We start from the raw sequence: 72,089 nt of genomic DNA, 5'->3' as shown, positions 1-72,089 counted from the left end.
ACGGAGCCTTTTTTGTTTCTTTTGACTAGTGGGTTTCAAGAACGCTTTGCCATGCTGATGCCGATAACTAGGAAACTTTCTTTATTAGCATCTTAACTTTTTAACATTGCCTCTACAGCCCACTTTTGTCAGTCTCCCAACCTGTCACATAGAAAAAAGAGCTGTACTTCAATGATGATTTCACTTGAAAAGAGCTTTTTTTTTTTTTCTCTCCAACTCACAGCTAAGACACAGCAGAATGGCAGGGGGCATTTTCCACGACTGACTGAGAAAGCCTTTTAAAGGTGAGTTTCTCCCAGTGCATCAAGTTGACAAGTGCACTTGGGGAGCTGCTTTGAAAGTGAATGCAAGTGCCAAAGCCCCGGACAGCAAGCTGTGTTCTAGGGCTGCTGTTTCCTTAAGGGGACTGTGGTTGTCTTAGACCACTAACCCACAAGGAAGCTTGGAGAATATTGTGTGGGCAGTGGAGAAGACTTTCTCTGACCAGGAGTCCGGAACCACATCCCGTCTGTCCAGCTCACCACTGTTGTTTTGTGCTCTTAATCAATTCACTTAACGTCACTTAGTACTTCTGCCTCTGGTGACACAGGAGGTTTGGATCTTCAAGATCTATAATTCACTTTTTCTATTACCTTTGTTCTCATTCCACAAAACTTCTGAGGACTTAGCTTGCCAGGATATTCAATAATTGACATTTCATAACAAAGAACAAATAAAGATAAAAATTTCATCTTAGCCAATTTTAGTGATTACATACATACTTTTGGATCTAGACATCAACATGGTATATATTTTTCAGTCATGACAACCATTATAACCAAGTATCAGAATTGCTTTATCATAAGATTTTGGGAGAATTCCCTGGTGGTCCAGTGATTAGGACTCTGTGCTTGCACTGCAAGGGCCACGGATTCAATCCCTGGTTGGGAACCTAAGATTCCACAAGCTGCGCAGCGTGGCCAAAAAAAAAAAAATTTTTTTGACAATTGTGGAGCGTTTCCATATTTATCATTTATGAACATATTCTTATACATCTTCTTTGTGAAATCAAAACAGCTTTTTGATATATCACTTTACACATTAATAAGATTTCAGGGAAATTAAAATGTTTTGAATCATTCATAAATAAAATAAAATGTATTATAAATTATTATTCATTTGATCTTTATCTCATCCTTTTATTTTTTAAATGTTATTAATATTTTATTATATTCGACTACATTTGAAAATTTGTATAATTTATAAATAAAATATATTCAGAAATCAGAAGTGAATGCTTAAAAATTTCTATTGAAGCTGTGTACTAAAATATATATATTAGTAGCCTGCATAATTATCTAATGGAGATATTTAGGAGACATTTCAAAATTGGGTTGTGGATTTATTATAAATGAGCTCTAAGTTTTGTTGTTGTTTTCTTCTGCTCTGAATTTATTATTTTTAAAAATTCTTTCTTATCCCTGGTAAAGCTGCCCTTTCTTTTGGAGAGGTAGGCAATCTTCTGGTTTTGCGAAACAAAAAAAGTTTAATTTAGAGACCCAGGCCAGAACTACCCTTAAACTGCATTGTGCTTCAAAATTTAGTGGAACATGGGCAATTCTGCATTTTTTCTTATAGTACATAGTTCAGCAGTGCTGTTTAATATCTAATTTAATCATTTCTATTACAGATTAAACCTATTTCCTCTTATTATAACCACCCCCCAAAATTACTTACAACTCTGAACTTGAAAATGATTACTAGGTCCTTTTCTTTAAAAAAATAGTTTTGTCACTTTTAATTTGGTAAAAGAGAGTGCTATCCATTCTTTTTGTCTTTCTCTTTTTTGTTAATGTGCCTACTTAAAAAAAATTAGTGCATTTATAAAGTAATTAAATTAAAAAAGCAATCATTTTATTTTGTGTTTGGGAATAAAGAATTAACTAACAAAATCAGAAAATATTAGATGGAGCAAAAAATGGATAACATAGGGTTTCTCAAAACTGCTATCATTTTTAGAGGGCTGAACAGAAATAATTGGACTAGAAACCACATGAAGTTAGAGAGAGGTTAGTAAAATGCATAATTGTGAACTTTTTAGTAGTGGCAGCTCAGTCTCCATAATATAAAGTTAAAATTCTTCTCTAACTTAGGAAAGATGTAGGTTAACAACTTTATGACAAATGAAACCTATTCTCAATATTTTGGCTGGGCCATATTTTATAGGCAAACTAAGTATAATTAAGGAAAATATTTTAGGAGTCTAAATTTATTGTTGGATGCTGTTTTTCTGTGTAAGAGATATACAGTAGAAATAATGTCCACATATACAAACAACATAAGGACTGACTTTGTTTCAACCTGACTGAAGTAAACGAGTTTTCTAAAATAACTATTCTTGCTACTACTTTGATAATTTATTAAGAAAATTTCCTAAAAAGTGAAGAAAGAAACCTTTTTAATGGCTTTTTGGGTTATTCTACCCTGACAGCATTTTATGCAAGTAAAATGCGCCCTGGACCTGAATGCTCTCAGATATTGAGGGGTCCCTGTGGCTTCTTAGCGTTTCACTAAACCACAGACTTCTCCAGTGCACTATACAGTATCTGAAATACAAGTTACTAATGTATCGTCACCTGCTTTGTGGCTACCAATACCACCCTGAGAGATATGAAAAATAAAGGAGGGAATGAATAAAGAAAGTAAAGGCCCAAAGGAAAGAGTTTAACATAATAAACATACTATGTGCGTCCTCTTTCTGAGATCATAAACCCCTCTTCCAGGATCATCAAAGCTCTTTCCTTTAGGCTAATTCCATTCAATTTTAAAGGAATATATGGCAATGTAGCATTCTAATTTAAGCCCCTAGAATATGAGCTTTACACACAGCTTATTCAGCTCCATATGCCCAATGCTTAGAATAGACCAAATTGATGTGGATAAATGTCTGACAAATTCAAGAAGAAAGAAAGAAAAGAAAGAGAGAAAGAAAGAAAGAAAGAAAGAAAGAAAGAAAGAAAGAAAGAAAGAAAGGAAAGAAAGAAAGAAAGAAAGAAAGAAAGAAAGAAAGAAAGAAAGAAAGAAAGAAAGAAAAAGAAAGAAAGAAAGAGAGAAAGAAAGAAAGAAAGAGAAAGAAAGAGGAAGAAAGAAAGAAAGAGAGAAAGAAAAAGGAAAAAGGAAGGAGGGAGGGAGGGAAGAAGGGAACCATTGATTAAATGAATGGATAAATAAGTGAACAAATGGTATGTAAAGGAGGTATTGAATGTGTCATAAATTGCTATTAGAGTTACAGGAAGAGAATAGCACATATTCCCTGTTAGGCAATCAGCAGACTCAGCCCTGAGCACTGGATGGAAAGAAAGCTCAAAGGTTTGGAAGTGGAGCCAAAGGTAGTAGGTAGCAATAAAAGTTAGTATTAAATCAAAGCTGGGCAGATCATTAAAACAGAGCTTCCAATTCAAAGAGCCTAAGCAAAAAGTAGGAATCTAAGTCAAAAGCAAAGGAGTGGAAGAAATGAATGCTAGATACAAGAAGAAAAGAAGCAGAACCAAGAGAAATTCCAAAGGCAAAGGGAGCAATTACTAGCATTCTGTATGTGCTAGTAAATGTCCTTAGCATTCCACAGTGACTAAGGACAGAGGCTTCCTGAATTCATGTATTGGTTCTGTTGCTTACCAAACTCCAGACACTTCCCTCATTTGTAAACCAGGGATGATAATAATAGTTATCTTGCAGGGTTTGTGTGAGAATCAAATAAAACATGTCTGTAAAGCACTTAGCATAGTTCCAACATGTAATCAGTAATAAATGTTAGCTATTGTTTTTAGGAGGCCCTGATTCAATTTGGACAGATAAGGTAAGGTAAGAGATAAATACATATATATTGGTCTTGGGTAGGGTGACAGTGTTTATCAGTTGCTTAGACCAAACCTCATTTATGTATGTTGTGTTGGTATCTTATTTGGTTAGTATGCTCTTTCACTAGCAAAGAAGCTTTAAAAAATAAATTGTGTTAGAATATCTTTAGCATATCAAAATTGGCAATAGTTTCCTGACACATGAAATAAAAGATGCAAATTATAAAGAAAAAGTTGTTAAATCAGACCAGGTCAAAATTTAAAATTTCTGAACAGAAGACAAATATCCCCCAAAATGAAAAGCTTCACTAGTAATGAAGAAAATGCAATGATGATTTTGCTTCTATAATAAGACAGAGGTGGTTATAGAGCAAAACTCCCACAGGGACCAAGTAGAAAAGCTGGACACATTGTAAAGGGTTTAAATTAGGCAGAGTAGGGAGGGGGGAGGTATAAATTAGGAGTTTGGGATTAACATATACACACTACTATACATAAAATAGATAAACAACAAGAACCTAATGTATACAACAGGGAACAGTACTCAATATTTTTTAAATAAGTTATAAGGGGAAATAATCTGAAAAAGAATATATATATATATTATATATATATATATTATATATATAACTGAATCACTATGCTGTACACCTGAAACTAAAACAACATTGTAAGTCAACTATACTTCATTAAAAAAATAAAATAAAAAAAATTAAGCCAGAGGAATCAGGCTCCCTGACTTCAGACTATACTACAAAGCTACATTCATCAAAACAGTATGGTACTAGCACAAAAACAGAAATATAGTTCAATGGAACAGGAAAGTCAGAGATAAACCCACACACCTATGGTCACCTAATCTATGATAAAAGAGGCATGAATATGCAATGGAGAAAAGACAGTCTCTTCAATAAGTGGTGCTGGGAAAACTGGACAGCTACATGTAAAAGAATGAAATTAGAATACATGCTAACACCATACACAAAAATAAACTCAAAATGGATTAAAGACCTAAGTGTAAGGCTAGATACTATAAAACTCTTAGAGGAAAACATAGGCAGAGCCCTCTCTGACATAAATCTCAGTAAGATCTTTCCTGATCCACCTCCTAGAGTAATGAAAATAAACAAATGGGACCTAATTCAATTTAAAAGCTTTTGCACAGCAAAGGAAACCATAAACAAAACGAAAAGACAACCCTCAGAATGGGAGAAAATATTTGCAAGTGAAGTAACTGACAAGTGATTTTTCTCCCAAATGTACAAACAGCACATGCAGCTCAATATCAAAAGAACAAACAACTCAATCAAAAAATGGGTGGAAGATCTAAATAGCCATTTCTCCAAAGAATACATACAGATGGTTAAAAAGCACATGAAAAGATACTCAACATCAGTAATTAATAGAGAAATGCCAATCAAAACTACAATGAGCCCCAATAAAGATGTTTAAAAAAAAAACAAAACTGTAATGAGGTATCACCTCACACCAGTCAGAATGGCCATCATCAAAAAATCTACAAACAATAAATGCTGGAGAGTGTGTGGAGAAAGGGAACCCTCCTACACTGTTGGTGGGAATGTAAACTGATAAAGCCACTATGGAGAACAGTATGGAGGTTCCTTAAAAAACTAAAAATAGAGCTACCATATGATCCAGCAATCCCACTCCTGGGCATATATCCAGAGAAAACCATAATTCAAAAAATACATGCACCCCAATGTTCATTGCAGAACTATTTACAATAGACAGTACATGGAAGCAACCTAAATGTTCATCAACAGAGGAATGGATAAAGAAGATGTGGTACACACATATGATGGAATATTACTCAGCCATAAAAAAGAATGAAATCATGCCATTTGTAGCAACATGAATGGACCTAGAGATTATCATACTAAGTGAAGTAAGTCAGACAGAGAAAGACAAATATCATATGATATTGCTTATATGTGGAATCTAAAATTATGGTACAAATGAACCTATTTACAAAAGAGAAATAGAGTCACAAATGTAGAAAACAAACTTATGGTTATGGGGGGGGCGGATAAATTGGGAAATTGGGATTGACATATATACACTACTATATATAAAATAGATAACTAATAAGAACTTACTATATAGCACAGGGAACTCTACTCAGTACTCTGTAATAACCTATATGGGAGAAGAATCGAAAAAAGTGTGGATATATGTATATGTATAATTGATTCACTTTGCAGTACACCTGTAACTAACACAACATTGTACATCAACTCTACTCCAATAAAAATTAATTTAAAAAATAGAAGTTAAAAATAACCACCTTAAATTCAACTTATTCATTAAAAAAAGAAATTAATTTTTAAAAAAGCATATTGATCCCTAGCATCTGAAGCTGTCTTTTCCTGGGAGGGGGAGGAGGAGGGAGAAAGGGAGAAAAAGGCAGAAGATAATTCGATCTCTCTCAACCTTTTTTCTTTTATTTTTCCTTTTTTTTTTTTTTTTTACTATGAAAAGGCATTTAAAAGACAGAAAACTGTAAGTAGTACCAGAGACTCGTGTTAACATGTGGGTGCTACTGGTGTGAAAGAAAGAACGAGAACATGGCAGAAAGCAAGACAAGCCGGGTGATTCACAGAGGTGCAGGCGGAAAGGCAGGCAGGGCTGGGAGATGAAACACTTGGAGACCGAGGATTCGGGTTTTGAATGTCCCTATGTTTGACGTTTTGCTTCTATTTTATTTTCTATTATGGTGTCATAAATGCTCCTAAATCCTGCTACAAATTAGACTATTTGCTTTTCACTGAGTCAGAAGTAGCAGTTATCTCTTTTGACTAGGATGAAAAATGATCAAACTAAAGAAATAAAATGGATTAAAGTAAATGGATGATACTGATTTCTTGCGAAGTCCCCCCAAAATTAAAGCCAACACTTCTCCACATTATCACCCTCACAAAATGACAGTCAGCCACAGCCTGAATGTAATAGAAATATACGAACATAAATAACAAGAACCCAAGGCAGCAGGAAAAGCCTAATACTCAAGGACAATCTTAAACTATTTTCAATCATCATGACCTATATTACAATAATCATAAACCTGCTTATTCCAACTAAATTTAATACGTAGATTTCAAGTAAGTGAGATGAATACTCTACTCTGTTATACAGCTTACAAGTCAACACAAACAACTGATTTTTCCCAGTAAAATCTCTATAAAAAGACTCACAAGGGCATGTTTCCTGGGGCAAAATTCCACTTGCATGCTGCATGTCTGTCCCCTCCCTAGTTGTTATATTCATTGGATCGCTTAAAAAGTTAGCAACAGAATTGTCATACAGACAAAATAGCTAGTCTATTGCCTTTTCCATCTTGGTTCTGTTGGTATCTTATATACACAGCCAGAGATTCTTGGCAAAATCAAGGGCCCCCAGCTCTAACAGAGGTCAGTAGTATAGACTATGAAATTCTGGATTCAATCACCCGTGAGCCATTAAAAGCGGACTTTATAAAATATAAATAAATAAAACCATGAATCTGTTGGCTGAGTTTTGCCAGTGCTTCAAGTACTGAACCTCCCACTCTAATCAAGGCTGTAAACCGCCCGTGATGAAATTGTTTTTTCTGTGGGAAGCAAACAAAGATACATTGAAGCCGGGCAGGTAACAGCATCATTCTCCAGACTTCATGGAGCCGCACGGTTGTTTTTAAATGCCTTACCACAGGGATTGGCTTGCAGCCACCAGAGCGGAGTGATGGAAACAGCTGATACGCCAGGGAGGGAGGGAGTGAATGCTTTTTGCCTCCCCAGGGTCTGTGTATTTGTATACCTTGCTAACAATCAGCATTTTAAAAGAAAACTATACATTTAAGATTCCCCCAAGTCAGAACTCTTGGAATATTGTTCGAGTCTAGAGAGGACAATTCTGATATGAAACTCTTGCTTGAAATCTTGAATCACCCCATGTGTCCATCCTAAGCATAAAGGGTTAGAGACCCAAAGATCGATTTATTATATTTTAAATATTTGGCTTGCTGATTTGATTTTATTTTTTATATTCTACACTTTTGGAGTTCTGTATGCCCTTTCAACTTGGCGGTGTGTACAGTGATTCCTCCAGAGAGGAATCCGGTTTTCAGATATCAAAATCCAAGGAAACAAAAGATAATTAAGGGCTTCCCTGGTGGCGCAGTGGTTGAGAGTCTGCCTGCCGATGCAGGGGACACGGGTTCATGCCCTGGTCCGGGAAGATCCCACATGCCGCGGAGCGGCTGGGCCCGTGAGCCATGGCCGCTGAGCCTGCGCGTCTGGAGCCTGTTGCTCCGCAACGGGAGAGGCCACAACAGTGAGAGGCCTGCGTACCGCAAAAAAAAAAGCTCAAAGTCAAGAGGGAAACACAGGTTACAAAGCAACATGGTAAGTCCCCTACCTATGAACCTTCAGGTCGCGAACTTTCAAAGATGCGAACATGCGTTCACATGTCCAGTCACGTGAGTTAGCTCACAGGTCTGGCATAGGTTGTCACGTGCGTGCATCCTCTACAAGTGGTTGTGCTTCTGTGTACTTTACTGTAGAGAACCGTATAGAGTGTGGTAGTACAGTATCTTTATTTCAAGCCCAGGATGTCCGGAAGCAAGCATAAAAGCAGCCGTGATGTAGCTGGTACTACTGTACTTTTCAAGGTACTGTACTGTAAGATTAAAAATGTTTATTTTTTTGTGTTTGTTTTTTATGTATTAGTTTTGTGAAAAGTATTATAAACCTATTACAATACAGTACTACATAGCCGAGTGTGTTAGTTGGGTACCTAGGCTAACTTTGTTGAACTTAACGAACAAATTGGACTTACGAATGCACTCTGGGAATGGAACTTGTTGATGTGTAGGGGACTTAACTGTGTGTAGGGTATCAACCCATTTTTGTAAAAAAAGGATGCATGACCAAATGTGAATAGCTACTGCAGGGTGACAGAATTCGGGGCCAGTGTGATTTTCCCTGTCTTTTTTATTTTCCAAATTGTCTTCATCGAGTCTATATTGCTTTTGTAATTGAGAGAAAATAAAAAGCAGATGTAGTAGCACAGAAATACGGGAGTAAAACCAAACAGGTAATCAAAAAGAATCATTCCCAGACCAGAGGAAATGGAGAGTGTCACTGGGCACTCAGGCTGACTCCAAGGTGGACAGATATGCCACATTGACTGTCTCTGCCCTGCAGCCAGCCTCACCTCACTCACCCGGAAACACACACGAAATCTCACACGCACAGTGAGAAACTCACAAGCCTACGCTCACGCACACACACACACACACACAGACTCACTCCTGCACTTCCTTTTTCTTAAGATGACAGGAAGCCGGAAATATCATTCACGCAGGCGACCACGCCCAGAGCATCTCTGCACTTCTCTGCGCAGCTCTGGATGGTTTCGACTGTGCCCTCTGGTGTCACATGGTAGGCTTTGGGACAGGTTCATGTAGGGGGAAGGTTGATGTAAGTCGGGAAAATTGAAGTAAAGAAAATTAAGTAAAGCTGTTTCCCTCTCCTGTCTCCATCTTTCCACACCTGTCTTCCCTGTTTCCCTGAGTAATTTGTCAGTGCCACGATCTGGGCAACTGGAGGTTTCTTTCCAAAAGATCATCCTGATGAAATCCATGGACTTTTCCCTTACACTCTGGCAATCTCTGCTACCCGTGATTCTAGGGCCATGTTCACTGCAGTACAGCACGTGAGATTGGCTACTTAAAGATTTTTATGTTCAATTCAACTCACACAAATAGTAATAGATGCAAACCATGTGTACATCAACTCAATCTTCTTTATGAACTCTTTTTTGGTATCTCCTTTGCCTCTTCGAATCTTCCGCTTTGAATTCCATTCCTTTTGGGCTGGTTTATTTCTCCTCATCCAAGGGCTACGATTTTGCTTTAGTCCCACGTTGGTCCTTGGAAAGGCAGAATTCCTTGGTTGAAGGAGCAGGTCCCATTTTCCATTTCATGTGAGCAGGGTGTATCTTATCCTCAACCAGATGGGATCTTGTAGGTTTGTGGCACAGAAGTTTCCTGACACAATGTTGGTTTTCTTTCTCAAACCCTTCAGCTGTCATTCTGTGCTGACCTGCATTATTCATTCTGGAAAACGCAGGATACATGAATTCAAGAAGCACTTGTGACCTTAAAGGAAGCCAAGGTGTGTACAGGGAGTGCGTACAGGGAGTCCTGGTAGCTGAGGAGGTGTCTGCATGAACAGGAATGATCTGCACTGACTCAGACTGTGTCCAAATTCTTCTAGTCACTTTTAGCTGTACAACCTTTAGAAAATCAAGTATTTGAACACTTGTTTCCTCAACTAAAAATGGGGTTCTAATCATCTAATGCAGTCATTCTGAAGTTTTAAGGGGCTTATGATGGCTCACACAGCTCCCAGCACAGACTGGCAACGATGCACAGACGTTTACTTGCCTTCCATCGGGGGCTGATTTTCTTTTCATCCGTCGGACGTCAGCCATAATATTAGCACATCTTTAACTTAAGTTCGAAAGAACATGCCCCAGGACCAAATGTTTTTGAGAGAGAAATATTGTCCTGCCTAAGAATTCAAATGAGAATGGCCAGCATTCCAGCAGAACCACAACTTCTTGGGAACAATGTAAGGGCAGATTCAAACAACCAATTGGTTCTAAGGGGAAGAGGAGGTAGGAGACAGAGAAATGAAGAAGAGAAAAGAGAAAGCAGAATTAGTTGAATTCCTTAGAGGAGAGAGAAAAACAATCACTCTGTTACTGTTCACCTCCTGGACCCCTGTAATCCTGTCTTACACATCCAATGAAACCATTAACCTGTAGAGACACAGGTCTCTCCGACAAAATAAATCATTTCTACGACTTCATTTAGACTTCAATAGTCTTCCAAAGTGATCAACTTTTCTAATTGACCTAAAAAATCAGAATCTGCCTTTGATCATATTTTTTTTTAGTGTAACCTCTCTCTCTTCTCCACCAGTGCCCATTTCTCTCTCCAGCTCTTCTTTTCCCTAAATTAAGAAAGGAAAGCCTCTGCCAGAGGAGATACTCTCGGAAATAGCCCTCCAGATAGACTCTTCTGAAAAAGAAATCAAGGAGGGATATCAACATTAACTAAGAGTACAATCATCTTGTCTTTGGATCTGCTGCATTTTCTAACTTGCTGGTTTAGAGGATGCCCCAGTTTCTTTTAGGACTTGGCTTTTGAATTGGAGCACGCTGAATTTTCCAGATTGAGCGATGAGGGGTATCATGTGTTTATCTCCTTGTTCCTACTGAGATCACAGGAAACACACGGAAGAGGAAAAAGAAATTGAGGTCCATTCTGGCAACAGACCCAGCAAGTGGTTGCGAAGGAACTAGGGCTGTGAAAGCGAAACCTTCAATGCATGTGCCACAGTCAAGAAGTCTGCTTTCCTTTCAGTAAATATTTAATTTTCCTTAATAAATCTAAGTTCTAGAAAGCCACAGTAGATTCCAGGAAGGGCTAAGGTAAATCTTTCTGAGTGTTTCTTTGCCAGATCTAATGCTAGTAATCTCAGGCTGAGTAGTCTGGAAGGTCTTTGGAGTCTGATGGGCTTTTCAACACTGGAAGCTTTGGGCCAACAGGGAGAGTCAGTCTCGAGACCAGCCTGTTCTCATGAATCCTTCAGATTGCAGATTACCGGTGGACAGGGTTACCTGCATTCCCAACATTCTGCTTTAGATGGGATTTACCGGTCCTGGCATTGGCCTCTTGGCAATGGGAGACAGAGCATCATGGACAGGTAACTTTACCTGAAGCTTTCGTTTCTTATAGTAATGATAATCACCTTGTTATATTCTTAACACCTGCTATATTCTTAGTGCTTGTCACATAGTAATAGATACTTGCTGAATGAATGAATGATGTAGTGCTTATATGATGACAGACACTTAGCTTAACTACTTTTTGTGCATAACTGCATTTTAATTACAAGCTCACACTCACCCTACAGGGCATTAGGTATGACTGTTCCAATTTTACAGATAAGAAGAAAAGCCTCAGAAAGGTTAAGCAACTTGTCCAACCTAGAAAAAGAGCTGTTTCATTCTAAAACTCCTGTAACAATGCACCATCAACTCATCTCATCCTCAGTCTTAAAATCAAGGATTATTAAGGAACTATTTGTAATGGTCCTAACGGCAACAAACTAATTATCTCAAATTATTCTAAAATACCCTTTCCAGAAAATTTAACATCCCTATGCTTATTCATGCATTCAGGCAACATACGAGGACACTGCCAGGTTCTGGGAAAATGGAAAAAGAAGGCTTGAGTTCCTGTCCTTGGAGATCTAGAGGGACTCACACAAAAGTGGAAAATCACAATACAGAGAGTTGAGCATCATGTTAGAGAGAGGTACAGGGTATTAGGGCACATGGAAGAAGGAGATCTGTGCCCCCCTTCCTCCAAAAATGTCAAATGCATGAGAAGAAATAAGAAGCACGAGCTTGAAAGCACGTAGGTGGTGGCAGGGATGCACCTGAGACAATCATGTAACAATGCCCATGTTCACTTGTTAGACTCATGGCCTCAGTCTCATTTGTCATTTCCAATTTTGGTAAATTGTCATTCAGCCCTTTCCCAGTTTAAAAACTCTGTGGGTTTTCATTTTAAGGGTTAAAAAACTCTTGTGTTAAAATGCTTTGTTTTCAGGTATTTTATTGGCTAATCCTTTCATCATTTTTGCTGTTTTTCTCTATATCCATCACATTCGTTTTAAATTGTGGAGTCAAAAATTAAAATCAGTCCCCCCTAAAAAGCATTGGAGCAATGATACATATCACATAAAAGAGAAACCCTCCTATGATTCTACTCCTGTTTATATATCCCAGGGTGTGTGGATAGATCCCTACGTGTGCAAGCAATTCTTGAACGACATATCATATTCTTGGTATCCTATCACGTCCCTTAAATTACAGCAACTGCAATTTTTCTATTTCCCCTTTTTCTTTTAATCACCCTCCTCCAATCCAACCAGAGCTTTCGGATTTTCCGTCCTTAGAAGTGTCCACATGTTATAGGTTTTAGGCTCACTTCTAAGCAAATTAAAAGTAGTTTAGGAGAAGAAACTAGCAAAAGGAAACACACAAATAAGTTGCAGATTCTAATTAAACAACTCACAAATTCCAGTGTAATTTTTTCTTATTTACAGTAAACAACCAGAAACATTTGTCTGTTTATACTACAATGCATGCTGGACCTGCTGGACCTACTTTGTGTGTTTATTGTCATTGCAGTCACAAAACAAGAAGGCTCTATGGGAGTTCACATTTTTAAAAGATTGTGAAACTCTTTTGAGAGCTAATTGAATTATTATTATTCCATTATCAGCAATATACTTTAGATGCTTTCCATAGCTACAACAGTTGGCTGGAAATACAGAAATGCATTCCAATTCAACCCCTTTCTAACGGTTCATCTCTGATTTGTAACTGTAGCTCACTGAAACTCTTTTATGAAAGAAAGGAAGCAAGGAACGAAGGGAGGGAGGGAGCAAGGAAGGAAAGGAGGAAGCAGGAAAGAGTGAAAGAAAGAAGGAAAGGAAGAAAGAAAGAAAACTGTGATAATAGCTAAATTTTCTACACTGCAAATATTTTTCTAAGTGCTTTTCGTATATCAAATCATTTCATCTTCACAACTCAATTACTTTATAGTTGAGGAATTGCAGGTACAGAGAAGTTAACCTACTTCCCCAAGGATACACAGCAAATGAATGTCAGAACTGGGTTCAAGAGCAACACAGTCCAATACAAATATAATATGAGCCACATATGTAATTTTATACTTTCTAGTAGTCACATCAAAAACAGTAAAGAGATGGATTAAATTAATTCTCATACAGTTTATTTCACCCAGGACGTCCAAAATATTATTTCAGCATGCAATTAATTTTACAAAGAGGTGTTTTTACATTCTCTTATGCACACTACATTCTCAAAGTCCAATAGGTATTTGCGTTTATAGTACATCTCCCTGTGGACTAGCCAGCCACATATGTGATCTCAATGGGTGGGTACGGCAGATGGCTACCATTTTGCACAAAGCAGCTCTAGAGTAGAGTCTGGGCTTTTTTTGCTTTTTTTTTTTTTCTTTTGATGTTTGACATTGATCAATGTCAAATGATGAACCTTTGAAAATGATGAACCTTTCCACTGGGTTAGTGGATTTAACTTACATGTACATAACATCAGTTCTAGATAATAATCCAAGTACTTTATGTCTGTCTTGACTTCAGAGGGTGCCTGATGCGCATAGCTGAGTGTTAAGGACCACTTACCTTTTACAAGAATAGGAACCTATTTCATGCAGATGAGCCCAGGCTTCCCCTCACTGCTCCCATCCACCCCACAAGCTTCAGTTCCCCTGTGCATCAGCACCCCCCTCCCCCTCCTTCCCCCACAGCTACCCATTTCCTTCTGATGGGTGTGCAGCTCCTTCTGCCTGGGGCTCTTCTTCCAACCGACCCTTCTTTCTTTGTGTGAGTTCCCAATGCAGAAGAACTTCTCGAGCTCCCTAATCTTGAACTCTCCTTCCTGATGCTCTCTTCCATCCTCTATGGTCGGGTGCTTCACTGGCCAAGGGGACATGGTGTCCTGGGAGCCAACGTTGCAGAACTGGGAGTGTTCCAGGACCCAGACTGTGTGCATGGGGACAGCACCTATTCCAGGGGAAAGGCTGCACCAGGCAGTCCTTTCTCTAGGTCTGCTCCTAGGCATTATTATTATTATTATTATTATTATTGACCACCAAGCAATATGGAACCTTTATTTTAATGTGATTACTTAAACTCCTATGGACTCACATCAAATACCAGTTTGGTTTTGTCAGTAATAATTCTTCTAGTGATAATTCCATTTATAATAGGGTTACTCCTGGGTACTTTCTCTCTGACACCTTAGTCCCTTTTGCTGAGGTTTCCTGAACATTCTTCAGGGTCACCAAAGTGTAGCTCAGTGGTTGCTCCTTGTTTCCCTCTCCCATATACCCATAAAGCAGGAACTAGGTTAAAGGAGCATTTAGGCAGTCCTAGAAGATAAAAAGCTCCTTAAAAGGGCAGCCTGGGGCGAGAGTGAAAGGCAAGAGGGAGGTCGCACCCTTCTTTGCCTCCCTGTGGAGTTTCTGGTGAGGAGGTCATGTGAAGATGATGCTGTGTAGTCTCAGTTCTCTATAAAACAAGCTGGGAAACACCCTCTTCTCCCCAGTCGTGTGATGTCCTAAGTCACCCAGGGGCAATTTTTACCTTGACCAAGACCATGGGGTCCCCAAGGGCTGCCTCATCAATTTCTTTACCATGGTTCCAGCCCAGGGGTGGCTCAACCCCATTTTACCTCAAGGTTCTGCATCTTCAGATTCCACCTCAAGCTTCCTTGCTGCTTTCTTTTCCTTTTTTTTTTTTTTTTTTTTTGGCTGAGTTGGGTCTTTGGTGCTGCACGTGGGCTTTCTCTAGTTGCAGTGAGTAGGGGGCCACTCTTCCTTGCAGTGGCTTATCTTGTTGCGGAGCATGGGTTCTAGGCGTGTGGGCTTCAGTAGTTGTGGCACACAGGCTCAGTAGCTGTGGCTCGCGGGCTCTAGAGCGCAGGCTCAGTAGCTGTGCTGCACAGGCTTAGATGCTCCACGTCATGTGGGATCGTCCCGGACCAGGGCTCGAACCCATGCCCTCCGCATTGGCAGGCGGATTCTTAACCACTGAGCCACCAGGGAAGCCTCTTCCTTGCTGCTTTCTTCACTTTGCTGACGGTGGCAAAAGGCACAGGGAGAAGATAACTCCAGTGGTTGTCGATGATGGACGTCCACAAAATTTTGGACCCCATGCCCACCTCCAACCACCTCATGCCACATAAAAACAATCCAGTTTATCTGCAGAATACCCAGTCTCTTCCACGCAAACCCAGGCATACTTTATTCCTAAACCTCTTAAGAGTAAGGCAGCGGGCTTCCCTGGTGGCGCAGTGGTTGAGAGTCTGCCTGCCGATGCAGGGGACACGGGTTCGTGCCCCGGTCCGGGAAGATCCCACATGCCGCGGAGCGGCTGGGCCCGTGAGCCATGGCCGCTGAGCCTGCGCGTCCGGAGCCTGTGCTCCGCAACGGGAGAGGCCACAACAGTGAGAGGCCCGCGTACCGCAAAAAAAAAAATAAAAAAAAAAAAAAAATGATGACCTGAACAGGACTGCACAGTTCAGAAGTCTGCTAGACAGTCACTGTGATGACCCATGCCGTGTAAAAGTCAGGGAGGTTACACATTATTTCTGCTTTATCCAATGGCTGCCGATAATAGCAACACTTACGGAGTGCTTTCTGCATGACAGGCAGTTCTCACACTTGATCCAATTTAATCTTCAAGATATACTCATGGCACAGGTACTGATTTATCTAACGTTTCATGGATCAGGCTAAATAACTTGCCCAAGATCACCACCCTTATCAGTGACAGGGGTGTGGCCCTAGTGTCTTGAGCTTTGGGTGCCATTTCTGAGCCACCTTACACCCTAAGAAGCCAGGGTCCAGCTGCCAGGGGTTCAGCCTTTGGAGCAAGGGATTCTGCAGCAAAAAGCGTGTAGCGTATCTTTGAAGAAGAACTCCACTGAAATCTGCCCTTTTAGTGGGGATACATTTCAAACGTTGAGGACTAGAAAATATCTTTAATAAAAATGTCTTGCTTTTCTTTCAGCCCTTCCCTGGATTCCCATTTAAATCCTTTTATCTTATCTCTGAATTGTCTATCTGATAGTGAGAATTCTTGCTTGAAAACAGAGTTTAGCAATGTATCTTAGCTAATCCAAAGCTAAGTTTGGATAGTTTTTCATAATTAGAAATCGATAGAGGTTCTCACAGCAAAATTAGGCCAAAAGATAGGAGTTTTTACTGTTATAAGTCACAAAATGAAGCACTGTTTCTAGATCATTATTTCATAGACAATTCCTTTTAGCCGCAGAAGTTTGTCTTGAGAACAAAGATTCTACTTGAAATAATAAATTTGATTAAAAAATAAATAAAGTAGGTCCTGACAGAGTAGGGAAGTGAGTTCTCTTGGTGGGCAGATAGAAGAATCATAAGAATGTGAGCCGTGAGGGTGATGAGATAAAGGGACTAAATATAAGGTTTTGAACACTTTTTATTTAATTATTCAATTTTTTAAAATGTAGCAGTAACTTGTGCTAGATACTGTTCTAAGTGCTTTATAAATATTGATTAGTTTAATCTTCACAACAGCCCTGTAAGGTAGGTACTGTCTTTATCTCTCATTTTCCAGTTGAAGAAACTGAGGCACAGCGAGAGGAAGAGCTGAGCTGGGACCCAGACTAAGCTCTCTGCTCCCAAGTCCCTGTTCTTAACCAGCTTTATGCTATTTTATTAGTGGTGATGCATACTCCTAACTAGACAGTGAGGGCGTGGAAACTAAGACATAGTCACTTAATGCCTTGACCAACAATTTTGGAATATATTATAGTACAGGTTAAATCTAGCTGAATGTCCTCTCAAAGAAGAGATTGTACAGAAAATTTTTAAAACATTACTTTTCCTCCTGGTAATAGAAACCTTGATCTACCTAGTTGATTAAAAGGAATCTCTTCTGTCTTTCCTTTTCTCTCTCTTCCTTCTCTCTTTCACTCACTCTTTTCTGCCTCATTATGCTTTAGGTCTGTGGTTGATTAATATGTACAGGACAGGGAGCAAAGAGGTAACGTGGTGGTGAATGTACTTTATGAACAGACCTCTTACATAGACACATTCACACTTACTATGGGATAGACCAGTTGCAGTCAACATACTCTCCCTGGAAGCCCCATATACCTTTGCTCCTGTAGCCATATTTGAGGACATACTGTTTAGCAGGTACAGTAGTTCTCCTACATACACACAAGTTCTGTTCCGAGAGTGCATTCATAAGTCCAATTTGTTCATAAGTCCAGCAAAGTTAGCCTAGGTACCCAACTAACACAATCAGCTGTATAGTACTGTGCTGTAATAGGTTTATAATACTTTTCAAAAAAATAATACATAAAAGACAAACACAAAAAGTAAACATTTTTAACCTTACAGTACAGTACCTTGAAAAGTACAGTAGTATCAGCGACTTCACTACTGCTTTTACACTTGCTTCTGGACATCCTGGGCTTGGAATAAAGATACTATACTACTGTACTCTATACATTACGGTGCAGTAAAGTACACAAAAGCACAACCACTTGTAGAGGATGCACACACGTGACAACATACGCCAGACCCGTGAACTAACTTACGTGACTGGACATGCAAACGCACATTCGCATCTTTCAAAGTCCACAACTTGAAGGTGCGTATATAGGGGACTTACTGCACTGTTATAGAAGCTAAGTGTAAAGGAATGAATTAAACAGGTAAGATCTGTGCCTTCATGGAATGTATTATTCTAGAGGGAGGAGATGGATAATAAGAGAAATAGAAAAACAAAAGGTGAGATGGTGGCGTAAAATAAACAGAGAAGTAAAGTAGTGAGCGTATGGGAAAGGGAGGAAGCAGGGCCTGCAAATTCAGATGGGAGGTCAGAGAAGCCCTCTGTGAGCCAGGACAGGAAGTGGGAGGACCCAAGCTAGCAGATACTAGTGGAAGCACTGCAGACAGAGGAAAGGGCAAGGGCACGGGTTCTGAGGCAGCAGCGTGCCCGGAGTGGGAGCCTTCAGATACCTTGGTTAAGGATCTGATATTTTATTTTTCAAAGTATGTCCTTTTATAAAACAATTATTTATTTATTTATTTTTTGGATGCTTTGGGTCTTCGTTGCTGCACGCGGGCTTTCTCTGGTTGTGGCGATCAGGGGCTACTCTTCGTTGCGCTGCACGGGCTTCTCATTGTGGTGGCTTCTCTTGTTGCCGAACACGTGCTCTAGGTGCGCAGGCTTCAGTAGTTGCAGCACGTGTGGGCTCAGTAGTTGTGGCTCTCAGACTCTGGAGTACAGGTTTAGTTGCTCCACGGCATGTGGGATCTTCCCGGACCAAGGATCGAACCCCTGTCCCCCGTGTTGGCAGGCGGATTCTTAACCACTGCACCACCAGGGAAGTCCTAAGGATCTGATTTTTCCCCTAAGGGCAATCGCTATAAGGCCTTGAGCAGAGGAGTGACATTGTTCTGGCTGTTTTAATAGGATCACTCTCACTGCTGTACTGAAAACAGATTTAAGTGGAGCAAGGACAGAAATAGAAGAACGATTCCTAGACTAAGGCCTATCATCTATCTGAGATGATGGCGGCTTTGCCCAAGATGATGATGAGAAGCAGGTGAGCAGTCAGATTCTGAATTTATTTTGAAAGGCGAGCCAACAGATTTGCTGAAGAACTTGATATGGGTAAGGAAAGAAAGAATGACTCTGCTTTGATCAAATATGTGAAGGGAAAGACCATTTTCTTAAATGGGAGAAAATGTAGGAGGAGCAAGTTTGCTGGGTTTCAGGAACTCTGATTAGGACTTGTTAAATCCAAGATGACTTTTAAACACCCAAGTGAATATGAGGATGGTATTCAGGGCAGCGGTGCAAAGTGGAGATTTCATTTATGAGTCATCAGCATGTAGATGGCATTTAAACCCGTGAGACAGGATGAGATCACACAGGGAGGGAATATAAATAAAAAGGGAAGTGGTCCAAAGATCAAATCCTGGGCAGCTCCAAAATTTACAAGAAAATGGGAAGGAACCAGAGAAATAGAAAGGGAGCAGCCAGAGAGGTGGAAGGAAGAGCAAGATTGTTGGTGTCCTTCAAGGTATGTAGAAGGAGCCTTTCAAGTGATTCAACCAGGAGTCATGGCCAGAGATGCCCATGCCTACCCTTCAAAGCAACATGGTGTACTGAAGACTGTATCCTCCATCCTTTTGAATAAACAGATACTTCAGTAACAACAGTTGGCAGAACAGGGGGTAGAAGCGGTGGTAGACAGTTACACAACTGTCTCAGGATAACTTCCTTAGACTAGAACCGTCAAGATTTTTCACAGAATCCATCCCAAGAAGCAACATCAGCTTCACAGGAGATGGGGAAGCCATTAAATACTGCAAAAGACATAGAAAGACCTGAGTGACAGCATTGTAAGTTTCTCACAGGAAATAGGGTTATTTGTTGTACTGCATATGAAGGAAAGTGTCAATGTAATAAAAATATATATATATGTGGAGTGAAAATATATATGTGAGGGCAAGTGAAGCTTGAGAAATGCCCTCTGACAGGTCATCATAAGGTCCTGCAAGGTGGAGAAGGGATCGGTGACGTCTGAGAGGATCCAGAAAGTTTCGTTCTTTCAAGTTGACATTGGAAATCGGCCTTGAAGGCTTTGTTTTCCAGGCAATACAAGAAGGCTATTCCAGGCGAAGGAAGAGTCTGCATAAAGGCATGGAGGAAGGTTTCTGGGGGTGGGAGAGAGGATGAGTAGTAGGGTGAACGAGCTAGAGGAAGAAGACGGTCAGAGGAGGGGAGACAGGAGTCAGGAGGGCTGCCTCCCTATCGAGTGACAGATAAAGGGAAGAGGATCATATTGGATTGGCATTTGTTTTGTGTATCCCTGCTCAGCTATAATGAATACGTGATGTGAATAATGATTCTGGGCTCTGTAGAAGCCTCCAGACCAAGTCTTGGTACTTTGCCTAAAAACTTGCAGCTTATAGTTTTGAAATACCTAGAGGCTCCAGGCCTTCAGGAAACCAGGAATTAAGCTACTTTTCACTATTATGCGGACTCAGGGACTAAACCAACGTGGGCAAAAGGAGGAAGGATCATATGATTAGCTGAAATATGCAGGGGATGGATGGATGGTGAGAGGAAGTCTGAGCAGAAATGAAACTTCAAACGAGAGAAACCAAAAAATATAGACTGAACGCTCGCTAAATGTATAAGTTAGCTATTCAAAACTTTCAATGCTACATTTTTTTCAAGCTAAGTACAAGCAAAACTAAGAGGTATTTCACTGGAATCCAACATTCAACAGTGAAACATTTTCAAAGGGCACAGGTTTTGTTTCTAAGAGTTTGTCATTTATTGTAACTTCTTTTTTTGCATTCTGCACTAATAAAAAAGAAATATAAAAGTATTTAGAAAAGAGAATCAAAGAACAAAGACCTAAATCTACACTATACTAATTCTTACACTTCCTTTTTACAAAGTTACTAGGAGCGCTATGCCTTATTTCTCTACCTCATCTGAGAAACCAAATCACTTCTACTTTTTGGAATTTGTATAAAAATATATAACTTAAATATTCAATTTATTATTGAAAATAATAATAAATAAGCATAAAATAACATCATATATAATAAATAATATACATAATAAGTAATAGTATCAGTAAATGGTGTTTCTTATATGGTTACACATAGAAATCAACATGAACACAGAAACCAAAAATGATTCGTACCACTCAAATTAAAGAAAACTGTATTATTTGGTTTAATTTTTAGGTATAAAAGGAAATATAAAATAGAACAGAATAAACAGTAAGACCAGAACAAGTGGTCCCAAATAAATAGGATAGGAAGAACTCTAGTTGCCTAAAACGAGTATTTCTGAGGAGGAATTTTCACTAATCAAGGAGATGTAAATTAAGCCAAATCTCACTTTGTTTTGATATTTTTGTTTTCAAATGTTTGATCACCTAGCATTTTGTTTGATCCATATTTTGATCATGTTTTTATACAGAGGGAAATGCCAATTGATAGGCTTGTTTTCTGTTCATCTTTTTCATGAAGAAAAAAGAAATATGGAAGGAAATTGTTCCTGGGAAGAGAGAGGATTGGGGGGTGGGGTGGGAGGGAGATAGTTGACCTTGAGATGAGTTCAGTCCTTCCACCTAGGAGCCCCTGACCTTGGGGCTGCTTCTCAGGTTTTCTGAGCCACAGTTTCCTGACACTAGTCTTGCTTATTTTATAGGTGCCCCAGTCTCTTTACTGATTAAATCGATGTGATATGTGACAACAATACCCATTTCCAGGACAACCGGGAGAATCAAACAGGTGAATGTAAGGAAATATGCATTGGAATTGTGAAGTCTCAGACGCAGTTGTGTTGGTATTTTGCGGGTGAACAGAAAAAGAAATGCTTGTCCATTAATGCCTCAACAACACAAAATATTTAAAGAACAACTCAAATCTGGGTTATTAACAGATAAAATTTTTAAAGTATGATTATCCTCAAAATGTTAAATTTTATAAATGAAAAGTCACATCTGGAATTCGCTTTGATTTTAAAAGGGACTAACACAGTTACAGTAACCCATTAGTATGATAAAAACGAATCCCCTCCCTTTATGATAAAGTTCAAATTCCCCTCCCAGGCTTCCGGCACTACCCACCCCCACTCTGCCCACTTCCCCTGCACTTTACCTTCCCAGTTGTTCTGCAGTTTAGATTGTAAGCTCCTGTCCAGCGTGGTTGTATTTCTACAGAAGATCCTGTTAATATACCATCAAATCTACACAAGTGTAGGCCTGTAGTTACTTTTTTTTTTACCCAGAGCCCAGGCTGATATGAGATCTTTCTCTGCTTATGGGTAGATTTTTCTATCCCTCCTTCTAAGTGGGACTGTGATCCTTTGAGAGTCAGGGGAAGACAAGATGGAATCATTCTAACTCCCTACTTTGAGTTACACTCAAAGCCCTTTTCTCCTGTGTAAGTGGACACCTCTTCCAATATTCCACTTTACATCTTTTTGTCAAGAAGGATCGTGCAATGTTCTGTTTGGTATTTCTGGTCCCGAGAAAGACTCCTCTATTAATTAAATGAAGAGAAGGAAAACTTCTGTCATAAAATTTAAAATTATGAGTGAGATCTTAAAGGAAATATAATTACAATTTTCTGCCAAGGATATGTTCACTGTAAGTTACAGGTATTTCGAAAGTACCTGACAGTATTATTGTGTTAGTAGCATCTAACAATGGGTGATTCCTCTGTTCTGACTGAACATCTAGGTTATTCAAAACTTGTCATTACTACAAAATAGAGTTGCCGTATGATCCAGCAATCCCACTCCTGGGCACATACCCAGACAAAACTATAATTCAAAAGATACATCCATCCCTATGTTTATAGCAGCACTATTTATAATAGCCAAGACATGGAAGCTACATAAATGTCTATAGACAGAGGAATGGATAAAGAAGATGTGGTACGTGTATACAATGGAATATTACTCAACCATAATAAAGAATGAAGTAATGCCATTTGCAGCAATGTAGATGGACTTGGAGATGATCATACTAAGTGAAGTAAGTCAGAAAGAAAAAGACAAATACCATATGATTTCACCTATACGTGGAATCTAAAATATGACACAAATGAACTTCTCTATGAAGCCGAATCACAGACATAGAGGACAGACCTGTGGTTGCCAAAGAATGGGGGGATGGGTTTGGAGTTGGGATTAGCAGATGCAAACTATTATATAAGGGATGGATAAAAGGCAAAGTCCTACTGTATAGCACAGGGAACTATATTCAATATCCTGTGATAAACCATTATGGAAAAGAATATGAAAAAGAATATATATATATGTATAACCGAATCACTTTGCTGTACAGCAGAAACTAACACAACATTGTAAATCAACTATACTTCAATAAAATTTTAAAAAGAAGTTATCATTATTGCTATCAGAGTTTACCTACAGAATTCTGATAAGTGTTTGAGAACTTTGTAGACCAAAATTCAATCAGGGCATTCCTGAGTTCTGAGTGCTTGAATTTGTACAATTAGTCCCAATGTAAATCACTGTTGGGCATCACTTTGTGTTAGTGGCAGGAAGTGGTGTTGAACACCTTTTGTATTTCACATAATACATATTTTCTGTACTAAGTGTCTGAAAGTAAAATGTTCTCCAAGTTGATTTAAAACACACACACATTAATATTATATTATGTAGGCAAACTGATTTGAATGAAAAAAAAAATGAAACACCCAGGAAAGGAGTCTTAGAATCAGGCCAGGAAGATGTTTATTGTGGACCAGAGATGCCTTTGCTAGTGAGAATCTAGCTAAGTACCTCGTTCAAATGGTGACAAAGTCATACCTGTCCCTTCAAGCTTTTAGTATTTTTCTATGCTAGTATAAAAAAATCATCTTTCTTACCTAATTCCTCTCCTGTAATCTCCCTCCAGAATCACCCTTTCTCTGTAATTCAAGATCTGATTCTCCTGAACTGGCCTCATTTGGTGCAATGCATTCAGGAGATAGTCAATAAGCACTGTTGGTATAAAATTAAAGCAAGTTTCTTACAATGACCTCCACCTAACCATTCACTGAAATCACTGATGATCTCCATTCTCTCAGTTAGTAAAAAAGTACTAACTGATGCCTAAGACAGGCCAAACATGAAGCCAATGAACGAGTTTGTAGTTCGCCTTCAGTCTTCTGCTCTTACAATTGAAATCTGCATTTAGCAAGAGCTGTGTTTGTTCACATATCTGTTTATCCCAGTTGGATTGTAATTATGCAATAAAAATTAAATTTTATAAAATGATTAAATATGAATGCAAAAAGAAAGAAAGTGCCCTTGTGAAAAAGAGCTTTTTTTTTTTTGGAAAGATTTGTACACATGATGTACACCTGGTGCTTTGATACAGGTATGGACGATGAGATATTTTTAAACTGTTAGGAGGAAACTAAAATCTTAAAAGATTTAGCTCTCGGAATGTATTCTACTTGTCTTTAAATTCATTCATCTATTGAAAGAAATGGTACCTGATATTTACAGATGAGGCAACAGAGGTGTAATTTATGAAAGCAATAGTACATGACACTCCACTCTGCTGATTATAAAGCCTTGGCCATATGTCAAAAGATTAACTTTCCATTTCAGATAAAACTCTTAGATACGTGTGAATGATATTTTATGATCCTCTACTGTGATGAACGTTCCGATCTGTCCAATCACTAGTGGATTGAATCAAATCAAATATGATGGATTTCACTGGACTGTCTTAGGACAACCCCCAATGCAAGCACAAAGCAATTAACATAAAATGCATGTTTAGATGATTTTAATTTAAACTCAAAAGCTTCAGTAATATTTCCCTTAATGCTGATTTAGTCACTGTACTAAGATCGAACTCTAGCAAACAGCGTTGCCACAGAATAGCACAAAGCCCCAAAGAATCCTTTTCTTTCCTATCACCTGAGGCCTAGGGAGAGAACAGAATAGATGTCTATCATAAACCCAGGAAATCCCCTTTCCTCCCAAAACGTTAATAAATTTGTCCTGAGGATATAATTGAATCACTAGGAACAAATAAAGACCTAAAACTAGAACCACCAGGACAAAGAACAAAGAAAGATCTTGTAACTTGAAAGAAAAATTCAGTAAATAAGTCAATATTCCTAGGAGGGATAGGTTCGCTGATCTCCCTAAGGACCTCTTACTCACTCTTTGTAAGTAGATGCAACACCCATTTCACAGAAAAGAGCTAAAGTTGGCAGAAATAAGTTCTCAACTTCCTTGACTTAACTTGTTTTTCTGGATTCCACCTTGGGCTCTCCTTGGAGTCCAGCTATCCTACTCACTCAGGCCATTTTGGAACCAACAGCTGTGCTTAGAACTCACTGTTGACACAACAATTTGATCTATGTGGTGATTTCTCTAAGGATAAATAGATCCATCACTTCCCAGAGTCACAGAAGCCGCCTGGCTGGAGCCGCCGCCATGACCAGCCAGTCTCAAGGGATCCACCAGCTCCTCCAGGCAGAGAAAAGGGCCAAGGACAAGCTCGAGGAGGCTAAGAAGAGTAAGTCTCCATTCTGTCTGATTTGTGAGTTTTGTCACAAAAAGGGACGAGGGGGGGTGCAGTAGGATGAGCACGGATCTCAGGGGCAGGCAGACTCTGGTTAAATCCTGGTTCCATGGGGCTTCCCTGGTGGCGCAGTGGTTGAGAATCTACCTGCTAATGCAGGGGACACGGGTTCAAGCCCTGGTCCGGGAGGATCCCACATGCCACGGAACAACTAGGCCCGTGAGCCACAACTACTGAGCCTGCGCGTCTGGAGCCTGTGCTCCGCAACAAGAGAGGCCACGATAGTGAGAGGCCCGCGCACCGCGATGAAGAGTGGCCCCCGCTCGCCACAACTAGAGAAAGCCCGCGCACAGAAACGAAGACCCAACACAGCAAAAATAAATTAATTAATTAATAAAACTCCTACCCCCAACATCTTCTTAAAAAAAAAAAAAAAATCCTGGTTCCACCACACTCCCTGGTAGACCTTGGCCAGTTCATAGAAGCTACCCAGTTGTCTGTCCCCCATCACTGTAGTGGGGATGGATTTAGCCAGCTCAGATCTTTTGGACAGGCTACCTGCTACGTGAAATGATAATGGACATTGAAGTCAGGGAGACACAGGCTTAAGCTTTGCCTCTGCAAGTTCCTTCACATTGCCCAGCCGCAGTGTCTCAATATTGTGACATGGTTCAGAGATAGACCACTGGGAATTCCCTGGCTGTCCAGTGGTTAGGACTTGGTGCTTTCACTGCCACGGCTGGTTGGGGAACTAAGATCCCACAAGCCATGCAGTGTGGCCAAGAAAAAAACAAAAGAGAGAGATAGACAACTTCCAGATTGAATCTGCTTACTAAGAAGTGAATATAAGCAAGTGACTTAAGCTCTGTAAGCATCAGTTTCTGTGTCTGTAAACTTGTGATCATAACAGTTAATGGCTCATTCTCCTCCCTCTCTGGATAGCTTTTAATTTCTAAGTTTTAAAAATATTTCCATTTTATTCTCATTTTCTAATACTCTTGCTATTTAGCCCTGCATCTACTGACTTAACAGGTAAGATGTTCTCAATAAACCTCAAGCCCCTTCCTGTTCTCCTTGATACTTACAACAACCACATGAATTAGGTATTACTATTATTTCCATTTCACATATCTAGAAACTGAGTCCATAATTTGCCATAATATTTTTTTTAAAATAGAAAATATCATCCAAGCACCATGTTCAAAGCTTATCTTATTTACCCCTCACACAAATCTATTTTGCAAAAAGGGGAAAGTGATGCTTAGAGAAATTCTGCCCCTTTCCCAAGGTCCACAGAGGGTAAATGGTAGAGACTGGATTTGGATGGGGTCTGATCACCCAGCCACGATCTTAACAACTGCATGGTACAAAACGTACATGATTTTTATAATGAATAAACTAAGATCGCAGATCTGCAACCCAAATTCATGTTCCCTGGGCCAAGACCTCTGTTCTTCCCACTGTCCCATTTCCTATCACATGATGACTTAATCTATAGGAAGGTATGTCATTTACCTTCTCCCTAATCACATGCCCTGTCTCTGCAATTAGATTCAAAGCCCTGCGAGATGGGGATCATGTCTTAAAATCGTTGCTTATGTAAGTAGTTGGATGCATGGAGTGATAGGAATCGGGTGATACTGGCAGAAGCTAGTTTCAGTGTATCGCATAAAATGCAGGCACAGGACATTACAATGTGAGAGAGGAAGTCGGGCTGAGGCACTGCTCTGTCCCCTGGGGTTTTCTACCGCAGGCAAAATCATTTTCCTTTCTTAAGATAAATTGATTTCCTGAACACTCAGCAAGGTGGGCACCAACAACAAAAAAGAAAAAGACCCCATGTGGAGGAGCTAGAAGAGAACAGGATGGCGAAAGATAATGAAAAAGAAAACTTTACCTAGTTCTCCATTTCTTTTTCTACAAGAAACCATGCCAAGGATGGCAAAATGGTATGAATGCAGCGTAATTGTACAGGAAACAAAGCAGTCCAGTACCTGCCAGCTGAAACAGTGTAGAAAACTCCCTTATTTTTTATTCAGATTTCTTTACCACATTTAAAATATCCAGAACAGAAAACCAACTTATTTTAAGATGTGATCATTATGTTACCTTTATTTTCCATTATAGAAGAAGTGAAACAATGATAAAGCACATACAGGATCGATGTTATCAATAAACAGCAAGGTCCTACTCTACAGCACAGAGAACTATATTCAGTATCCTATAATAAACCATAATGGAAAAGCATATTTAAAAAAAGAATGTGTGTGTGTGTATATATATATATATATCTGAATCACTTTGCTTATACAGCAGAAATTAACACAGCATTGTAAATCAACTATACTTCAATAAAAAAATAAGTAAACAACAAATGAGAAACCAAAAAAAGAAAAAAAAAGAATCACTATTATTATAGGATCCAAATGATTTTTACCAACTACTTCTCCTTTTTCAACATCATTAGAGAAGTACTGTAAATCATACAAGTTTTTTGAAAGTGGGAACCAGTCAGAACAGTCTAAGCTCCGATTTCATAATAAAGATAAAAGCCAAACTTCTTTTCCTTTCCTCAAGTATGTATGCTGTCCTTGGGCAATCTTTCCTCAGAAGTCAGTACTAGAAAATCCATACTGTATTATTCGTATACAAAATGTTCATTTTGTTTGCCGGTCACTGAAAGTACTTGTGTACTTTTCTTTTTCTTCGTCTTTGTTCTTAAATATTCAAGCAAATATCAATCAGTAATAGTAAATACCCAGACCTTAAAAACATTTTGGAAAATATGTTTCCAAATGTTATTTCAACCAATAACCTCTGCACTCAATTTTACAGAGAATGTCTCTCCTCTGCCTCAAACAGCTTTGAGAAGCATTTTCACTGGATAGAAGCTGTTTTCTTGCCCAGCTGTAACTGGGCATCATACTCACTTCTTAAGCACGCTAAGGCAACATAAAATAATACCTTTGCTACCTGCTATTTTGTAGCTTCTCTCATATTTCACTATGTTTTATTTCATTCATTTATTTAACTCAATAAGTACTTATCGGGCACCCACCATTTCCAAGCCACTCTAATACATATGCTGATGAGTAGACCTAGACCTTTCCTTAAAGAATTCCCCAGTGACGTAAATATGTAAATGACATGAGAGGTACAGATAGCCATCATTTTTATAAACCCATATGTTTCACTTTATCTTTTTCCATAAAGAGATTTATTTGAAAATCTGACATAACCAAGGCAGAATAGAGATTCAGAATGAGAACCAACAGATCACAATAGTGAACACCATTGTAGAAGGTCTAGAATCACCATCTCTTTCTTAAATCCATTTATTGGAAAGTCCCTCAGAAACTTACACATAGAGTCTCTGCTAGAAAGAGACTTGGGAATATTCATTTTAAACGGGAGAAAGAGAGGGAGGGAGAGAGAGAGAAAACACAGCAACTTACATGTTAATCCTTTTAGAAAAATATAAGATTAATAAGGTGGACATGTTTAATATTATGTTGCAAAAATATTGATTTATTCCATTAAGCAGGCTGCCTCAGATCCCGGTGAAGCTGTTACATAATCCAGTAGATGGTATAAATAAATGTTAAAAAAATAAAGGTTTTGCCTAAAGGGGTACAGATTAGGGGTTGGAGGCCCCGTTGTATAAGGATCACAGGTCTCCACTTACCAGCTGCTGAGACAGATGAGTTTGTTTTTTGTTTTGTTTTGAAGGAGCGGGAGTGCGGAGTTGGGGGTGAGTGAACAGACTTAAAAAGTGAGGCAACAAAATAGAAAAAACATTGGCTTTTTCTTAGGTTTCTTTTGCAAGTTACTGAGGATTTCTGAGTTTCAATTTTTTCTTTTCTAAAATATATAAATATCTTTTATATTTTTTAAAATATAAAAATATATAAGAATAAAATATATATAATATTTATATTATGTTTATAATATTAAATATAAATATAATATTTTATATAAATATTTAATACGTATATGGCCAAATATTTTTAAGGATCAGAAAATGATGCCTAAGGCAGTAGGGTACAAACTAACTAGTTATTGTTGTTTTTAACTTATACTATATATATTGTATATTACTATAAGTAATAACAATAGAAGAATGAAATAGAAGAATAGAATACACAGTCTAATTTCATTCTTTTTTACAACTGCTGCAGCTTCTGGGTCATTTTTTCTTGTAATGGGGGAGACTGGGTCTGCTTCTAGATGTTTGCCTCTATTCACTGATTATGGATTCCATTGTATTTTTTAGTTAAGATCCTTACCTACATTTCATTTGAAGAACTCAGATATTTGCCTCTATTCACCGATTATGCATTCCTTTGTATTTATTAGTTAAGACCTTCACCTAAATTTTTATTTGAGACACTGTTTGGTTGAATTCAGATGGAATCACAGTAGGTTGACACTATTTTAAATAATCTTACTTGAAGTTAATACCTTTTGCCTAAAAGTTGTTCATCAATCAAAGCATCAAAGTGGGTGTGTTGGCCGAAGACAAACTAAATACATTTTTGCAACAGAACTGGGACCTATCCTGGAGCCCAGGTTTGGGGAATTGAACTGCATCTTTGATCAGAATTAGAATAGAAATTCAAGGTACCATTATCAACAGGAGGAATAAGGGCTTGTGTTTCTTTGGAATATGATTTTTTACTTTAAGTTATGACCTTTTATGAGAGCAGTATTTATTTCACTTATACCACTGCAATCTTGGAAAGGGACACACCCGCAGGGGTTGCAGCCAGACAGTGTGGGCTGAGCCTCCAACTGGCTGGGTGGCACTGGGCAGGTCGTCTCTTAGGATCCTGATGCCTTGACCTCCTTAGCCTCAAATTGGAGGAACAGTATCTACCTCGTGGAGTTGATGTCATAATCAACTGAGCGAATGCTTATAAAGGACTTAAAACACCCGTTGGTACCCAGAAGGGGCTGCACGAGAATTAGCTATGCGTATTCTTCCGCTACTGAATAACGAGGATTCTGAGTTCAGCTGAGTTCCCCTGACCTCCTCAGCATCTTTGATGAAGTCCCCATTGAATTATACTTTAGTGCAAAATAAATAATTGAAATATTTCTACTTCTTACTTAGATAACACATCAGGGAATACAATAGTGCAGATCTGTCTGGCTCTCTAGGAGGTCTACCAACAATAGTTTTGTAAATCAGCATTTGTAATTGTTTGTTTCCCGGTGTACAGATATTCCAAGTTTATTTAAACAAGCACCTTGATTTCATCAATTTTCACTATGCAAGTGTGTGTTCTGATTCATGAAGATACGCCTTCTACTGAACGAATAAAATAAAAATTGTTACAGTAAAAATTCATGGCCCTGTTTTGTATGTTTTGTAGGCTTGTAAATGCTTCTTTTTTCTTTATAGCCCACAGACTAATGGGGTATTTGTAGGTATATTGGACTTTCATTTCTTTGAGTGGGTCATGTTCAAATAATAACCACACGACATTTTCATCTCTTAATAACATTTGGTTATATTTTTTTTAACAAGGAAAGAACAAGTAAAAGAAAAAGCAAAGTAATTACAAGGAGGTAGAGTAATGAAAGGAGAGATGAGGATAGGCACCAAAAGAGAGGAGCTTCTTTGTTTCCTTGGCAAATTCACTTTTTCCATTGTTTGTAATAGGTGAACCAAATAAAAGCATTCTTCAAACCAGGTTGGTTATATCATAATATTAACAACCCCCCAGAGCCAAGAAAGCTTTTTCCTTTTTTTTTTTTCTATGTGGTAGAGCAGAATAAAAATGTTATCAGCAACAGATAGAAATCTCCAAGCATTCCTCAAGTGCACTTTGTGTTTATACCGAATCAAGGTGACCTCTGCTCCGTTTATGCTTTCTTGTTTTCACTTGTATACCTACTGTTTGTACCACACTCAAGTATCTGACTTGGTTTCCAAAGCTCGACTAACATTGTTGCTCTGATTCTCTAAGCCACTCTATTATCTTCCTCGGGCCACTGTAACCAATCACCACACACAGGGTGGCTTACGACATCAGAAATGTATTAACCTCCAGCTCTGGTGGCCAGAAGTCCAGACACAAGGTGCTGGCGGGGCTGCTTCCTCCTGGAGACCCTCAGGGAGAATCTGTCCCGTGCCTCTCTCCTAACCTCTGCCGATCGCCGGCAATCCTTGGCTTTCCTTGGCTTGGAGCTTCATCCTTCTAATCTCTGCCTCTGTAATCACAAGGTCTTCTTCCCTGTGTGTCTACTCTGTGCCCCTATGCTTCTGTCTCCAGATCTGCCTCTCCTTAGAAGGGCACCAGTCATCAGATGTAGGGCCCATCTCAATCCAGCATGACCTCATTTTTTTGTTTGTTTGTTTTGTTTTGTTTTGTTTTTTTTGCAGTACACGGGCCTCTCACTGTTGTGGCCTCTCCCGTTGTGGAGCACAGGCTCTGGACGTGCAGGCTCAGTGGCCATGGCTCACGGGCCTAGCCGCTCCTCAGCATGTGGGATCTTCCCGGACCGGGGCACGAACCCGTGTCCCCTGCATCGGCAGGTGGACTCTCAACCACTGCACCACCAGGGAAGCCCTAGCATGACCTCATTTTAACTTGATTACATCTGCGAAGACCTTCTTTCCAAGTAAGGTCACATTCACAGGTACCAGATGTAAGCATATTTTGAAGGACACAATCCAACACCCTCTAATTGTCAGATTCACTTGGCTGTCCTGAGTCCTTACCTTCTTAGTCTGTTTTTGTTAGTGAAAACGTCTCAAAGAAGTTGCCTGTATTGCCTGTGTCTGCATTTTTTTAAACTCCATTTTCTCCTGAACCCATTCTAATCAGATGTTTGTCCCTCCAACTCCACCAAAGCCCCCCTTGTCAAGACCAGCAAAGTTGCTAAATCCAATTAATTAACTATCTCAGTCCCAACTGAATTCCTCTTTCATCTCTGAAACTCTTCCCTCACTGGACTATGCAGCCCTGCTCTCATGCTTGGCTTTCTCTCATCTTCCCAATCTCTACGGTTGGGGGCCCAGGTGGGACTTGCTCTCTTCTGTATCCACAGATACTTCCTAAGTGATTACATCTAATTCCATGACTTTAAATCCTGGCTCCAGGTTGATGATTCCCAAAATTAATATTTCCAGCCTGAATTGCTTCCCTGATCTCCAAATTTATATAAACATCAGCCTTCTCCCCACACCACTAGATGTTTAATGGCCATCTCAATTAAACTGCTTTCTTGATTCTGCCCCAAAATAAAATGATGGAGCCGGCATTGACTCATCTATCTCTGTTTCTCCATCAACTCTGTCTTCAAAGTATATAGAACTTCTTGTCAATTCCACTGCTGCTTTACTATTTCTAATCATCATTAACACTTGTCTGACCTATTGCAATAGATTTCAAATCGATCTTCCTGCTTCTCCCTAGCCCTTACAATCTATTTTCACCACACTAGCCAAATAAATCCTTTCTTGTATTATTTTTTTTCTTTTTTCTTTTCTGGTCACTATGCGCAGCATGTGAGATCTTAGTTCCCTGACCGGGGATCGAACCTGTGCCCCCTGCATTGGAAGCTTAGAGTCTTAACCATTGGACCACCAGGGAAGTCCCAAGAAATCCTTTTAAACCAGAAGTAGTACAATGCCACATTGCGGCTAAAAACCCTTCATGGAGTTAGCACCTCAGGGATCCCAGTCTTTTATCAACCCCAAGAGGTCTCCGTGACCTGGTCCCACTGCTGCCTCTCTGATATCATTTCCTAACATTCAACCATTCTGCTCTCTTTGACCTGTGACCCAGCCAGGCGGATGCTTTTACTATTCCTTAAACCGGTCAAATACCCTTCCCCCTCAGGATCTTTGCTGTTCCCTCTGCCTGGAATGCTCTTCCCTTTCAGGCATTTGCATGGCTAGTTGTTTCATTCCTTGAAGTTTCTGCTCATATACCCCGTCCTCTGAAAGGCTTGCCCTATCTGTGTCAGCACCCACTGCTGTCTCTCTGTCCCTTAGGCGCCTTGATTCCCCTGCACAGTGTTCATCATCCCTGCCGTATCATATCCTTACTACCTGTTTCCTATCTCTGCTTCCCCCTCTTACATTCAGAGCTCCATGAGAGCAGAAATTTTGTCTGTTGTGGTTTTCACTGCTGTATCAACAGACCTAGAAGAGTGGGGGACATAGTAGATAGACAGGAGTATTGGTTGGTTAGATGTCTCTTATTTCCACTCCATGGAATGTGTGTTAGCCACCTCCTCCTTGCACAATTCTGTCCTCTCTCTTGGTTTCCCCTACTTCTCTGATGACTACTCTCAGATCCTCCTGAGGTTCCTCTTCCTTTCCTCATCCCCCAATGTTGGTGATCCCTAGGTTGAGACCTTAGCCCTCTTTTCTTCTCATTCCACACCCCCCCCCACCCCGTCCCCTGGCGTTGATTTCAGTGCAAACCTGCTGCTAGGACTAGTACACGCACAAACTCAGATGACTAACAAGCAAATCTCTGTCTCCATTTTAGACCTTTCTCCTGAATTCCAAAGATGTCTGTCCAGCCGCCCTCTGGATATACCCACGTAGGTGTCCTCAGGGAAGCCTACAGAGGCTTCTTTTTTGGTGACATCCTAGGGACCTTTCCTCCAGCTCATGCTTTACTCGCTGCCTTCCTTCTTAGCAAAAGGGTCCCAGGAATTGGAATCTGTTTTCCTAACAATGATTAGAAATTGTTGCATATTCTTACAATCACTTCATATACGATTTTAAAAATCCTTCCAATGACTCTTTGCAGTAGATTCTTAAATCTGTTTTATAGATGAGAATACTCAGGTTCAGAAACTCTAAATAACTGGCTTAAGGTTACAAAGCTTCTAACATCTTATTGTATCAGTGCCTACTATATCATTCTGATTTCCTTCGGAAATGATCAATGTCATCTTGTCTTCCCACCAGAACACGTTCCAGAACCAGTTTAGCCATACAACCAACAGAGTGTCTCAAGGACCCATCAGCATCTTGGGACAGTCCCTTGGCCTCCTCTAGCCAAGAAACCAGGCAGGATGCAGCTGTGGGCCTTGCCCTCTGTCCCCACATAGAGTTCAAGTGTAACCTGCCCAATTTCTTAGTCCTTTCCCCACAAATCACCTAAAAATCAATCCAATCATCTTTCGCTCCTACTTTTCCTCCCACAAAACATCCTATGGAATAGATCCCAATAATGGCTTGTTGAATGTAGGACATTTCTGTGTAACAAACCAAATGTCTAAAAATGAGTGACTTCAGAGATGGAGAACAGACTTGTGGTTGCCAAGGGGGAGGAGGGTTGGGGGAAGGATGGATTTGGAGTTTGGGATTAGCAGATGCAAACTATCATATAGAGGATGGATAAACCACAAGGTCCTACTGTATAGCAAGGGGAACTGTATTCAGTATCCTGTGATAAACCATAATGAAAAAGAATATGAAAAAAGGAATGTATCTATATGTATAACTGAATCATTTTGCTCTACAGCCGAAATTAACACAACATTGTAAATCAGCTATACTTCAATAAAATAAATTTAATAAAATAAGGGAATTCCCTGGTAGTCCAATTTTCCCAAAAATATCTCAGAAAAGATGGTCTTGTATTTTTTCTAATCTCAAAAGTAGACAATTCATTCCCATTTCTGTCCTGGCTAAGTCTATTCAGCTTAACGTTTCCTCCTCAAAAGTCTTCCCTGACCTTCCCTAGCAGCCTTTTCTGAGCCCCTTACTCTACATGTGTGGGTCTGTTTGTATTTTTCACTTCCTCTGTTACCAGAAGATGCAACATGACTCTTGGGATGAAGGGGAAGCACAGGCTCTAGAATTTTCATAGTAGAAGTTTCCATAAATGTTGTCATCTTTAACTGTCACAAAACAAATAGAACCAAGATTTCTGTTTCATTGCTTTCACAGTTGATTTTGTGTATCCTTCACAATTTTATGCATTTTCTAATTTTCCTCTTGGACGTTGAAGCAGCATGTACATGTTTCCAAAATACACCATATTGGGACTTCTCTGGCTGTCCAATGGTTAAGACTCTGCACTCCCAATGCAAGGGGTGAGGGTTGGATCCCTGATTGGTTAGGGAACTAAGACCCTGCATGCCTGGCATTGCAGCCAAAAAACAAAAATACACCATATGTACCTCAGCTAGAGGCAAGGACCATATCATATATTTTTCTGGCTCTAGCCCTGTGCATAATAAGTAGTATTAAGTGTAGTAATAAGTGTAATAAGTAATAAGTAGTAATAAGTGTTCAATAAATATTGAATGAATAATGGATGAATAAATGAAAACCATCCTTTCCTGCACCACCCTGAAGCACCTGATTTAGCAGTATTTAAAATCGTGACGTGTGAGATTACCACATTCTCTAAAACAAAAGTTAGAGCATTCAGCCTAATAAGCCTGTGTGATCTTGGAGGAAATTTGGGACAAAAATTTGACTGTTGTATTTAAAATCTGTCATAGGGTCGCCCTTGTGTTTGATAGAGAAAGTATTGAGAAATAAGAAAATGAACCCCTTTTGGTTCACAGCAGCCATGCTTTTAATGCTTAAGAAGAAAGAGGTGTAATTTTTTATGCTGTTTTTTTTTTAATTTTTATTTTATATTGGAGGATAGTTGATTAACAGTGATGTGTTAGTTACAGGTGTACAGCAGAGTGATTGAGTTATGCATATACATATATCCATTCTTTTTCAAATTCTTTTCCCATTTAGGTTATTACAGAGTATTGAGCAGAGTGCCCTGTGCTATACAGTAGGTCCTTGTTGGTTATCTATTTAAAATATAGCAGTGTGTACATGCCAATCTCAAACTCCCAATCTATCCCTGGACACCCCAACACATTGCCCCTGGTAACCATAAGTTCATTCTCTAAGACTGTGTTTCTGTTTTGTAAATAAGTTCATTTGCATCCTTTTTTTTTAGATTCCGCATGTAAGCAATATCAAATAGTATCTGTCTTTCTGAAAGAGGTGTAATTTAAAAATTTGGAAATCTCCCGCAGAGACAGAGAAGCCAGCTAGAGGTTAATACAAGTGGATGTGATGCATGCATTTTGCTTCACCTCCAGCGAGACAGTCAGCGTGAGGCTCTAGTTTCTTGCCCTGGATGAAATCAGGTGGAAGATATGCAAGCTCTCACAGGCGGCAGCTGCCCAGTCCTTCCAGAAAATTGCTGTGCTAGCAGCGACTTCCCTGTGGCTCTCCTCTTTAACTGAATGAGAACCAGCGGGTGACTGGTGCCACGAGGAGGGGCTCAGACACACTCTGAGCTTGTCACTGCACGATGGAGCTAATATGCAGCCTCTTAAGTGGAGTACTGGATTCTTCCCGGCGGCAGGGCACATGGAGATTTTCTTCTTTCTATTATTATTTTTATGTGCTAGAGTCGAGACTTTGAAACCAGTATATTTAACATAATTTGCAATTAAGGTGGAAAGTCAAGATGTTTTATGTGGTTGATTGGATAAAATCATATCCTACAACCCATCATTATGTATCCTAGAACCCATTATAACTAAGAAAATGTTAAAAATCTTAAACATATTTTTGTCCTAATGTGAATGATAAGCCGTGATAAGAAAGCAGGCTGGGGATCCAGCAACAGTTTTCCTTGCCAACATATCTAATTGTTCTGCAGATAGCATGTGTTTGGTTGCCACAAAATGGTTAGAACTATAGAGAATAAAGAAATCTGTATATGCAAAATGGTAAGGAGCATTAATTAAGTAGGAAAAAGGTAAGCATTGCTGTGAATGTTCCATTAAGCCTCAAGCATCAGAAGACCATTAATTTATATGAGACCTTGGATTTTACAGAGAGTGTAGACAGATTCTGTTCTGAATGAGGTCAGCGCAGTCCCATTCAAGGGTAATACATATTCAAAGAGACACATCTCAATTTATAACTCAGCGACTCTCTTTATCCCATCTATATACAGTGACTAGCAAAGCAACTCATACGCAGCAGGGAGAGAAATTTAGACACCATCTACACTCAAATACAACAAAGGTACAGAAAGACGAAACCATGTAAAAGCCTGTATCTAGATTGACACATAGATAAAAGTTTAAGATTTTTTTAATGCTACTTAAAGAGAACACATTTATTTATTTATTTATTCATTCACTATTTTTATTGAAGTATAGTTGATTTACAATGTTGTGTTAGTTTCAGGTGTACAGCAAAGTGATTCCGTTATATATATATATATATATATATATATATATATATATATATCTGTGTATATATATATATCTCTGTATATATATATATATATATCTGTATATATATATATATTCTTTTTCAGATTATTTTCCCTTCCAGGTTATTACAAAATATTCAATATAGTTTCCCATGCTATATAGTCCTTGCTGGTTATCTATTTTATCTAATTTACGTTTATATATAGTACTGTGTATATGTTAATCTCAAACTCCTAATTTATCCCTCTTCCCCCCTTTCCCCTTTGGTAACCATAAGTTTGTTTCCTATGTCTGAAAATACACTTATTTAGTTCAAAGTCTACACCATATAACAAACCCTTGACAACGATTAAAAACAAAAGCTTGAGACCTTATCAGAGAGAAGAAACTATGTTAAATGGGCAAAAGAATAAAGGCATTTAACTAAAATAAAGAGACGATAGATTCTGAGACAAATTAATTTTAATACAGTTGAGAATTTCTTTAAAGTTTTAATGATCACAAAGCATTAGTATCTGAAGGTGGAGGGTGGTGAGTGCCTGGCAGCGATGACTATTACTCTATAACCCCCCAAACTTACTCTGGTTGTCAAAAAACGTCATGCGCTCACCTAATGATCTCCACAGCTTTGTGTTTGTCTGAAACTTTCATCTGCGTTGCTGTCTGCTGGCTTAAGGCTTACACCTTTGCTCTTAATAAAAGAAAAGAGAGCTACTTAACTAAATCTCATAACCATTAAAAACGGTTGGTTTTACAATCACTTCAAGTCCCCCTCGGAGAAAGCTACTACAAAAAGTATCTACTTTCATGTGCTCTGGGGCTTAATCAGACTTTCTAGAGTCAACAAATGGCTAGGAAAAAACCCAATAAAATGCTTTAAAAAATTGTTAGTTGGTTTGATAGAGTCTGAGCTGCATGTTTGTGCATTTGGAGATCTGCCAGTATTCAATAGAATCCAGTTGGTATGGACTGAAGGATTCCTGGCAGCAAATCAGGACAGAAAGTCTGACCAAATAATGTCTTTCTGACTCAGTGACAGCTAAAATCTGTTCTCTGGCTGGTACTGCTGTGAGTAAATGGGCAGATATTTTATTGAAACATGGAGGTGTGAAAGAATGTTGTCATTTCCATGTTCTAAAGAATCCAATTGAAAAAACCAGGAATTTTTCAATATCTATCATTTTTTAATGCAGGATGTCATTCTAGAAAAAAAAAAAGCGTCAAAAAATAATGTAAGAGGGCTTCCCTGGTGGCGCAGTGGTTGAGAGTCTGCCTGCCGATGCAGCGGACATGGGTTCGTGCCCCGGTCGGGGAAGATCCCACATGCCGCGGAGCGGCTGGGCCCGTGAGCCATGGCCGCTGAGCCTGCGCGTCCGGAGCCTGTGCTCCGCAACGGGAGAGGCCACAACAGTGAGAGGCCCGCGTACCGCAAAAATAATAATAATAGTAATAATGTAAGACCTCACCCATATTTTTAAAAATCAAGTTGTAAATTCCAGATGGGTTGAAAAGAAATAGTGCTCCTTCTATGCCACTGTTAATTTTCAGGAAAAGCCAAGCGTTTGCGTCAAGCCAAGGAGGAAGCAATGGCAGAAATTGACCAGTACAGAATGCAGAGAGATCAGGAATTTCGACAGAAACACGCTAAGGTAAGTAAGAAAGTCAGCACTGATTTTTTGCAGCATAGACTATAAGGTATGAATATTCATTAATAATGATATTAATCCTCATAAGGTGTCATGCACACTACCAGGAGAGAAAAATACCCTGGATGGAGCGAATATAGTTCAACCGAGGCTGAATAACAAGCAAAATCTTAAACGTTACAGAATTACTGATTTTACATTTTCACTTCCAAGGCGTTTTGATTTGTCATAGAAAGTGTCAGTCTATAGTTATTGTCTAACACATTGTAGATTAAAAATCGTATTCTCAAATATACAAGTGGATGGAATTGGTTAAAGTATTATTCCTACGACAGATTCTTTTTTTTAATTAATTAATGTATTTATTCATTTATTTTTGGCTGCGTTGGGTCTTCGTTGCTGCACGTGGGCTTTCTCTAGTTGCGGCGAGCGGGAGCTACTCTTCACTGTGGTGCGCAGGCTTCACATTGTGGTGGCTTCTCTTGTTGCGGAGCACGGGCTCTAGGCGCGTGGGCTTCAGTAGTTGTGGTCTGCCAATGCAGGGGGCACCGGTTGGAGTCCTGCTCTGGGAAGATCCCACATGCTGCGGAGCAACTAAGCCCGTGCTCCACAACTACTGAGCCTGCACTCTAGAGCCCCCGAGCCACAATTACAACAGATAATTGACTAACACATTTTAAAAAGAAAGAAACATCAGAGAACATTTTGGTTGCTGTTGTCTGTTAACGTTTACTAATAGAATCAATAAAAAGTGTTGTACAATGTTCTACAATGAACTTGTTAGGCCAAATTTCCTTTGGTGGATTCAAGATTTAGGAATGACCCAAGTACATGTTGTTATCTATTGCTGAAAAGTCTTCTGGTATTTCCTTATGATTTCCTTTTCAACAGGCTGGCTTCATTCAACAAATCTTTTAGGAAAATATAAAGAAATGCTTTTTCCTACACTAGCACTTAAAAAAATATCTACAGTTTACAGTAAAAAAGATATATAAGCAGCGAGAGAGAGGCATGGACATATATACACTACCAAACGTAAGGTAGATAGCTAGTGGGAAGCAGCCGCATAGCACAGGGAGATCAGCTCGGTGCTTTGTGATTGCCTGGAGGGGTGGGATAGGGAGGGTGGGAGGGAGGAAGGGAGACGCAAGAGGGAAGAGATATGGGAACATATGTATATGTATAACTGATTCACTTTGTTATAAAGCAGAAACTAACACACCATTGTAAAGCAATTATACTCCAATAAAGATGTGTATATATATATATATATATATATATATATATAAGCGCATGAATTTTTCAGAGCTGATTGCAATATGGCTTAAATTCCATGTGCCATAACTAAAGTTTATATATTTTCTTTTTGCCTCAGCAAAAATACAAATAAAGCTCTGTGCAGAAGCCTGACATTGCAAGATGAACTACAAGCAGTTTGTAAATCTTTCTGTTTACAGCTTTGATTTTAGTGGCAGTAGGTGCGGAGCCCAGGTGGGATCGGGTAAATTGGATTACACGGTAGGAAAAACTTTTCCAATGGGCTGTTTCTTAAAATAAAAAGTCATTTCTAGAACAAAGTGGACCACTCAGCGAAAATAAATTCTTCTTATCGATATTTGGAAAAAGGAATCGTAAAGTCCCAAGTCCACACATGAATATATGCCCTCTATGATTGGCCCTTAGCTATCTCTCTAAACTGTCAGCTCTGAAAATGTCATGCACTTACCTGTTACTCTGAACCGCAGATATTTTTTAAATGTTAGGGTAGGAAACAGCATTGCTTTATATTTTCATGAAAGATTTATGGAATGAAGCCAGCTAATTGAAAAGGAAATCATCAGGAAATACCAGAAGACTTTTCAGCAATAGACAACAATATCTACTTTGGTCATTTGTAACATTTTTTTACTACTTTTGTCCCTACTTGTTCTGTTCTCACCATATGTCTCCCTGTTTTACCCCAGAAGAAATAAACAGGCTGCTGCCACAGGGCCTTTGCCTATGCTCCATCCATTCCAAGGATCTTCTTTTACACACATTCATCTCTCCTTGATCTCTGTTTAGTTGTTAGCTCTTCTTCCTGATCACCTTATCTAAAATTGTGTCTCTCATAAAAAAAGAAAGTAAGTACCCATTGTACTCATAGCATTTATCACTACTGGATATATTATATATTTACATATTTTGCTTATTGTTTATCTTTCCTGCTGGACTATAAGCACCAAAATGCAGGTTCTTTGTTTTGTTCTCTGTTGCTTTCCTTGACATTGGTATGGAGTCTGCTCCACAGTCAGTATCCAATAAGTATCCAGTAAGAGTGAATAACTAAACATCCCTTCCATGCCTTTATCTTTCCTACTGAGTTCTGTCATAACCATGCCATATTAGGACCTGAAAAAATAATCATTCTTCACACCAAGCAGCTCTTTTGATCCTGTGTTGGATATTTCTAATATATACATTTTTAAGTAATTACAAAACTGACCATCATTTTAGAAAGTGGCTGGGTTTAATCTCTTGAAATATTATTTCTCCAGAAGAATCTCCTAAAATGTAAAACTGGTTCAGGATATTTGTTCTCTGCGTCAGAGAATAATTAAAATTCCTCATTACTCTCATAATTAGAGCTCTAAGCCAATCTTACAGCTAGTTGATCAAAAGCTTACATAAAACGTTCAGCATGTTTAAGCCTCTGCTACCTCAAGCATATTGTCAACCATGAGCACAGATCTTCTTTCCTGGCGTGACCTCCATATGTCAGACACAGAGCTATTCCAGTTAAAGCTCATCATCATTAACCCAGGGCATGTGGGAGGTCTGGGAGGAGACCCAAGAAACCAGTTTTCTGCCTGCTGTGGGGATTGCTCCTTGATGCTACTTTTTTGGTTGCTTTTTAGCTCTTGTTCATGTCTGGGTTTTTCCAACCCCCCTGACTTGTCAATAGAAGCAAGTATCCCAATGTGGGCTGTATATCAACGAATATTTTTAGAACAAAGATTTACTGATCCCTTGCTTATTTACTTATTCCTTGTTTCACTTTATCCCTTGCTAGAATTTCATACCACTCCTCAATGAAAAAGACCAAACTAAAAATACAGGCAACAGCTTGGGTGACTCTAAAAATGATGCCATGCTGAGTGAGAGAAGGCCGTCATTTATACTGTTTGATTTCATTTATATTGGATACGAAGTATATACTGTGTGATTCCATTTATATGATATTCTCAAAAAGACAAAACTATAGTGATGGAGTTACTGCAGCCATCCTGTAGAACTTTGGAAAAGTCCTACAAAATAACATCTTCTACCGAAGAAGATAAGAAATCTGGACTACTACAGTGGAAAAATGAAATCTACTATTAATGCAAGTAAAAGTTAGATGCACCATTCATGTAAACCAAAGACCTGAGAATGGTTGCCCTGGGCATATTGAAGATTTTTGTCTTTAATCTTTCTTCCTAAATTCATATCATGAAAACATTTTTGTTTCCTTGAAGCAACCACAAATTGAGAACGCAAAACTGTGTGTGGGACCTGAACCTCTGATTGCCCTTAAACTGGAACATGTAAACAACTTAAAAAGAAACTTATTGAATGCTGAAAGATTTCACCAACACCATTGGTCATTAAGCTGTAAAGCTATACACATCAGTCTCAACACTGAAGGTTTGAAAATACACATAGAGAAGTCTTTAAATTGTACCCTTCAACCAAATGTACCATTAGTTGTCACTTAATTATCAACTTCTAATTTATACAGTGTCCCAAATATTCAAGCAGCAGGCTTTGGCCAAGAAGAACAGTAGAACAGGTAATAAGTTCTCTGTAACACCTGGTGATCTGCTCATTCTATTCTGTTCAACAAATATGTATTGAGCATCTACTATGTGCCTGGCAACGTTTGAGGCAGTTATAACTCATCAGTGGACGAGATGACACTTATCCCTCCCCTTGTGGAGCTTACATTCATTCATTTAAACTCCTACATGGCTTAAAGTAGCACTGTCTTCAGATACGAATGCAATTCTTCCCAAGGAAGACCATTTAAAGTGGTGTATGGTGAGTCACGCTATCGTACCATCTAGGAAACAGTGCAGAAACTCAAATTATTGCAGGTCAGATAAACTCAGAAATAATGTCATATAATTATGCAGGATGAGACATAGGAGTATGGGTTGTTGACAAGGGTATTCCAATGTTTCTGAAAGTTTAAGATGGATTATACAAATTTTAAAGTACAAGCAACACAGTGAGAAATCATAATAATCATTACTAACATTTACTGATTATTTGCTCAGTGCTAAGCTTCTGTGCTAAACACCGTCTTCATAATAAATATCTTCAGAAAATTATCATGTTGCCTTAACAAATCACCTTAAGAATATAACTAATACTAGTGGCTGTCATCTGCCGCCCTAGACCTGCACTGCCAAAAATGATGGTAATTCTCATGTAGCTACCAAGCACTTGAAATGTAGCTAGTCCAAATTAAGACATTCTATAAAGGTAAAATACATACCAGACTACAAAGACTTAGTATGACAAACAATAATGCAATAATATTACACTGTATATTAAAAGAGTAGTATGATTATATTGGGTTAAATAAAAATATTATTCAAGTTAATTTTACCAATTTTTTTAAATACAACTCTAGAAAATTTAAAATTACTTACATGGCTCACTTTGGGGCTATTGCATTTCTGTTGGACAGCACCACTTTGCATTCATGAATCCGGCTGAATTTTTAAAACGATCGCATCAAATGGGTGATGTTATCCCCATTTAAAAAATAAAGAGCCTAAGGTTGAGAGAGTAGCATTGACATATATACACTACCATGTGTAAAACAAATCGGTAGTGGGAAGCTCTTGTATAGCACAGGGAGCTCAGCTCGGGGCTCTGTGATGACCTAGATGGCTGGGATGGGGGTGGTGGGAGGGAGGTTTAAGAGGGAGAGGATATATGTATACCTATAGCTGATTCATTTTGTGGTACAGCGGAAACTAACACATCATTGTTAAGCAAATACACTCCAATAAAAATAAAGAGCCTAAGGTTGAGATGAACTTTTCCAAAGTCCTTTAGGACAGTTGCAATAACTTAGCCTAATAATAACTATTTTTAACACTACTCCAAAGAAAAGTAGATAATAGTTTCATAACTGTGTGTCTTTTAAATTTTTCACCACTTAAGACATTGAATTTAGAAACAATAATTTTTTTTTTTGAGTTTGGTAGACTCTGTCAAACTCAAAAAAAAAATCCAATATTGGATTTAGAGGAAAAATTTTATTCTGGTAGAACTAATTTTGGTAAGTAGTTCTCTTCTATTTTTCAGTATCTTCATAGCAAAGGAAATTTCGTCCGCATGTCTGTGCTTCTTGTATACTCACTTATCAAAATGTTATTTTATAAAAGTTATTTGATGTCTTAGAAGCTATATCACCCCAAAATGACTTTCTTTGAACTAGGAGGCCCCAATTGCCTGGACTATAAACAGAAAAGAACTTGAACCTGATCACCTCAATTGCATTTGATTTCAAGTTTGGGACCCAGAAAGATCATGTGGATTCTAGAATTTAGAATAGCCTTCTTTACCTTGAAGTAAAAAAATCAACCATTAGTGAGGTCTCTTGGACTAAATTAAATGCATACTTTCCATAAACGCTCATGGAAGAGAAAAACCAGCTGTGTTGCCTTCACAATGTCCTGTTCAAGAAAGGCTGAGTTTACAAAGGAGATAAAATTAGGAGTTGTCTGCTTGCTTTAGCAAAGGATAACCTTACAAAGGGTTTCTTTGCAGAATCCCTTTAAACTGGTAACTCCCCTGGTAAAATTATATTTCAGTCATATCATTACTCGACAGAGAGGCTAAGAGATAGAGGAGGTACTGGGAAATACTGGGAATCACTGCCCATGAAAGACCAATCAGAAAGATAAGTTAAACAGAAGTCTAAAATTACAATGGAACTAGATGGACGAGTACAGATCTTCCTCAGCTTATGGTGGGGTTACCTCCTGATAAACCCATGGTAGGTTGAAACTATCAAAGTCGAAAATGCATTGAATACACCTAATCTACCCATATCATAGCTTAGCCCAGCCTGCCTTAAATGTGATTGGAACACTGTCATTAGCCTACAGTTAGGCAAAGTCATCTAACACAGCTGATCTTGTAATAAAGTGTTGAATATCTCATGTAATTGATTGAATACAGTACCGAAAGTGAAAAACCAAATGGTTGTTTGGGTACAGAATGGGTGTGAGTATAAGGGTTGTTGACCCTTGAGATCACTGGGCCCACTGGGAACTGTGGCCTCCACTGCTCAGCAACACAAGAGAGTATCGTATAGAATATCACTAGCCCTGGAAAAGATCAAAATTCAAAGTACAGTTTCTACTGAATTTGTATCACTTTCACACCATCAAAAAATTGTAACTCGAGCCATAAAAATTAGGGACCAAATGTCTGTATATCCCAATTTATACCAAAATTTTCAAGATTATATCTAATACCTAAAAAAAGGTACACCTGTGCATGTGAAAGTATTTTATTGAACATACTGTGGCTGTATCTTTCTAAAAAAAAAAAAAAGGGCTTCCCTGGTGGCGCAGTGGTTGAGAGTCCGCCTGCCGATGCAGGGAACATGGGTTCGTGCCCCGGTCCGGGAAGATCCCACATGCCGCAGAGCGGATGGGCCCATGAGCCATGGCCGCTGAACCTGCGCATCCGGAGCCTGTGCTCCGCAGCGGGAGAGGCCACAACAGTGAGAGACCCGCGTACAGAAAAAAAAAAAAAGATTTAATGAGTTCAGATAATGTATTTTAAAAATTGACAAACCAGGTATTTGCTCTTTAAAGACCAGCAAAATGGGTTTAATGATGTCTTTCAACTTTATTTTCCAGACTTTTAATACAGAAAGTAAGCAATAGGTAAGATACAGGAATTCAATGGAAACTATTATAAATATCAATACATGAAAAAATTTCTGAGCATGGTATAATGACTGTGAACTTGCATTCAATTTGTACTGTGTGAAGGTCAATTTAGAAGTAGAAGTCACCTGTTGTGGCCAGCTTCCTTTTTTTTTCAATAGTTGATTTACAATATAGTTTCAGGTGCACAGCATAGTGATTCAGGTTTGACTTTTTTTGCAGATAATATTCTTTTAGAAAAGTGTATCCATCCCACTCATAATACTGGTGATCTTACCCATTCTCTGAAAAATTCTGGAAAAATAATGCATAATGTAAATGACAAACAAGCCAAAATGAATTTAACTTACAAAACAATTAATTTTTTTAATAGATCTTTATTGGAGTATAATTGCTTCACAATACTGTGTTAGTTTCTGTTGTACACCAAAGTGAATCAGCCATATGCATACATATGTCCCCATATCCCCTCCCTCTTGATCCTCCCTCCCACCCTCCCTATCCCACCCCTCTAGGTGGTCACAAAGCACCGAGCTGATCTCCCTGTGCTATGCTTCTCCTTCCCACCAGCCAACTATTTTACATTCCGTAGTGTATATATGTCGATGCTACTCTTACAAAACAACTAACTTTTAATATGATGTATAATGTCGTGAATTGTCTGTTTTATTTTGGCAGATAATGGGCTCTCAGAGTAACATCTCGGAAGAAATAGAAGCGCAAACGCTAGAGAAGATAAAAGAACTGAATGGAAGCTACAACAAGTCCATGGAAAGTGTGATCAACCAGCTTTTGAGCATCGTCTGTGACATGAAACCAGAAATCCACGCAAACTACAGAATTGCCAACTAAATGTGCACCCCCTTGTTCAATAAACGGTGTCTGCATGCCCCCTGGTTGCTTATGGGTTCATGTTTATATTAAGAGATTTGAACTGTACATCTTATATTTACTAGACATCTACAGATTATAATGTGACATAATTCATACATGAATACTGAATTTAAAAGCAAACCAACAAAAAAGTTGTTACAGCTTTCCTGGTAATAGCTATGACCTTGTCTTTTAAGTCGGAGTAAGTCAGGAATGCAGGGCAACATATTTTTTGACACTTGAAGAAAAAAATGGACTTGACCATTTTTTAGTGGGTGTAGGTTTTTTTTTTTTAACTTCCTCTCCTTTTTATCAGTATAGAAAATGTGTTCTTAGTTGCAGTTGTTAAAAGATCATCTTTAAGGGAGATAGAATCATGACTCTGATCCAGATATAAAATGAATATATGTTAAGGATTTTATTTAATTCAATAATCAATGAGGAAACCAGTAAGATGTTATCACTAGTTCAAAGAAGAATAAGAACTTCATAGATAGAAAGAGAGATGATAGATAGACAGATAGATACATAGGTACTTAAAGAGTATTGGGTTATATAACCATCCTCTCTGCCTAACCTGAACAAAACAAATATTCTTCTCTTTCTAGCAGAAATGTTAAAAAAATTTAAATGACAATTAAATGAGTTGCTAGCATACATGTTTAGGCTAAAAAAACCAAAAACAAACAAACAAAAAAGCCCAAAATAACAACAACAAAACCTCCCAGGAAAAATAGTAGGTTAGTATGTGTTATAACCTGAATGTTTGTATTGCCCCAAAATCCATAGGCTGAAATCTAATCCCCAATGTCATGGCATTTGGAAGTAGGGCCTTTGGGAGATAATTAAGTCATGAGGGTGGCACCCTTGTGAATGGGATTCATTAGTGCCCTATTGAAGGAGGCCAGAGGGCGCTCACCCTCTTTCTGCCAGATTAGGATCCAATAAGCCCTCTGCCCGTGCTTGGAAGAGGGCCTGCATCAAAACCTGACCACATTGGCACCTTCATCTCAGACTTCTAGCCTCTAGGACTATGAAAAACAAGTTTCTGTTATTTATGAGCCACCCAGTCTGTGCTACTTTGTTACAGGAGCCCCCCCCCCACCAACTCGAACGGACTAAAACAGTGTGTCATTAGCCCAACTGCCTAGAGAGTCACAGCTAATTTCTTGTTAAGTACCAGGTACTTCAAGTGCAACGTATAGATTATCTTGATCCCATTGTGGTGGGTAGTATTAGCATCCCCATTTTACAAAATGGGAAACAGAGATTAGGAAACTTGCCTAGAGTTGCTTGAGAAACTCTGACAATTTGGGGCTTCAATCTGGAAATCGGACTCCAATGTCCCCAGGCTTCAGTACTGACCCTGCTGCCTCTCTGAAAAGTTTCTACATTTATATCATTAAGAATCCTAGGTACTCTGATCTTCCAAGAATATATACAGACAAATTTTAATTCCACTGCAAACAAAATTTAATTAGGAAATTTTCATTGTTACCAAATTATTTGTATACTCAATTCCAAATACAAACTGTAATGATTCTAACTGATCATTGTTTTAGATTACTAGCATCACTGTTTCCTTTTAACAGACAAAGTTAAAATTTTACCATAGTTTTAGATCTCAGAAATATTCAATCATACATTCACATTAGGTTAATAGAAGAAAATTTGAATTCCATTTGTTTTCCCAACTTTGGGGGCCAAGAAAACCAAACAGTTTAGCTTACTGGTTTCATGTGGTAGATTTCTCCATTTACCGGAAAGACAACTGATTCCCCAATTAATTAGGAAAGGTATCAACCTTTCCTAGGACACTGCACCTCATTTTTTCAGGGGGAGGAGAAGATTGGAGGAGGAGGTGAAGGCATCAAGTAAAGTTACCTCCATAAAATGAGGGTAGCCATGGAGGAGTTCCAGCTCAACACAGATTTGGAGAATTCAATTACTCTATCCTACAGATCAAGACATGTAAAACAATGAGTAAAACAGCGTATTTGAAAAGTCATTCGTGTGAAAAGATCACTTTGAAAAACACAGACTTGTGATTTGCCTTGAATATCTAATCTCACAAAAAATATCTTAAATACTCTGTCCCATGAAAACCATCAAGATGTCAATTTTCTGGATGTAAAAAGCTCATAGAGTGTCCAGAACACCCAAGTTAATAAATTCCTGCAGACGAGATAGGATAATTTTTTAAGCCTTAAGCACGACGGAAACACACTAAAATCAGTACAAGAGTTTTCTCAGCAGTAAAGTAGCGCCCACAGCCAGAAGGCAAGGATGAAGATTGGGTGAGTCTGGTCCTGGCTGTGCCCCAAGCTCTCTATGTCCTGTCTATGTCCTCTCTATGTCCTGTTGGGCTTCAGATTCTTTTCTAATGGCTTAATAGACAAAATGGTGTTGAATTAAATGATCCCTATAGGGCTTCAACATTTAATTCCACCAATCAAATCAAACCAATTTCAAAGAGCAGTACCCACTACTTGGCATTTTCTCATCTACCTCTGTAGTATTTGTTAACTTTTCCTTGACCCCATATCTACCCTACATGCCATATTGGCAGTAGTGTGTACTGATACCCAGCTTCCTAGATTCTCTGTAACTCACGTAGTTCTACATTCAAATATGGTTTCATGTCTTTGCCTAACTGCATGAGTCATTGTTCAAGAACTCTTACGCTCTCACAGAAGGTAGAGCCACCAGGGTTTACTTTATTTACATATGAAGAAGGCTTTACATATTTCAGAGATAACTCGATTATCTCTGATAGCTTTCTCAGTCACAAAAAAAGTTGACCTTTTTGCACATGCACTTATCCTAAACTGCTTTTTCTGTTCCCACAGGTCTTCACACAGAAATGGAATAACCTAAGGATGCTTTGAATCCTCCTTTATTTTTGTTTTGCTCCTTTGCAACATGAAAAATGACTCCATTAAGTTCTTACTCATTTCCGTTGTATCTGAAAACAAAACCATGCCATTCACAGAAATGTAGAGGGATAAAAATATTTCAGATTCTTTTCCTCTATATTAGCACACAGACACACACAGAATCAAAAATTGCCACCAGTAAATCAGGCTTATTACCTTACAGAGGGACTGAACTAGAATAGAGCTGGCCAGAGTATGCAAAGCTGCCAATGTTGAAATTTGCAGCTGAGGCCATCCTAGAACCAGCCAACCCACAGCATGTAAGAACCTAGCCTAGATCAGCAGAACCACATTACCTGCACTTGACCATCACACTTGAGTGAGAAAAGAAGAGACCATATAAACTGCCCAGAAGACCCATAGACTCACGAGCAACAGTAAATTGTTATTTTAAGCCACTGAGTTTTGGTGTGATGCTTTGGGAAGCACTAGCTAACAGATAGACCCATTCGGTATTGCTTTTAAAAAGGAGAGGGTAATCACCTGTCTTGAACGCTGCTGGGAGTACCAGTGCAATAATACAGAGGTGGAACTGTTAGATTCAGGCATGAGGAGGAGGAATTTAAGGGGAGAATGTGTGGTGAGGAAGGGAGAGATACCAGCTCCAGATAACCCTAAGACTGCAAACACCACCAGAGACATGGAAATGCTGCTTGAGGGAAACTCACATCTATGCACTGGTGCCTAATCAAATCTCGGAGACAGAGTTTTGGGTAAAGCAGGAAAGAATAGCTTTATTGCTTTGTCAGGAAAAGGGGCACACAGAAGGCTTGTGCCCTCAAACACTGTGTGTCCCAACCTGGGGGGATTTGGTGAGGGGTTTTATAACGATGGTTCAAAGTTGGGGCTGCTGATAAGGATCAGGGTGTGTGTAGGGCCTACATTTCTTTAATCTGGCCCCAGGCTGTCTCTTGATGAGCTTCTGTGGTTCTCAAAGTTATCAAACTGTGATCTTCTCTCTGGAATAAAGAATGCTTCATTAAGTAGTTAATATCTTCCATTTGTTGGGGGTTTTAGTTTTGCAGAAGAGCTCAAAGATATTGTTATGCATATCCCTTGAGGTGGAATCAGGACCCTGCCCCAAGGCTGCACTAATGTTTTTTGGCTGCTACACCTGTCTCTGCATCCCCTCCCTTCCCTGATTAGCAACTGTTTGAACCTGCCCTTTGGAATTTGGGGCAGGTCATGGAGGTTGAAGCCTATTTCCTACAAACAAGAAACAGGGGACACAGACAGGCTTCCATGCCCAGGAGCCCCACGGGGTCCTGCTTGGTTTCAGTGTGTATCAAACATGTGTTCTTTGTTTGGGACAGGACACGTTAGAGCATATTCATACACTGACTGAAATTCCACTGAAGAGGAAAAGATTGTGATGCAGAATAGAAGAAAACTATGGCAGAAGCCAAGTCCCTGAGAGGGCAAGAAGAATAGGATTCTGATTAAAGCAGAAGAGTTGGTCTTAGATAAAAGTAGGGACTCTTGCATGAACAGGAATATGGCAGTGGGACTGACATACAAATGGGTGGGTAGATTTAGTGCTAGGAAGATGAGAAAGTTCCTGTCTGATTTACTGCCGCTGCTGTTGTTTGTTTTAATAAATAGGAGGAAAATGATTGGCTGAATGAGAAATTTTAGGAGACTTAGCAAGACAAAACAAGGGGGGAATTGATCATTTTAGAAAGTATGAAGATGGCTATGCTAGGGAATTGTAATAGGATTGCCAACAGCGTTGAGTGTCAAAATCAGATATAGTACGTTGCCATCCTTTTAAAATGAGATGACGTCAGTCATGTGCTTTTCTCTGGTGATAGCGGGATTCAGGAGTGGGCAGAGGGTGGGCAGATGGTCTCGTTCCACCTCTAGATTCATCAACAAAGACCTGAGATCAGCTCTCTTGTCCTGCTTCCTTCAGCTCAAAAGTTGCACTGGGAAAATTCTGCTCAAAATGGTTATTGTAGCCCTAGACCTAAAGAAAACAAGGTCACTGAAAGAAAAGCACTAAAAATAAGAATATATTCTTTTTTTTTTTTTTTTTTGCCACGCCATGTGGCTTGTGGGATCTTAGCTCCCCCACCAGGGATTGAACCCGAGGCATGGCAGTGAAAGTGACGAGTCCTAACCACTGGACGGCCTGAGAATTCCCTAAAGGCAGGAATCTAGAGGTCATGGAAAATGTTATGTCTCTATTTTATCAGTGAGAGGGAACACAATTGCTGCTGTTTCTAGCTGGTTGTCCTGTTTCCCATTCTCCCATCTCCATCCTCCCAGGATGGTGGGATCCTGGCATTGCAGGGAGTTACTGGTGTAGGGAATTTCTTCACTCACTTCACAGAGTGCCTGAAGGAGGTTCTTGCCAATGACATAATGGAGATCTTACATCCTGTGCAATAGTAATCATTCATCCCCTCATTCATTTATTCAACCAAGGTTACTGAATGCCATTAAATCACACATTGGAGATGGGAAATATATCCAGGGCCATTACGGTAATTGACAAGTCCATGTTCTTACTCCTCCCACCTCCAGTCACCCAAGTGCTCACTTCCAGTGTAAGAGGGGGTACTTGGATGGCATGGGGTTCCCTATGTCCTCAAGTCAATTAAACTCCTGCTATGACACTGTGAAGAGAAGCATATTGACTATGACTGTGGCTAGAGAGATTGTGTAGCACAGTATTAAAGGGCAGCATGCCTGCAGCTAGACTGTGTGGACTCATATCCCAACACCATCAGTTACTGACTCTGACCTTGAGCATGTTACTAATCTCTCTGTGTTTTAGCTCCCTCATTCCTCGAACAAAAGAGTAATGGTGTTACCACAGAGAGTTCTTGTAAATATTAAATAACTAGATACCCAGAAAATGCTCAGCATGTTACCTGGCACATTATGTGTGATATATAAGAGTTTATAATAATAATTATCATTATTATTATTATTATTATAGTAGAAAAAGAACTAAGTCAAATCAACTGATTGAAGGACAGAATGATTGTGGTATGGGGTGGTGAGGTGGGGAATGGCAGAAAACCATTGTAATTTACTTCTGCAGCCAGCTTAAATAGACTATTATGAAATTATCTCATTTTTAGAGTAAGCTGTTTATCTTTGGTGACTGTAGAATCCAGTAGAACAGAAGTTTAATGGAGCCTGTTTTATCATGCTAGCACTTCCACTGAAAAAGCATCCACAAGTGTTAACTTGTTATCATTTTTATTAATGTGTAATCAATTAATAAGAACATATGTGTTCCACAGACCAACCCCAGAGATATTTAAATAGAGCTTACAGTGAATATGAGAACCTTGCCAATATTCTAAAGACCTGTTTCCTAGTGAATTCACAGTTTGTAGTCACAGTTCAGAAAGACGCTTTCCTAAGCAAAAGTGTAAATATGCCCAAACACCCCAAATAAAACCACCAGCACCAAATGTGATGTACATTCAGTCTACACAAGAGGCAAGAGGTTTCCCACACTGACCCTATCAGAGTCAGCAAAGTTTGAAAGAGCTGTGATTTTGCTGATCGAACATTGGATAGCCCACCATTCGTGAAAGAAGTTTCAAAATCATCTGTGATCACACAGAAGGGAAATAGAAACCCTCAGGCAATATATATACACCAACACAATACCACTCACCGCCCCAGCTGTGAAATGAGTAATTGCATCGATAGTAACCTACACCTCTCTCTTTCATTCAAGTTAAGACCTTGCTAATGGTGAGACAGTCAAAACAACAGTCTTAGCAGCAATATTAGCAAATGAAAAATATTAAGGCCAGTTATTATAATAACTTGCCATTCTCTTTGCCTAGAGTTTCTTTCTCTATCTGGCAAATTCTACTGGTTTTTCAAGGCAGTGATGCTGAAAACTTGGCCTCTGTGCACCCGTGCCGAATAGAATCTCAGAGACAGAGTTTTGGGTGAAGGAGGAAAGAATAGCTTTATTGCTTTGCCAGGTGAAGGGGGACTCAGTGGGCTCCTGCCCTGAAAAACTATGTGTCCCAACTGGGAGGACTTGATGAGGAGTTTTATAGCAATAATTCAAGGGTGGGGTTGCTGATAAGATTAGGGTGTATGCAGGGCCTTCATTCCTTTAATCTGGTCTCAGGTAATCTTCTTGATGGTCTTCTCTGGTTCCTTTAATGTAGCCTCAGGTGGTTTCTTGGCTGCTACTCCCTTGTCTTTGCATCCCCTCCCTTCCCTGATTAGCAACTCTTCCAATATGCCCTTTGGAACTCAGGGAAGGTCGTGGAATCTGGGGTCGGTTCCCTACAAGCAAGAAAATGGGGTACAGAAAGGCTTCCATGCCCAGGAGCTCCACAGGGTCCAGCTCGGTTTCACTAGGGTTAAAGGTTTGTTTCATTTGTGAAGTCTTACTCAACTCCTCTAGGAAAGGTGGCCATTACCACATTGGTGATTTTATAGCTCTATCATAACACTTCCCATATTGTAGGACGTAGTCTATTGGTCTCTCCCCATCCCCTAACTGTGATTCCTCCAGGTCAAAAGCTATGTCTTACTAATCTTCATCTCCTAAGGCCTAACTCAGTGTTTGGCCCTGGATTGGTTAATGATTAATTAATAAATTTAAAGTTCATAGTAATCAATTGTTCTTATTATGATATGATAATAGATACTCATGAACACTTCAACAGGAATTTCACAGAATTAGAACTTAGAATATTTCTTAGAATCTGTTTTTCTGCTAGAAAAAGAGTACCCACAAAGACAAAGAGATGTAGAAAGCTAGAGAATTGCATTTAGGAGAAGGCTTAAATTGCTGTTGGAGAGGCTAGAACGGTGGCTTAGGAAGGGCCTTCGAGGCCATGCTAAGAAGTTTGTTCTTTACCTGAAATGGATCAGGAGCCATTGAGCAGCTGTAAGCAGTAAAGTGAAATAACGAGAACTGCACATATATTGATCAGAGTGCCTCCAGTGGATTAGAAAGGGGGATCAGACTGGACACCAAGGCATCTGTTAGGAGGCTATTGTTGGAATCCAAGTGGGTGATAAGTAGGTCCTTATCTATAGCAGGAAAAGGGACAAGAGGATAGAAAGAGAGACAATAAATAGGTAGAACTGACCTGAGAACTCAATGGATATGAAAAGAAAACATGATAGAGTTCTTAAAAAAAAAAAAAGAAACTTAAGGAGAATTCAAGGGAAAAAAAGACTGTGGACACTGAGAAGAAACAGTCCTCTGAGGACAAAGGGGAGACCCAGATGTTAACAGTCCTGCAGAAGGAGACTGAGCACATATCCTGGCTAGTCCTGCCAGACACACAGACTCAGTTTATACCTGTTTTCCTGGTAGACTACTGAGAGCTCCCTCTTTCATTCTCACAGTTGTCATCCTATGCAGAAACCGAGGTTAAATCAAAATAACATACCTGAAATCCTGTTGAGTTCTACATTTCTCTACATCTACCTGCCACTACTGACACCCATTCTCCCCACCAGAATCTTGACTCTCAGATTTTGTCCAGCTCTCTCCATCTCAATCTGCTTATATCATCCAGCCCCCACCATTGCCTCCTTCTCCTCCCATCCAATAACAACACAAAACAGTATAGAGGGCCTGGAGATCTGGGACGATTGGTGGGTGTGTGAAATATCCCAGGAGCTACTCTACACTCATCATTGTGCAGGATGTACAGCTGTTCATGCAGGCAAGTGCACTCTATTCTGAGTCGCGATGACCTGGAGTCAATCTCATGCCATCATAGGCTTTCTCAAGAGAGCTCATCTCTCCAAGCTCTTCTCTCCAAGCATATTACGGGTTTTATACTTTTCCTGAACATTGATGGGGTCAAAGGGATTGTTCATGCCCTAGCGTGTAGCATTTCACTTGAAAATTTTCTTTTGCTCCTGTCTCTCCCCCAAGGTCTCTCCAGCCATTCTTTCAAGCAGTCATGCTTCGCCAACCTCAAAAACATGGAAACCAGCCACCTAGTCTCTTTCCTCGTGAAGTTTTCTTTCTTACATTGTCTTCCTTTCTCTCTTTCCCTGCACACTCCCTTATATAACCCCTGGGGGGAAAAAAAGAATAACTAAATCCAGCATCAGCTTCTATCTCCAAAATGGATATTCCCACATCCGTCACTTTGCTTGGCAAACAAAGAATCATCCAGCTACCGGAATCCAACCTCTAATAAGGCAATGGGAAAGTTTAAATAACAAACTCCAATCTTAAATTAGTTACAGTACACAATTTCCCAGATAATCCACAAAACTCCTTCTGGTGGACACAGCTAATCTTAAATTCCAGGAAGAAATGGGAATACTGGGTTTTAAATTTATCTTCTTAAAAATGTGAATATGGCAATACCATCATAGAGAGTTTAATTCAGTAGGTCTGGGACGAAATCCAAGACTCTGCTTGTTTAACAGGCACACTTGGTGATTCTGATGCTGCACTGTCTGCAAGAGATTTACTTTAGACAAAAGGACACACACAGGCTGAGAATAAAAGTAAGGAAAAAACATATTCCATGCAAATAGTAACCAACAGAGAGCAGAGGTGGCCATACTTATATCAAACAAAATAGACTTTAGGTCAAAAATGATCACAAGAAACAAAGAAAAACATTATATAATGATAAAAGAGTAAATTCATCAGGAATATGTAACAAATATAAATACATATGCACCCATGATCAAAGCACCCAAATATATGAAGCAAACATTAATGGAATTGAAGGGGGAAATGGACAGCAACAAAAATTAACAGGAAATTTCAATACCCCATTTTCAATAATGCACAGAACATCCAAAAAGAAGATCAATAAGGAAACAGAGAACTTGAGCAACACTATAGATCAAATGGACCTAACATATACAGGACATTCCACCCAATAGCAGTAGAATGCACATTCTTCTCAAGTGCACATAAAACATTCTCTAGGATAGATCACATGTTAGGTCACAAAACAAGCCCTAAAATATGTAAGACTGAAATCATACCAACTATCCTTTCTGACCACGACAGAATGAAACTAGAAATCAAGAGCAGAAGAAAATCTGGAAAATTCACAAATATGTGGAAATTAAACAACACACTCCTGAACATCCAATGGTTCAAAGAAGAAATCAAAAGGGAAATTTAAAAATACCTTGAAATAAATGAAAATGGAAACACAAGATACCAAAACTTATAAGATGCAGCAAAAGAAGTCTTAAGAGGGAAGTTTACAGAAATAAATGCTTACATTTTTTAAAAAAGAGAAAGATTTCAAATAAACAACCTAACTTTACATCTCAAGGAACTATAAAAAGAACAAACTAAGCCCAAAATTAGCAGAAGGAAGGAAATAACAAAGATCAAAGCAGAAATAAATGAAATAGAGAATAAAAAACAACAGAAAAGACCAACAAAACTAAAAGCTGTTTTTTGTAAAATTAGGTCTGCTTTATTTTTATTTTAAATTTTATTAATTTTTTATATTTTGTTTACTTTTTTAACATCTTTATTGAAGTATAATTGCTTTACAATGGTTAGTTTTTGCTTTATAGCAAACTGAATCAGATATATGTGTGTGTATATATATATATATATATATATATATATATCTCCCTATATCTCCTCCCTCCACGTCTCCCTCCCACCCTCCCTATCCCACTGCTCTAGGTGGTCACAAAGCACCAAGCTGATCACCCTGTGCTATGTGGCTGCTTCCCACTAGCTATTTTATATTTGGTAGTGTATATATGTCCATGCCACTCTCTCACTTCGTCCCAGCTTACACTTCCCCTTCCCCATGTCCTCAAGTCCATTCTCTACATCTGCATCTTTATTCCTGTCCTGCCCCTAGGTTCTGCAGAACCTTTTTTCTTTTTTTTTAGATTCCATATATTCGTGTTAGCATACAGTATTTGTTTTCGTCTTTCTGACTTACTTAACTCTGTATGACAGACTCTAGGTCCATCCACCTCACTACAAATAACTCAATTTAGTTTCTTTTTATGACTGAGTAAAATTCCATTGTGTATATGTGCCACATCTTCTTTACCCTTTCATCTGTCAATGGACACTTAGGTTGCTTCCATGTCCTGGCTAATGTAAATAGAGCTGCAGTGAACATTGTGGTACATGACTCTTTTTGAATTATGGTTTTCTCTGTGTATATGCCCAGTAGTGGGATTGCTGGGTCGTATGGTAGTTCTATTTTTGTTTTTTTAAAGAACATCCTTACTGTTCTCCATAGTAGCTTTATCAATTTACATTCCCACCAACAGTACAAGAGGGTTCCCTTTTCTCCACATCCTCTCCAGCATTTATTGTTTGTAGATTTTTTGATGATGGCCATTCTGACTGGTGTGAGGTGATACCTCATTGTAGTTTTGATTTGCATTTCTCTAATGATTAATGATGTTGAGCATCCTTTCATGTGTTTGTTGGCAATCTGTATATCTTCTTTGGAGAAATGTCTATTTGGGTCTTCTGCCCATTTTTAGATTGGGTTGTTTGATTTTTTGATATTGAACTAAAAGCTGTTTTTTTGAAAAGACAAATAAATTGACAAATATTTAGCTAGACTTACCAAGACAAAAAGAGAAAGGACTCAAATACATAAAATTATAAATGAAAGAGGAATCATTACAACTGATACCACAGAAATACAAAGGATCCTAAGAGACTGCTATAAACAATTATATACCAACAAATTGGACAACATAGAAGAAATGGATAAATTCCTAGAAACATACAACCTACTCAGCTGAATCATGAAGAAACAGAAAATCTTAATTAACCTATAGCTAATAAGGAGATTGAACCAGTAATCAAAATTCTGCCAACAACAGCAAAAATCCCAGGACCAGATGGCTTCACACATGAATTCCACCAAATATTTAAAGAAGAATGCCAATCCTTCTCAAATGCTTCCAAAAAATTAGAGAAAGGGAACATTCCCAAACTCATTTTATGAAGCCAGCATCACCCTGATACCAAAGTCAGACAAGGATACTGCAAGAAAAATATAGGCTAATATCCCTGATGAATATAGACGCAAAAATTCTCCACAATATAGTTTCAAACTGAATTCAATAGCACACAAAAAGGATCATACAACATGATCAAGTGGGATTTCTCTGGAATGCAAGGATTGTTCAACATATGCAAATCAATAAAAGTGACACACCACATTAAAAAAATGAAGAACAGAAATCATATAATCATCTCAACAGATACTGTACAGAAAAATCATTCAACCAAATTCAGTTTCCTTTTATGATAAAAACACTCAATAAACTAGGAATAGAAGGAAATTACCTCAGTTTAATAAAGGCCATATGTAACAAGCCCACAGCTAAACCATACTTAATGTCGAAAACTGAAAGCCTTTTCTCTATGATCAGGAACAAGGCAAAGATGTCCACCCTTACCACTTCTGTTCAACATAGTACTGGAAGTCCTAGATACAGAAATTAGGCAAGAAAAATGAATATAAGTCATCCAAATCTGAAAGAAAGAAGTAAAATTATCTCTGTTTGTAGATGGTCTCATATGTAAGCAAACCCTAAAGATCCCACAGAAAAAAAACTTGGAACTAATAAGCAAATTCAGTAAAGTTGCAAGACATGAAATCAACATACAAAAATAAATTGTCTTTCTAGACACTAAAAATGAACAGTCCAAAAAGGAAGTTAAGGAAACAGTTTCATTTACAATAGCATCAAAAAGAATAAAATACTTAGGAATTGCCTTAACCAATGAGGTGAAAGAGGCTTGTGCAATGGAAACAAACATTTATGAAAAAAATTAAAGATATAAACAAGTGGAAAGACATCTCATGTGCATGAATTGGAAGACTTAATATTGTTAAGATGTCAATTCTACCCAAAGATCTACAAATTTAATTCAATTCTTATTAAAATCCCTATGATGGTTTTTGCAGAAATAGAAAAACCCATATTAAAATGTATATGAGATCTCAAGGGACCTCAAATAGCCAAAACAATGCTGAAAAAGAATAAAATCAGAGGACTCCCAATTTCTGCTCTCAAAACTAAATACCAAATTACAGTTATCAAAACAGTGTGGTACTGGCATAAAGACAGATATATAGACCAATGGAATATTTGGATTCTGTATCATTTTAGATCAATAGAATATATGGACTCTAATACATGGGCTTTCTCTATTAACAAAAGACAAATTAGACTAATTGGTCTTCATGAAAATTAGAAAAATTAGTGCATCAAAAGACACTATCAAAGAAGTAAAAAGTCAATCCACAGAATGGGAGAAAATATTTGTAAATCATATATGTGATAAGGATTAATATACAAAATATATAGAAAATTTCTAAAACTCAACAATAGAAACACAAACAACCCAATTCAAAAATGGGCAAAAAACTTGAATAGATACTTCTCCCAAGAAGATATACAAATGGTCAACAAATATATGAAAAAGATGTTCAACATCACCAATCATTAGGGAAATAAAAATCAAATCCACAATGAGTTTTTATCTCACACTTACTAGGATGGCCATTAATAAAAAAAAAAAAAAAAGAAAGAAAAACAGTGTCGGCAAGGATGTGGAGAAATTGGAAGCTTTATACATTGTTAGTAGGAATGTAAAATGGTGCAGTTGATATGAAAAATAGTATAGAGGTTCCTCAAAGAAATAAAATATGAACTACCACATGATCCCACAACACAACTTCTGGGTATTTATCTTAAGGTATTCAACAGTATCTCAAAGAGATATCTGCACTCTCATGTTCATTGCAGGATTATTCACAATATCCAAGACATAGAAACAACCAAATGTCCAAAGGTAGATAAATGGATAAAGAAAGTGTGATATATACATACAACGAAATATTATTCAGTCTTAAAAAAGAAGAAAATCCTGTCATATGCTGCAACATGGATGAACCTTGAGAAAACTATGCTAAATGAAATAAGCCAGTCACAGAAGGACAGACACTGTGTGATTTTGCTTATGTGAGGCATCTGAAGTAGTCAAACTTGAAAGCAGGAAGTAGAATCATGGCTGCCAGCAGCTGGGGTGGAAGTAAATGGGTGTTATTGTTTAATGGGTAGAGTGTCAGTCATTAAGCTGAAAATGTTCTAGAGCTTTGCTGTACACCAATGTGCATGTAGGTAACAATACTATACACTTAAATTTTTGCTGAGGATAGATTTCATGTTATGTGTATTTTTACCACAATAAAAAAACAACAACCTAAGACAGTTTTGTGGAGGATGATACTTTCGGTAGATTTAGAGAGAGAAAAAAAGTACATGTGATTCAGTCCAGGTGTGAGTGTGTTAACTGTGGGACATTGAGAAGAGAAAATTGAATACGGAAGAAATTGAGATGATGCTTGGTTGTATATTCTTTATTAATGTACTGAATTATTAATTATAAAATACCTAGCACATGTTGATTTTTTAGGGCTTGAACTCTTTCTATTATTAAAAAATGTCCTGCCAAGATTTATTATAAAATATATTAATATGTGTTTCTTTCCTCACCAAACAAAACCAATAAAATTTTTGCAGGACTTGCCTACTTTTTGATTTCTCTTCTTCTTCCACAGTAAGTTTTTATTCTTTAGTCTGTTATTCATTTGTATGTGAGGATGTATGTGTATTTTTTTTTTTTGCCATGACTTTATTGTTAATATTCTCAGTCTTTCTCATTTTCTCCCCTTTCACAGATCCTTTGCATCTTTCCTTGGGATATATTTGCCAATACTTTTTCTTTCCATTCCCAGTGGCTCCAGTAGCCTTTGCTGTGGTCTCTGACAGGGCGTGGCCAAGGACCAGGCAGCAAAGTAGACACTAAGTTGGACATTTCTCAGTTGAAACCCAGCTTTGTCCCACCAGATTAACCCTCTGCAAGTTCTCCAAGACTCAGTGTGCTCATCTTAAGAACGCATGATGCCCAACTCACAAATTTGCTGTAAACATTAAAGTGAAAAGGGAATAAAGATCCTCCTCCAGAACCTGGTTCACAGTAGAAGCTCCGAGGAGAGATGACTCCCCTGGATCTCACCTTCTGTTGTGGGAGAAGGGGGGCAGCCCCTCTCCTACCTCAGGGCTCTGCTGGTTTTAACCAGCAGTTTATGTAGAATGTCCCACATGACATCTCTTCTTTCTCTGAGTTCTATTTCTGCAAACCTTTCAAATCTCTTCTAAATGTCCTTATCCTCAAGTCTTACATACATTTTATTTTTACAGTATCAAGTTCCTTGATCATTCTCTGTAGCAATCCAGGTCTTCTTTTTCAAGTTGTTGACTTCTATCCTCCACTCTGCCATCTTCTTTGCCATGTCCTTTTCTTGGGTCGCCAAGTGCCCTTTTCTTTTCAAAACTTTCTTTTCTTCTGAGCAGAGTATTCTATTTCCAACGTCTGATTACGTAGGAAATGGAATGCAAAACTTGACCTTGGTTTGTTGGGAGTCTCTCTTTTCTTAGAGATGAATCCCATTACACTATAAAGCAGTTGTATATTAGTCACTCTCAGCATCCCTGCCACACGTGTGCCTGTTGGACCACCAAAATGTCCCCATCAGTACACAATACGGAATAGTAGCAGAAGCCAGCTACAAAGAAATGTGCAGGGAAATTTGTTTCTTAAAAAAGGAACACTCATTTTAGTTTCTTATGATAAATGAAAGTCTCTGTTTTTGGTTCATCTTGTTTTCTTTTTATTTCTTCTTCTTTTTTTTTTTACTGTATTCATCCAATATTGTTCTTAAATCTCTGTTACAAAAGTAATATATTCTTCCCTTATGTTAATTTCCTAATTTCCTTTTGCATCTTATTCCTCCCTAATTTGAACAGTCTCACTAAAAGCCTCTACTGATTTATCTAATAGCACCATACTTCTATTTCTTCTCATTTTTATGGCTGTAATAATGTAATAGATAACTTTAATAACCAAGCATAACTTTCATAATATTTCATTTTTCATCATTCATTTCACTTTTTTATACTTTTCCTGAATTTGTATTCCCCTTGACAACTTTACATGTTTGTTCCTCATCCCCTATTTTTGCTGAAGAAACGCCATCTTTTATTCAGGAAGTTATTAGTCTCTCTATTTTACAGATGAAAAAATTGAGGCTCCAAAAGATTAAATATTGCCCACAAGGTTACATAACTGTTCGATTTTTCAGAGCAAGAATTTAAATGCACACCTATTGATTTCATAACTCAGTGCCCATGATGCAGACAGCTTCAGACATGGAGCTCCACCTGCAGCAAGCCTGGGGTGCAAGAAAGAGGAAGCTGCTCCCAGGAGAGTTCCTAAGGTCTGTGGCACAGGGAAGAGTGCCCTTCACCTTATCGTAGAGGTCATTCATTTACTGAGTTCAGTCTGAGAGCCAGGATACTTTTCATGTTTTTTGCTTTTTTTTTTTTTTTTTTTTTTTTTTTTTTTACGGTACGCGGGCCTCTCACTGTTGTGGCCTCTCCCGTTGTGGAGCACAGGCTTCGGACGCGCAGGCTCAGCGGCCATGGCTCAGGGGCCCAGCCGCTCCGCGGCATGTGGGATCTTCCCGGACCGGGGCACGAACCCGTGTCCCCTGCATCGGCAGGCGGACTCTCAACCACTGTGCCACCAGGGAAGCCCCAGGATACTTTTCTTTTTTTTTTAAAGCAATATATTTTTTTAAATTGAAGTATAGTTGATTTACAATACCATGTTAGTTTCAGGTATACAGCACAGTGATTCAGTTATATATAAATATATATATACATATTCTTTTCAGATTCTTTTCCTTTATAGGTTATTACAAAATATCAAGTATAGTTCCCTGTGCTATACAGTAGGTTCATGTTGATTATCTGTTTTACATATAGTAGTGTGTATATGTTAATTCCAAACTCCTAATTTATCCCTCTTCCTCCCCTGTCCTCTTTAGTAACCATAAGTTTGTTTTCTATGTCTGTGAGTCTCTTTCTGTTTTGGAAATAGGTTCATTTGTACCTTTTTTTTTATATTCCACATATAAGCAATATCATATGATACTTGTCTTTCTCTGTCTGTCTTACTTCACAGGGTGTGGAGAAAAGGGAACCCTCCTGCCGTGTTGGTGGGAATGTAAATTGATACAGCCACTATGGAAAACAGTATAGAGGTTCCTTGAAAACTAAAAATAGATCTACCATATGATCCTACAATTCCACTCCTGAGAAAACCATAATTTGAAAATATACATGCACCCCTATGTTCATAGCAACACTATTCACAATAGCCAAGACAAGAAAACAACCTAAATGTCCATTGACAGATGAATGGATAAAGAAGGTGTGGTATATATATATAGTGGAATATTACTCAGCCATAAAAAAGCCATTAAATATTACTCAGCCATAAAAAAGAATGAAATAATGCCATTCTTTCAACATGGATGGACCTATAAATTATCAGGATACTTTTCTTTTTGATACTTTTGAGAAGTGGCTGGAATGGGTTTAACTAGAAGGTGTAAGTACTATAAACAAGTAGAATAAGATAGAGCAGATTGTATTATTAAAATGATGAGCCTAATTGTGAAGATAAGATTTAAGCAAAACCTGAGGAAGGTGAGGGAATCGGTCAAGGTGATATGTGGAGAGTGATAGATAAGATTGCATCCTTGTCCGAATACATCTTGCCTCTCTTTTTGAGATTATAAATCTCTGACCAATTGACATCAGGAGTGGCCATGACTCTCTTGAACTAAAGAAATGTGAGTGCAATTATGTCCCCATTTCTAAGAAGAAGGCTTGGGAGCCATGTTCTTGAATGTTTTTCCCATATTTCCTTTTCCTTTGTCACAGTATCAGTAACGTTCAGATAAGGGGTGATCTTTCCAACTGGATCTGAGAATAACACAACTCAGAGTAAGCACTGGACATCGAACATTAGAAAGTATAAATCTTTGTTTTTATATGCCACTGATGTTTGGTGTTCTTCTGAGCTGACTGATACATAATAAAGGGCTTTCAGGAAGAAGAAAAAACTTAAGCAAAGACCCTGAGCCTGGAGCATGCCTGGTCCCTCTGAGGAAGTAAGAGGGCAGAAAAGTAGGAGCACAGTGAGCAAATGAGAGGTTAGTAGAAGTGTTCAAGAAGGGGGCACATCATGTAGGGCCCTACAGTCTACTGTAGGGAATCCTGCTCTTTACGTTGAATTAACTGCTGAGTCATTGCCAGATTTGAGTAGAAGAGTGAAGTCATATCACTTCAGCGTTGCAGGCACACACCCCAATCTTATCAGCAACCCCGCCCTTGAACCATTGCTATAAAACTCCTCACCAAATCCTCGCGGGTCCGGACACACAGTTTTGAGATGCGTGAGTCCGCTGTGTCCCCCTTGGCCTAGCAAAGCAATAAAGCTACTCTTTTCTACTTCACCTAAAACTCTGTCTCTGAGATTTGATGCGGCACCGGTGCACAGAGGCCGAGTTTTCAGCACCATGGGCACAATGCTGCGGTGGTGCAGTGGGGAGAGGCCCCAGCAAGGAAAGAAAGGCATCCCAGAGAAGGTTGGAGCAGCCCTCAAAGATTAAGGAGGGATTTGCTGCTATGAGCAAGGAAGGTATGTCCAACAAGGGTAGGCCTCTTTATCATGTTAGCGCTTCTTTGTTTTTTTATAAGCAAGATCCAACAGAATAGTTTGTCATTTCATTGACATTCGAACATTCAATTTTTATGTTCTCTACCCTGCCTTTTAGAGATATCATGATCTATTACTTCTGCCAATCAACTTCCCCTTTCCCCGTTTATCTTCCATGAAAAGTTCAACCAAAAAAGCTGCCCCTGTTGGTGCTCGAAAGTGTGTAGAATTGAAAGTGAGAACTTGGGACCAGCAAACACCCCATCTCCATCATAGCCCCCTGTCCTGACCTTCTGTCATTCGTTTGCTTCTCGATGCTTCGATGAGGCGTTAAGCCACGTTCTTTCCTGTCTGAGCCCCTTTTTCTTGCTCTTGAACAAGGCTCTAGAGAACTTTTCCATTATCCACAATTTCTCTTTCTTAGTCTATCAGTCTTAATCCCATAAACTGACCACCACAAATCCTCCCGGGTGCCTGGAGGCTGTGTCTGCATCCCTGCTTGAACTCTATAACTCCATATGTGACCTTAACTCTATCCTACAAGCATTTATTGCATTTTGCTATCTCTGATTCAAGTTACACATGGACTGCCTCCTATAATCCCTTCAGCAGCTATTCATGTTTATTTTGCTCTTTAATCATTAACTTCCCTCCTCTCTCTCTCTCTCTTTTTTTTTTTTTTTTTGCCGCATGGCATGTGAGATATTAGTTCCCCGACCAGGGATTGAACCCATGCTTCCTGCATTGGAAGTGTGGAGTCTTAACCACCGGACCACCAGTGATGTTCCAACCTCCCTCCTTTCTAGAATGTTCTCTAGCTTCCTATTTTACAGAATAGTATTTCCCGCTCCCCCTGCCCCGCCCCCCAATCTTCTCTGGTGTCTTAGGAAGACTTCTCATCTCTGGATTATTCTTGATGTCTTCCCCTTTTAACAAGGATTTGCTCATCTTCCATAGGTGTCTGCCAGGGTTTCAAGCTTTTGAAACATTAATTTTAGGGGAGAAAGACTCTTCCACTATTGTCACCATGTCTACCCATTCAACGGCCCCCTTTTCTCTTTGGTAAGAAGAATCGGTCATAGCCTGGCCTTGTAAAACTCATGGTCAGTATTTCTTCAGGACGCCATCATGTCAAGTTTTCCTTTAATCTGAACATTTCACTTTAAAATAATGGTTTAATAGAGAATGGACTTGAGGACCCGGGCAGGGGGAAGGGTAAGTTGGGATGAAGTAAGAGAGTGGCATGGACATATATACACTAGCAAATGTAAAATAGATAGCTAGTGGGAAGCAGCTGCATAGCACAGGGAGATCAGCTGGGTGCTTTGTGACCACCTAGAGGGGTGGGGTAGAGAGGGTGGGAGGGAGACACAAGAGGGAAGAGATATGGGGATATATGTATATGTATAGCTGATTCACTTTGTTATACAGCAGAAACTAACACACCATTGTAAAGTAATTATACTCCAATAAAGATGTTAAAAAATAAAATAAAATAATATTTTATTCAAAATGTCCTGAAATATGGTTTCCTTTTTGTGCAATGGTTTAACCTAAACATTCCCTTAAAGTCTCTCGTAAATCACAATGAAACTAGTAACGTGGGTGGTGCTGTGTACATCTGATGCATCACAAGTTTGTTTTCTTTTTAATATTTATTATTTATTTTTGTATTTTGTTTGCTGACTCGGGTCTTCGTTGCCACACACAGGATCTTCGCTGAAGCATGTGGGATCTTTTGGTGCGACGTGTGGGCTTTTCATTGGGGCGCGAGGGCTTCTCTCTTGTTGCGGCATGCGGATTTTCTCTTCTCTAGTTGAGGCGCACGGGCTTATTTGCCCCACCGTATGTGGGATCTTAGTTCCCCGACCAGGGGTCAAACCCACATCCCCTGAATTGGAAAGTGAATTCTTTACCACTGGGCCACCAGGGAAGTCCCATGATGCATCACAAGTTTGGCTTTGAGTGTTCAACTGTGATTTCTATGATCTGGGACACAGAGATGTCAGAGGTTGTCTTGTCTTTTAGGTCTTCCTACAAACATAACTAAAAAGATGAATTAGGGATGTTTAGATTCAGGATTAAAAGGCACATTTTGAAAATGTGAAGCTTGTCCAGAAGAAGGTTGAGATGAATTGGAAAAATGCTGGAGGTTCCAAATACTCCGAGTGTTAAAACAAAATTAATATTATTAACTTCCTGACATGCGGAGGTGCTTAGAGGTTAAAAATCTACATCGACCCTGTCATAACTGCTCACATCTTAAATAGTGGTTGGGTTTTGCTTTGTTCTTAAAATTTTGACAATTTGGGCAAAACGGCATTGCCTATTTATAACAATTAGGTTGCACTTTGCAAATGTCCCCACCAACACACACAGAGACACACAACACATACAGACACACACACACACACACACACACACAAAACCTTGGCTTGTTTTAGTAAACACAAACATGAAATAGGCTGAATGATTTGGAACAATTACAGCACCAGATTGTGTGTAAATAAGTAGTGACCAACCCTGCTTCATACCCTTGGAAATATTTAAATCCACGGATCACCTTTGACTACTTCTGGACTCTTCCTATCACTGTCTCCTGTGTCCAGTTGAAAAACCTTCCCACACTTTTCCCAACTCTACGTCCCACATCCCAGAGTCCTGTGTCCGCTCATCTAAGTCACACTCATAAATGTATTTTCAGTCCCACTCTCATATTTAACTGCCCGGTGTGGAAGGAAGCCCTGTGGAGTGGAGTCGGGTTCCGGTCCTGGACTGACCTCACATTCTCAACAACACATAAAGCAGCAGCAACAGAAATGTCACCCTCCCACGCAGCACTGAGCATTTGCAGCCACAGAAGCGGGTTCTTTCTACACATCAGTATTTTCAGTCTTTGTCACAAACATAGCTCGAAAGTGCCAGTCTCCTCATTTTAGAGGCGACAAAACTAAACCTCAGAGAGGTTGAGCAGTTTGTTCAAAGTCACAGAGCCAGTAACTGGGATGCAAGCCCGAATGTGTGTAATTCTGCAAGACATCACCAAAACGGCTCCATGACCTTGCAATTTCACTTTTCTCCTTTAGAAAAAACTGGAACAACTAGAGGCTCTTCCCTCCTGCTACCACAGCTGGGAGGATTCAGTGTTGGACACCAGGATGTCCACTCTGCCAGCCCTTAAATGTCTTCTGCGTGCAGAGCCTGAAAAATCCTTCTTCAGCCGGTAATCCTGACCAGAAGGGACCTCCTATATTTTGGCCACTTAGAAATCCTAAATCAAGACCTCAGTTTAAAATAAATCTTACTCCTCGTATCCAGCCTTTGGATTGATATTACATTAAGATATTACATTTTCTGCTTCCAGAATTGCAGAGGCTGTATCACTGGTTGCCATCTTCTGAGGTGTTAGATTATATTTCTACTTTATGCTCTCCTAGCTCCATATTGATAAAATGTTGGGTCCAATTCTTTGAAGGCTCATTTCCTTTCTACTTCTTAGGCATGAAGCTCTCCCCGGGTTGAGGGGAGGTGCACCCACTCCCTCGCTCTCTGCCCGTGCCTAGGTCCCATCTACAGACCTATTATTCCCACTTGCTTTGCTCTTCTCAGTTCAGTCCTACAACAATGATGCCTCCCCTGTGCTTGCGTCCTGCCCTCAGACAAAAAGCTCCATCTCCTGAAGGGCTCTCCATCCCTCTTTTCCTCGCTGCTCTCGGGGAGCAACCTCTTATTTACCCTCCGCTATTGTGTCTGCTTCTCTTTGCTTTCCCACTCCAGCCAGATTCTATACCAGTTTCCTCCTTCACCGCACAAAGCTTCTTCTTCCTGTGCTTTCTTCCCCCGTCACAGCCCCGGGAGCTCCGTGCATTCAGGTGGGTGGATAGGACTGGCTCCAGTATTTTCTACCCTTTCATCCCAGACCCTGAAGAAGGCACAGCTGTTTCTGAATCCCTTTTAGGATAACAAGCTATGGGGAAATGCATCCTTCTTCACCATAAAGGTTAAAAGCAGTGTCACTTTGACCCGGGACTCTATGATGTCCTGTTCCCCTTATACCCAAGAACCCCTGACAGCACAGCAACCCAAGGATGATCACCTCCCTCACTCACCCTATACAAGGCAGAGCTCATCCTTTTCTTACCTGGAAAGTTACCTATAATCAGCTACTAGGGGCTGCCCTAATTCCTCCCCTGGGCTGTTGCTCCTTCCCTACTTTCTCTTTTTTTTTTCTTTCTTTTCTTTTTTCTTTTTCTTTTTTTTTTTTGTGCATCTTGCAGGATCTTAGTTCCCCGACCAGGGACTGAACCCATGCCCTCAGCAGTGAGAGCGCAGAGTCCTAACCACTGGACCGCCAGGGAATTCCTGCCCCTTCCCCTCTTTTCGAGACCTCCTTCCTCTGGATGCTTTCACTCCCAGGTTCCCAACACACCAAGTACCCCAGGTGGTGATAAAATTTTCTATATTCTCAGACTTGCACTCCTGCTGCTAAATGTCCATCCATAGTCCTATGTTACAGCTGATAATAGCTATCTGTTAATGGATTTAATCAATCTTGGGGTTTTTTAAGTCTAAAAGAGGAACTTGCTGGCCAAATGGTCTCTGCAGTCCAGAATAAGATCCGCTGAGAATTGCTTCATCCTGCTTTGGAGAACCTGCTTTCCTGCTGGGGCCTCTGGTCTCAACCACACTCTGCCTGGCAGGGATGCTACACCGTCCAGCATCCCTTCTTTTTTTTTTTTTTTTTTGTCAGTTACCCTGTATCCCTCAGGACTTGGCTGTCACAGAAAATAAAAAAGATCTGAACCAAGAATCATGACTCATTAATATGGAGTCTCTAGTATCATCCTAACACTGAAAGAAAAAAAGAGGAAAGACAACAGCATAGAAGTTAAAATATGGAAATTGAACTTTGTCCAGTTAAAAGCGATCTTTATTATTTCTGAGAGAGAATTTCTTTTCCAATAAGCTCATTTTAGAGCACAAATTCCTGGGTTTTCTATCTCATCCCAAATGTTTCTTGATATTGTGGTGAATGGCACAGATGTAAATGTGATGCCCCCAAACCAATATTATTCTATGACAATTATAGGTGATAATATAGTAATTTTTGATATGTTAATCTTTTCAAAAGATTACCTATTAAAAAACAGAAATTGAACATGAAAAGCTTTCTAGTATTTATCATTTAATAATAGTTTCTTTGAATTGGGCAGCAAGTATTAAGGCTTAAATAAAACACTGAAGAAGGAGTTTGAAGACTTGCATAAAATTTAAACTATTTCTAATTGGTACCATAATTTTGACAAATTATTTTACATGTGCTTTTGTGGATTTTTCTATTGTTAAATAAGTGGAATTATAATTTTTAGTGGAAAAATATTGTGAATAAAAACTGTATTTAAGAAAGACTTATCTTCAGGGTCTGAATTCTAAATATGAGGTGGAGAAACATCTTACGTTCAGCTAAAATTTGTCAATAATCTCAGTATGAACAATTGTGAGTTGGAACTAGGCTGAGTATTAGGAAAAAAAAAGAAAAACTGTTGAGGAGTTCTGAATAATATTACATGGCTTTAGTAGGTTATTAGTCATGATAGATAGAAATAAGTTAAAGATCACCTGCAATCAATATAATATCGTAAGTCTACTATACCTCAACTTTGGGGAATTCCCTAGTGATCCAGTGGTTAGGACTCTGGGCTTTCACTGCCAGAGCCCAGGTTCAATCCCTGGTCGGGGAACTAAGATCCTGCAAGCCGCATGGCCCAGGCAAAAAACAAAAAAGGAAACAAAAGAACAACAAAAACTATACCTCAATTAAAAAAACAATTAAAAAAAAAGATATGCAGATAACCATATGGGCATCAACAGGTATTAATGCTGAGAAAGCCAAGGAAATATATAAGGAAGGCTTAATAACGAGAGAAGTAATGTACTCAAATAACACTGAAAACAAACAAAAGAAGTAAGATAAAGATGAGTCAAATGAAGCCTGAATAAGAAAATAATGTAATTCTCAGAGAAAGGGGAATCTAAAAATAGAGCTTTTGAGGAAGATAAACGGTTTTATTTTACACATACTGGGAGTGAAATCATCTCAAAACAACCTAGTCGAAATATCCAACAAGAAATTCAAAAACGAGACTCAAAATTGGAGAGCAAGATGGGAAGTAATACTAATAGATCTTATTTTATTTAGCTGTTAGCGTGTGCTGATAACTGGTTAAGTACTTTCCAGAGATTACCTACATACTGCACACAGGTATAACTTAAGAGGAAAACAGGCTACCATGCAGCCCACCAAC

General features: G+C 38.9%; 1 protein-coding gene across 1 annotated transcript; it reads left to right on the top strand.

Annotated features, from left to right (window-relative positions):
* The first annotated feature begins 25,516 nt into the window (after window positions 1–25,516).
* Window positions 25,517–47,262, top strand: ATP6V1G3 (ATPase H+ transporting V1 subunit G3). The gene is made up of 3 exons (XM_060011255.1): window positions 25,517–25,598; window positions 39,375–39,475; window positions 47,089–47,262. The coding sequence occupies exons 1-3, from the start codon at window positions 25,517–25,519 to the stop codon at window positions 47,260–47,262; spliced, it is 357 nt and encodes a 118-aa protein (XP_059867238.1).
* Window positions 47,263–72,089: the final 24,827 nt, after the last annotated feature.

Source organism: Delphinus delphis, chromosome 1, assembly GCF_949987515.2.
Source record: "Delphinus delphis chromosome 1, mDelDel1.2, whole genome shotgun sequence".
Classification (NCBI taxonomy): domain Eukaryota; kingdom Metazoa; phylum Chordata; class Mammalia; order Artiodactyla; family Delphinidae; genus Delphinus; species Delphinus delphis.
The sequence above is the reverse complement of the archived record's forward strand: the minus strand, read 5'-3'. Positions and strand labels throughout refer to the sequence as shown.

Coding starts and splice junctions, on each gene's coding strand:
- ATP6V1G3 (XM_060011255.1), top strand. CDS start 25,517: ATGACCAGCCAGTCTCAAGGGATCCACCAGCTCCTCCAGGCAGAGAAA. Junction 25,599..39,374: donor GCTCGAGGAGGCTAAGAAGA/GTAAGTCTCCAT, acceptor GTTAATTTTCAG/GAAAAGCCAAGCGTTTGCGT. Junction 39,476..47,088: donor TTCGACAGAAACACGCTAAG/GTAAGTAAGAAA, acceptor TTATTTTGGCAG/ATAATGGGCTCTCAGAGTAA.